The 72,089-nt window shown below is 33.7% G+C and overlaps 2 protein-coding genes across 2 annotated transcripts; both read right to left on the bottom strand.

The window, feature by feature from the left end:
• Nucleotides 1-41,162: 41,162 nt before the first annotated feature.
• On the bottom strand, nucleotides 41,163-43,368 carry LOC121391525. Its single transcript, XM_041523122.1, has 2 exons — nucleotides 43,315-43,368; nucleotides 41,163-41,858 (listed from the first exon to the last, which is right to left on the bottom strand). Exons 1-2 carry the CDS (start codon nucleotides 43,366-43,368, stop codon nucleotides 41,163-41,165), a joined length of 750 nt encoding a protein of 249 aa, XP_041379056.1.
• A 1,138-nt stretch (nucleotides 43,369-44,506) lies between these two features.
• On the bottom strand, nucleotides 44,507-65,732 carry LOC121391526 (ankyrin repeat domain-containing protein 29-like). The gene is made up of 6 exons (XM_041523123.1): nucleotides 65,577-65,732; nucleotides 51,818-51,970; nucleotides 51,495-51,722; nucleotides 51,147-51,348; nucleotides 50,480-50,590; nucleotides 44,507-44,811 (listed from the first exon to the last, which is right to left on the bottom strand). The coding sequence occupies exons 1-6, from the start codon at nucleotides 65,730-65,732 to the stop codon at nucleotides 44,507-44,509; spliced, it is 1,155 nt and encodes a 384-aa protein (XP_041379057.1).
• Between the last annotated feature and the right edge of the window lie 6,357 nt (nucleotides 65,733-72,089).

The raw sequence follows: 72,089 nt of genomic DNA, 5'->3' as shown, positions 1-72,089 counted from the left end.
ATTATTTCCATTTTTCCTTCGTTTTTATTTTATTTTCATGTGTTCCATCTAATTCTTGGCATAGTGAATTGAGTTTCAGTCTTTTTAAAGCAATGTTGAGATGTTCATGTAGAAACTCATGTAGAAATTTAAGTCATCTTTGTCATTTTCCCCTGATACCTATAGCATAGCTATAGTATAGAAGTAATTCCTGATGCAAGAAAGAGGTTGATGAATTTCAGCTCGCATCAATGGCATTCGATCCTCCTTCTGAAGTAGGTTGTTTAGAGGTCAGAGGCATCTTTATGAATCTAAAAAGGTACCTTTCTTAGCAGAGAGTTGATGGATACTTGACTCTAATATTGCAGGAGAACTGGACATCTGTCCTAGACCAGCTGATTCTCTTACATCAGACACATCACTATTATAGTCGCTATGCACCTTATGATCAAGATCTATGTCTGAAACCTTGATTGTGTGCTTGCGTCTTGAGACCTTGATGCAATATTTTATAAATTTCCTAATCGTTGCCATCTTCATTGTGCTATTAAGTTATCATTCCCATATTGGTGAAAATGGCAAAGGTTACATTGTAACTGGTAAAAGCCACAACCACACTTCAAGCTTTCATAGCCACACCTATTACTAATTGGTCTAACTTATTTAAACAGATAATATATTTTAATTAATGCCCCAGGTAAGTGCAGAATGTAAGCCTAACTACAAGCACACACCCACCTATCAAGCTTCAGTAACAACACCGTACTTAGATTTTGGTGAGGTTTATTTTGACCGACATCATATTTTAATCAATGCCCTTGGTCAGCTGGAAGTATGCAAATACCACACACACTCATCCAGCTTTTTAGCCACACCTACTAACCCATTTGAGTCTGGCTTATATTGACAACACCTCATATTTTAATTAATGCTCTAGGCCAGTCCAGAATAGCCTTTCAGATATATGGTGCTGAAAATGAGAGAAATTTACTATTTCCTTGTGACTTCCTTAGCCTTCTCTCTCTCTGATGATATACTGACCCTTGTCCCTTGTTCTAGAAGATATAATTACATATTACTTTTTAATTACAAGTACACACTCCTAATTTATGACTGTTTTGAATGTACCACTCTCAAATGATATACTGCTAATGATTACATTTTGAGACCTTATGTAAAGTACAAGTGAACTTACACTCTCAATGTAGAGATAATTGAGGTCTTCACTCTCTCGACCCCTAACATAACGATCTATAAACTTGAGAAAAGAAGAAAAACAATATGAAATAGTATATAATCAAAATGTAAATAAAAAACATATATTCTTGTTACCTCAAAGTTACAAACAAAACCTACATCCTGGATTACAAATGATATTATCTAAAAGTAATTTTTTATGTGCCATAAATAACACAATGTATATAAGAAAAAAGTAGAAGTGATAATGTGCCATAAATTCACAACACAATAATATACATTACTAACTCACACACTCAGATGTCGAGATGAACAAACAAGTGTCTTGAGAGAGCAACCTAAAAGTCTGCAGAAAAATAATTGAGAGAAAAAGCAGAAAGGATATAGCATATAATGAAAATTCTAAAACCAAAACACACGTTACTGTTACCCCTCAACTTACTACCACATCTAGATCCTGGAGTCCAACAACACTATATAAATTAAACAAAATAAGAATTAATGACTTGCCATAAGTCAATCTAATGTACATTATAAACATATATCTTGAGATGTAGAGATGAATAAGTGTCCCTTGATGTCCTGTAGTCCAAGGTAGCTATGAGATGAAAGAAAAATAATGAGTACTTATGTAATATAGGCTAACATTACATTACAATAATATTGACGGTATAATCGTTTGAGAGTGGTACATTCAACAGTCGTACATTTGGCAGTTCACAAATAAACATTACTAAAGTACTATTCCACAGTAATATTAACAAATAAGAAATTTACAATTTTAAAAAGTTTAACCTGTATATGCTGTGTGTAACTCAAAAGATAAGAAATACAATTATATATCATACGTTGTTATTATGATTTACTAAGAGCATAAACTCTATGTACTTCAAAGTATCAGTACACGAGTATAACAAAATGTCAAAATTGTTTCACCAATATGTAATATGCCGCAAGTGTATAAATTTTGAGGGTTTAAAATTTACATGTTTTTTGAATTTTGCTTTATAATTTAAATTTCGTGGGTGTATTGCCTTTCATGTTTAGTTGGTGTGAAGTATAATAATGGGTGTGGCATCAGAAAGACGAGGTGAACACAGCTCCAACACTGTACTCCTGTCCGTAGTGTAGCTGTTCATCCCCACCACTCAATTTGGTATCCGTCACCTAAAAGCTTCACACTCTAAATATTCCTCTTTCAATGTTATCTGTTGACATGGAGGGTGCAGAGAAGTTTTCGAACATTCTCAAGCTTTAATAACCATATACACAGACACCATCGATCTGACATGGGTATTAGCAGTCTTCCAGAGAGCAGTACATGGTTTCTCTCATCACCCCATAATTTGGATCCTTTCTCGTCACACTGTTGGTAGTGAGCCAATGGACAGCATGGAGTGGCAAGACAAGATACCAAGCAGATATTGATTCCCTAACTCAAGATTGTGGTCCTACTCAGTTACCAATGAGTATTTCCAGACAGACTAGAAGCTCCACTCACTTCATCAGACAGCTAAGATGCTTTTGCACTAAGGGAAGAATCAAACAAGGTCACAAGTAGCAATATCCAGATAGTTTCGAGTTGTAGATTACTTTGTAACCAAGCTGTAAAAGTGCACTCAAGGGCGATGTCATACATCACTAAATCAAAGTGGTGAGATGTGTGAAGATCTCGGTCTGGTGTTGAATAAAGACTATGATCCCTTTACAAATTTTGATACCAACTATCTCTTTAAAAATTCTGTGTGGACTACCTGACTGCTTCGTAAGTTTTTGGCATAAAGTCCATAATTGCAATGTACATGTATGAAGCTGTTCACCATCCACAATTCCAAATAATGCCCATGTTAGGCCACATATGCATAACACAAATAAAAAGTATACCTTGATTACAGTTCATTAATGTGCACATTACTAGGTGACCAGTCACCTGTCAGGAGAATGGATGGAACATGGCTATAGTTAATTATATTTCAGTATAATAATTAGCCCCTCATCTTGATGGTATGGAGATTAACTTTTTTTTTTCTAGGACGCTCAAGAAGTCTCATTTGGGGAGCCATATTATGTTGATCGATTTATTGCTAATGTACATAAAAAGGTCAGGCAAATTAATAAATTTTACTATATACCACTGCATTCCATACTTGAAAAGCTTATGGAGTTGGACGACTACCAAGCTGAGGTCTAAATCCACACCCAACAAAAGATTATTTGGCAGACTTCTGTGATGGAGCATTGTATAAATCTCACCCTTTGTTTAGCTCTGAACCACGTGCAATACAGATAGTGGGGTTTTTATGATGATGTAGAGGTAGCGAATCCATTGGATCTTATGTTAAAAAACACAAGCTTGGATGTTGTTTTCTTCTTCCTTTGCAATGTTAGGCCCAATTTCGGTCAACTATTAAAAATATTCGTCTTGTGGCAGTGGGACAAACCATAGACATTCAGAATTATGGTATTAATGCCTTTCTGTCACCTTTTGTGGAATACCTTAAAAAGGTATACTGTGATGGAATTAGATATCTATTGGTGGTGAAAGTCGCACATTCCGTGGATCTCTCCTCGCATTTTTAGCAGATACCCTAGCTGCACATGTGGTTGGAGGATTCAAAGGTAGCATGTCATTTTTACTGCATGTATGTCGCACATGCATGGTTACCTCGGAACAACTAAAGCAATGCTTTTCAGAATCATCTTCTTCATTACAGACAGCGAATAGTTACTTTGAGCAGTGCAGTCTTCTTTGTGGTCCCTTGCAAGCACACTATTCCACTACATATGGAATTAATTATATGTCTGTATTGGAGGAAGTTCCTGGGTACTCTGTTATAAATGGACTTCCACATGATATAATGCACTACTTTATGAAGGAATTTTGTCTTATGAAATGAAGCTTCAATTGTGTTATTGTGTTGATAAGACGTATTTTACCATTGATTGAACTGAATGGGAGAATGGAGAGAATATGGTTTTGAAAATAACAAGCCTGTCCCTTTTGATCCTTCTCTTATTCATAAGGCTGGACTCTAAAATTAGGCATCTGCCTCTCAGTTGATGGCACTTAGTCAACAGCTTCCACTTATAATTGCTGATAAAATTCCATTTTGATGACCCTCCCTGGAATCATTTCCTCCTCCTTTTGAAAAATATGTAAAATAGCAAATTCCCCTGTGTGCACACCAGATACTGTTGCGTACTTGAGCATATTAATTGAAGAGAAAACTACAAAGTTTTAATACAGTGTATCCCACATGCAAGAATGCTTCCTAAGCACCATTACATGTGCATTATTCTTCACAAATACGAAGATTGGGACCTTAATTCAATCCTGGACAAGAGGCAGGAGTCTAAACAGAGCTTTGTGAAAAGAGTATCACGTCAAAGCAATTTTAAAAAATATTTGTAAAACTGTAGCTAAAAAACAGCTGTTCTGGATGTGTTACCAATTACAGAAAGATCCACATGTAATTGAACCTTCAATTACATCAAGTCAAAGTTTTAAGTTTCAAAGCACTGCTCCGTAAAGATGAGTGTGTCCAAACAGAATTTTGGACGACTTATACCTAGCATTGATATGAGTCAGAAATTAAACATGTTAGTGGTTCAAAGTTCAAAGTTCAATGTTACGTAAAGCAACATTTGTAATGCTTTAGTATGACATTGAAACCCCCAGGTTTGGTCGTATAGTGGATATTTATGTTTTGATGCAGTTGTTCTTTTTGTATGTTCAAAGATGTTGGTGAGATTTTAATTCTCATTTTAATGCCTTTAGAGTCAAATCAATTGGAGAGTTTGTTGTTGTAAATTTGTGGAGCATTCAGGATCACCGCCCTGTTTCTGTTAATCCAATTTTGCTTATCTGACAAAGAATTATATGCACTTTTATCATACTACTACTAATGTGTTATACTTACTAATTTTTAACCTCTATTAATTTACTATAATAAATATTAATATAAATTGTTACTGTAAACCAAAGTTTAGGTTTATATCAATGATAGTTCAGGGTCCAATTAAGATAAAATGTTACTTGTCATACATAGTTATAACTGTAGATATAACCTTACGGTATTTCATGTTGTTTTCATTGTGTCTCTTGGTTGAAACAAACTGAAATTCTTGCTTGTATTAATCGTTACTGGTTGTTTCAACCATAACGTTTTTTTTAACCTCAGTAGTTAAAATAAATTTTACTTAGTCACACTTAATTCATTTTAGTTTGTTCACGTGTTTTTGTAGTGTACGCTGTTAACTTACACTCCAGATTCTTAGGGTCGAGATAAATGAATGTCTTGAGGCTTGATTGTGATGTGCAGTGATGCTATTAGAAATAAAAAAAATTGAAATAATAATAATATATAATATGTTTAGTGTAAACTAGTAGTGTATGCTTTTAACTTACACCCCAGACTCATTGAGATAGATAAACATCTTGAGGCTTGATTGTGATGTGCAGTGATGCTATAGAAATATAATAAAATTAAAAGTAATAGTAATGTGACAGACAAAGTGTCTACAACTAATATCTCAGTAAACCAGGGAGCAATCACAGAAAGCTGGAGCTAGGAGATCAAATCAGAATAAATTCTGCAAAGATTTGATTGGTCAACTGAGTGTGATCCATGAATTTGATTGGTCAACCCAGAAGAGATCCTCCAGAAGTGATCCAGAGAAGAAGAACTATTTAATGACTCAAATATATTCATATTATTCATTAGAAGGCTTGGTTATTCCTCCCTATTATTACTATTGTTATTATATTAAAAGAGTATTTTAATCCAAGACTGGGTAAAAATCTACGCGTAGCGATTACGCGTAACAAGTTTGGTAGTAGTGGTGGGATTCTTCGGAAAGCAGTTGTACGAAGAACCCACCTAACGACTGAAACACCATCTAGGAACTGGCTGCGCCTTGTTGGATTCAACCAAACACAGATTTTCACATCGAAATCAGAGCGAAGACAAAGTAAAAGGATACGACAGTTACCTCCTTTGAACTATAATTCTGAAAGTAAGAAAAGACAAAGTGTGATTTGAAAATGGAACGAACAATGGAAATGATGGTCCAATTACAACAACAGATGGCCACAATTCTTCAACAACAACAAGGTCCTAGGTATAACAGTAGCCAATTATCAAGAGTGTGAGGATATCCAAGACTTTCTGACCACTTTTGAACGAACTATGGTACGACATGACATAGATAAACAAGAGTGGGTTAATCGGCTTATATTACCCTTGTTGACTGGTAAAGCTAGAGCTGCTTGCAATGAAGTGAATGCTCAAGCTGATTATTATCCACTAAAAGAAGCCCTATTGGAGAAAATTTGAAGTTCTCCTCAAGCTAGCAAAGTGAGATTTAGACAGATGAAGTTTCACCCAAAAAAAACGATGTTGGGGAACACATGGCTCAACTAGAGACTTTAGCCAAATGATGACTGATCCCTCTACAAAAACCCGACATGAGTGATCAGAACGATTGGAAGAAGTGGAACGACATGTGATTCAGGAGCTTGTAATGGAACAGATGAGAGCAGGATTACCCCAGGATTTGCTACGACACTTGGATGCACGTGGCCTACTACTGTGGACCAAATGCGACAGTGTATTTCGTGATTATCAGCTACAACACTCAGTCAAGGAAGAAGGCCAACGAAGATTGTATCAACCGGTTAGCTACCATGGACGACGAGAAACATCTAAGGCAGGACGTGAACGGACCTCCAACATTTCTCAAGACCGAACACAAGCAAGACGGCCTAACCAGAACTCACCAGGGACAGCAGTAAAGAAGGAGCTGGTCACACCTGTTTCAAGTGTGGGAAACAAGGCCATTATGCTAAAGAGTGTCCAGAGAAGAACTTTGCCAAAGGTCAGGAAGTGGACGAGGCATCTATCAGTTCATGTGCCAGGGTAAAGATAAAGGGAATAATTAGTAAAAGAATACTATTGGATACTGGAAGTTCCAAAACTTTAGTTCACCCTAGATTTGTAGCTGAGGGCATGAAAACAGGCAAAAGTGCAATATTGTGGAGTGCCAACGGACAGAGATCATCTTATATCCATTTGCTAAAGTCACCATCGAATTGGATGGAGAATTTTACGAACGAGAAGTGGCAGTGGCGTTGACCTACCTGAAGAGGTATTACTTGGAGTAGACGTGCCTCTGATGAAACACATAGCAAGACGCTTGGGGAAAAATGAACAAAAGGAGTTACTAGAAGTATTGCAATCACAACAACAACAACAAGAAATAAAGTCATTAGCAGTAGTGCCCTGACCTCAAGCCAGAAAGAAAGATGAGACAAGAGACAACCAATCAACAAAGATGAATGAAGTTACCCCAACAGAGGACAATTCATCCAAGCCAGATGAACAAGAATCTCCACCCAACGATCAACCAATCTCAGAACTTGATTTCCATACAGATGAACACAGCATTCCAACCGAGAATGCAGAGTTAGCTCAGCTATTTCCTTTTGAGGAGGGAGTAATCAAAGAGCCAGGACGATCACGACAACGATTAACCGTGAAGCCAGAAGAAGACAACAAAAAACGAAAAACGACTCAACCAAAAGAAGTTAATGACGAGAAGTCAACTTATTGAAGCTCAGAACAACGATCCAGAGATACAACAGTGGAAAACTAAAGAGAAGCCAAGTTTCCAAGGAAAAATTGCTGGAGTATTGTGTCGGAGGTGGATTCCTCGCAATCAACCAGCTGAGATGTGTGATCAGGTGGTGCTACCCCAGTCACTACGGACCAAAAATACTAAAACTTGCCCACGATGAACCGATGGCAGGACATATGGGTCGTGAGAGAACCTTACAGTGAATCAGAAAGCGATTCTGGTGGCCAGGAGATGCTGAAGACGTTTGGAAATACGTGCAATCCTGTCCGAATGCCAGAAGGTGGCTAAGAGAAATGCCAAGCACCCTTAATACCAATGCCAGTAATTTGGCCGACCATTTCAACGTATAGCTATGGATGTAGTAGGTCCATTACCAACCACAGCTAGTGGAAATCAGTATATACTAGTCATTTGCGACTATGCTACTCGTTACCCTGCAGCCTATCCTTTACGAACCTTTACAGCACCAAAGGTGGCAGAAAAGTTGATGGATTTCTTTTCACTACATGGGGGGACACCACAAGAAATTTTGACAGACCAGGGTACCAACTTCACTTCAGCACTGTTACAAGAATTGTACCAATCATTAGGTATAATTGGAATTCGGACCAGCCCATACCACCCACAAACTGATGGATTGGTTGAACGATTCAATCAAACCTGAAGCTCATGCTTCGAAGACCCTCAAAGAAGCTAAACGAAACTGGGATAAGCTAATACCACTAGTATTATTTGCATACCGAGAGATTCCACAGGAGTCAACTGGATTTAGTCCCTTTGAACTGACCTGTTCTTATGATGTAAGAGGACCACTTGACATATTGAAAGAAGCATGGTTGCCCGAAGGTGGAGAGCAGAATGATATTGCTGCCTATGTGATGGATATTCGAACCAAAATGAAAGAGATGAGTGACCTAGTTAAAGAGAACTTAGAAAAAAGCACAACAAAAACAAAAAGAATGGTACGATCAGAAGGCACGAGACATAGAATATCAAGAAGGAGAGCAAGTATTGCTACTACTGCCAGACAATACCCATAAATTTCAACGACAATGGCGGGGACCGTATCGAATACTTAAACGACTGGGAAAAGTCAGTTACGAAATTGACATACCAGAAAGAGGAACTACTAAAGTAATTCATACCAATCTATTAAAACGATGGCATACACGTGAACAGGAAGAAGTTTGCTACATAAATATTGTAGAAGAAAGTGAAGATTTAGAGGAATACCAATGGGAGCAAGACCCACCAAGTTTGGAGAACAACTGTCTGAAGAAGAACGCCAAGCTATTTATCAATTACTACAGCAGTTTCCAACTGTCATTGCAAAACATCCAGGACGAACTAACCAGACCCAACACGAATTATAACTGGAGATAGCAGACCTGTACGTCAACGACCATACAGGATACCTCCTGCAGTCAAGAGAAAGTGTGTGACGAATTAGAACAAATGCTTTATGATGGACTAATTGAAGAATCTAGCAGTGAGTGGTCATCACCTATTGTTGTGGTCCGAAAGAAGGATGAAAGCAACCGAATCTGTGTTGACTACAGGAAGCTCAATGCTGTAACAAAATTCGACGCATATCCTATGCCGAGAATAGATGAGATGTTGGATCAGATCGGAAATGCCAAGTACATAACAACTCTAGACCTTGCTAAAGGATATTGGCAGGTACCAATGCAGATGAAGATCGTGAGAAAACCGCATTCAGTAGCCCGATGGGTTTATATCAATTTACAGTGATGCCATTCGGTCTTAGCGGGGCACCTGCAACATTTCAGCGAATGATGGATCAAAATCTCCGTGGACTTAGTGAATTTGTAGGAGTCTATTTAGATGATGTAGTCATCTACAGCTCTAACTGGACGGAGCACCTACAACATTTACGAAAAGTATTTGAACGACTACAAGAGGCAGGACTTACATTGAAAAACTTAAGAAATGTGAGTTTGGAGCCACAGAGTGTACATATTTGGGACATCGAGGTGGAAAGAAATGGAATCAAACCTGAAGAAAGCAAAATACTGGCTATTCAACGAATGGAAAGACCAAAAACTAAGAAGGACATACGGACATTCCTTGGAATGACCGGATACTACCGGCGTTTTATTCGAGAGTATGCTACCATAGCAGAGCCTCTTATAAATGTAACAAGAAAAGGAGAGCCCGACACAGTGAATTGGACAGAGAGCACTGAACAGGCTTTTCAGACCTTGAAGAATAAACTTACTACCGCAACTGTAATGAAAAGTCCAGACTATTCAAAGACCTTTGTCCTACAAACTGACGCCTTTCAAGTTGGTGTAGGAGCAGTGTTGAGTCAGGAGATGATGATTACCCAATAGCATACTACAGTCGAAAATTATTAGACAGAGAGAAACGATACTCTACAATTGAACAAGAATGTTTAGCTATAGTGCTTGGCATCAAAGCATTTGAAGTCTACCTTATAGGAAAACCTTTTGTTTTGCAAGACAGATCACAGAGCTTTACAATGGATACAGCGGTGTCGAGATAAGAATGCAAGACTCATGCGATGGAGCTTGATGCTACAACCATACAATTTCACAGTACAACACCGCAAAGGCAGTCAGAATGCCAATGCTGATGCTTTGTCACGACTACCCATGAGTAACCCGTGCTTTGCACTGAAGAAGGAGGAAGGAAATGTGACAGACAAAGTGTCTACAACTAATATCTCAGTAACCCAGGAGCAATCACAGAAAGCTGGAGCTAGGAGATCAAATCAGAATAAATTCTGCAAAGATTTGATTGGTCAACTTGAGTGTGATCCAACGAATTTGATTGGTCAACCAGAAGAGATCCTCCAGAAGTGATCCAGAGAAGAAACTATTTAATGACTCAAATATATTCATATTATTCATTAGAAGGTTTGGTTATTCCTCCCTAATTATTACTATTGTTATTTATTAAAGAGTATTTTAACCCAAGACTGGGTAAAACTTACGCATAGCGATTACGCGTAACAAGTAATATATTATGAGTTAAAGTAACTAGTAGTGTATGCTGCTAACTTACACCCCAGACTCTTGAGATAGATAAACATCTTGAGGCTTGATGTTGATGTGCAGTGATGCTATAGAAATACAATAAAATTAAAAAGTAATAATAATATATTATGAGTTAATGTAAACTAGTAGCGTATCCTGTTAACTTACACATCAACTCTTTGAGATGGGATAAATGTCTTGACTCTTGATCATGATGTCCAATGATGGTATAGAAATAAAGCAGAAACAACAAGTAATAATATATTATAGGGTGAATGTTACAAGATTATATTGACAACATTACATTTAGCAGTATTACATTTGGCAGTGTTACATTTGGTATTGCATTTAATTATAATGTCAAGTACCAGTTAATGTATATAAATTTTTAATTATTAACACACTTACCAAATATTAAGTCTTGATCTGCATGTGTGTGAGTGGTGTGTATATGTAACATACTACATAAGGTAATACTGCTAAGTTATACAATACAGTATTAAATATGTATACCATTACAATGATATCCAAGTTGTATATCTTGAAGGACAAGAAATCATATTATCAGTGATTATAATTGAGACTATTGCTATGTAATAGAATATGTTACCATGAGATGTTGATATCCTGCAAGACTAAAGGTTTGTAAAATCTGGAAATTATCTAGTATGGTGTATAAACATGAATATAAAACAAGAATATTTATAACCTTTCATTATTATTAAGAAGATAGTATTAGCGAGAGATATAGTCAAGGGTAGGAAGATAGTAGGAATTAGGGGGCTAAAATGTTATCAGTAGTAATAACTGTTCCATGAGCAGGGGATTGCATTCCCAGAAGTTTTTAGTTTGAAAACCTTGTAAAAATTATGTTAAATGATAACAGATGATTATGACTGAATTAAAGAAATGACATATATACACATGACCTAATAAAATATGTTAATAATGTCCAAAATAGTTTACATGTCCGCTCGTTGCTGGTTACAAAATCCTTTGTGATACTTAATAAATTAATGATTAATTTTTTAAAATAGAGTAACTTTACTTTGTTAGGGGGGCTAAGCCCACCTTTAATCAACATTAGGGGGGTTAAAGCCCCCCTAGCCCCCTGGTTCCTACCCCTATGGATATAGTAATGTGAGATATCATTGAATAGAATGAAGTGTACATGTGTAATGTGATAAGAAGACACAAATAATCAAGTAGTAAGTTTAAATTGACTGACCTGTAGTCTACTGTAGTCTACAGAAGATTACACCTGTATATTGATAAAATATTGTGCAAAATGTTACAGACTAGACTCTTACAAATATTCTAGAGACAAATGCCAGTATATATAATCCCAGTCTGTTCATACTGACAAAGAGAGAGAAGACACAACATTAATTATAACAACTGTCTTACATTATCCAGCTGAGAGTTAGCACATAAACTTGACTCTATATTCTACTCCAATAACACCAGTGAACTAGAAAGATATCAATTTTTAAGATAGAATGAGAGACCTTCATCTCTTTCAATTCTTGCAGCAGTAATGTCAGTATTTTAATTTATGGGCGGGAAACTGTATGCGTTCACGTTTTTTTTTTACGTGAGTTGTAGTGTACTGACTCAGTATACTCCATGTCAGAGTCATAGTATACTGAGTCAGTACATTACAGGTCATTTTTGAGTTGTAATATGCTGAGTCCGGTATTCTATGTCTGTATACTACAATTCACTTGAACCTTACAGTTTGCTGCTAAAATATCGAATTACTTACACTGCAGCTTCAAGAGGTGAAGAAGGATTAAAGCATCATTTGATTGTCCATGGTTTACTTTTATTTTTATGGCAAGAATAGACTCATGGTTTATAACAAGTCCTATCTCCTGGATAACAATGAAAAGTTATTACATATTTGATTATTCATACAAACGTTTATACAATAAAATAGATACCAATAACTTCCAAGTGTTTAATTTGGTGTTATTGTGAGCCACTAATGGATTTAATATGGTAACATAATGTAGCAAGACACTTAATTATATTCAATAACGATATCATTTTTGGTTCTGTAGGCAGTTCCTTTGTGCTACCATAAGGGTATAAATTTTCGTGAGGTAAGTTCGCTGTATTTGTGGGTTGTTGTTTTTTATTACGAAATTTAACCTTTATTCCCACCCACGAATAATCACGTGATCTCAATAACAGCGTGTAAATAATAGCTACTGCAAAAGGATTGTGTTTGGTTACTTCTTTCTCTTTTACACTGACATATTCTCTGTCAACTACCTCCCAGATTTCTTGTATATATGATACCCTCTAACCATGGATTGATTGGAATAGCTAGCCCTACTTTGCGAAAATCACGCTTGTGTGTAACAACACGTGTCTGATACCACACCCATTATTCATACATGGTACCAACTAAACACGAAAGTTAATACCTACGAAATTTAAATAGTAAAGCAAAATTCAAAAACATGAAAATTTAAAACCCTCAAAATTTGTACACTTGCGGCATGTTTACATATTGGTGAAACAATTTTGACAGTTTGTTATACTGGTGTAATGATACTTTGAGGTACATATAGTTTATGCTGTTAGTGAAATCATAATAACAACGTATGATATAAATTTGTATTTCTTTATCTTTTGAGTTACACACCCGCATATACAGGTTAAAAATTTTAAACTTGTAAGTTTCTTATTGTTGTTAATATTACTGTAGAATAGTACTTTAGTATGTTATGTTGTAGGATACTGCCTAAATGTACGACTGTTGAATGTACCACTCTCAAATGATATACCTCAATATGTTGTAATGTAATGTTAGCCTATATTACATAATTACTCATTATTTTTCTTTCATCTACATAGCTACCTTGCACTACAGGACATCAAACACTTATTCATCTCTACATCTCAGGATGTATGTTATAATATACATTAGATTGACTCTATGCAAGTCATTAATTCTTATTTTGTTTATTTATATATAGTGTTTAGAGTCAGGATACTAGATGTGGTAGTAAGTTGAGGTAACATTAACGTGTGCTTTGTTTTAGAATTTTGATTATATACTATTTCATTTTTGCTTTTCTCTCAATTTTTTTTTTGCTGTAAACCTTTTAGGTTGCCTCTACTCAAGACACTGTTGTTATCTTGACATCCGAATGTGTAAGTTAGTAATGTATATTATTGTGTTGTGAATTTATGGCACATTATCACTTCTTACTTTTTTTCATTATATACATTGTGTTACTTAATGGCACATTATTACTTTTATATATTATCATTGTAATCCAGGATGTAGGTTTTGGTTTGTAAGTTTGAGTTAACTTTGTGGGCTGTACTGGGGGTAACAATTTACATTTTTGATTATATACTATTTCATATTGTTTCCGTTTTTTTATCAAGTTTACAGATCTTTATGTTAGGGGTGACAGAGTGAAGACACCAATTATCTCTACATTGAGAGTGTAAGTTCCACTCGTGGACTTTACATAAGGTCTCAAATGTAATCATTAGCGTATATCATTTGAGAGTGGTACATTCAAACAGTCATAAATTAGGTAGTGTGTACTTGTAATTGAAGTAATATGTGTAATTGGTATCTTCTAGAACAGGGACAAGGGTCAGTTAATCATCAAGAAAGAAGGCTTAGGAAGTCACAAAGAAATAGTCATTACTCTCATTTTCAGCACCATATATCTGAAGGCGATTCTGACTGCCTAGAGCATTAATTAAAATATGAGGTGTTTTCAATATAAGCCAGACTCAAAGTGGTTAGTAAGTGTGGCTAAAAAGCTGGATGAGTGTGTGTCGTACTTGCATACATACTGGGCTGACCAAGGGCATTAATTAAAGTATGAGGTGTGGTCAAAATAAACCTCACCCAAAATCTAAGTAGGTGTTTGTTACTGAAGCTTGATAGGTGGGTGTGGTGCTTGTAGTTAGGCTTACATTCTGCACTACCTGGGGCATTAATTAAAATATATGATCTGCTTAAAATAAGTTAGAACCCCCAATTAGTTAATAGGTGTGGCTATGAAAGGTTGAGGTGTGGTGTGGCTTTACAGTTACAGTTAACCTATTGCCATTTCAAATTGGCATTTCACTCCTTTGTACTTCGCAGTAAGAGGAGGAAAATCCTCTTCATTAGTAGAGATTTTTTTTAAGCATCATGTCAACCCAAACTCTGTTGCCACAATTAATCATACTCCTTTGGATTTAGCATTTTTAGTGAACAATTTGCTATCAGCAAGTTAATAATAAGATGCGAAGGTCAAACTCATATTCAATTACAGGGATCAAATGGGATTTTAACAGACCATAGGGCTTTATCACATTCCCATTCCAGACTTTCCAAACTTGAGGTTTTTGTTATGAGGTGATTTCTAATCACATAGACATAGATTAAGTATATCGCATTTAGAACAAAAAAGTATTATGACCAATATTATACATAGTATTACACAGAAACATGTGACAGAGTTTTATGGTAAAAGTCAGGTAGATGATGTACTTTCACGGGACGAGCACAGTTCTTTATTGTAATATGACGTAGCTTTCTTAGCTTTTGAGTTCTTTAGACGGTTTAAATGAGTAGCAGGGCTGTGTTTTCTTCTTCCTGGTAAGTTCAACTTGACCGAAACTAAGGAGAGAGTGTCCTTCCAAACTGCCAATTTACCTTTATCATCACGTCTTATTTTATGAATACTATGAATAACTACCACTGCTTCTCGGCATTTGATTAGGTATTGTTAGCACTAGTTGAGCACTTTTGCAAGTCCGGGCAAATCGGGCTGTGTTCCTGGCAACTTCATATTGCATGTGACCCCAAATCCTGTCCATTCTGTGGTATGTCACTTTACTACCAGGTCCAAACATGTTCATGACAACAACAGCCTTATCCCAGACATGCTGAGGTATTTTCGGCTCTTTGACATTGATTGATAGTCAAGAAATTCTTCATGAACCATGTCAAGTTCCTTTGCTTGTGAAAGTACGACACCTTTGGATATCTCTCAATGACATGTACCATTGACCATAGCAAGTCACAGTCCTTCCTTTTTATATCGAAATCAAAGGAACTGGCTTTCCCTTTATTTATTGGTTCAGAAGAGGAAACCCCTTGAAAACATACCTAACAGCGGACAATAAAAGGCTATCACAGCAAGTACAAACTTGGTCACTTCACTTTCGGTAAACATCCTCCATCTTCTAGCTTCTTACTAATCAACGCTTTTGTTACTAGTCCCAATAACAGTTTTGAAATGTCCCAGTGGTTTTCCCTTGTCTGAGAGAGCTATGTCAAATGGTTGATTCTTTTTATGACTTTGAAATTATGGCCGTTTTGATGAATTTGGAGACAACTTTGTCCTCAGAGTTTGCATTTGGCAATACCGATATATATTTGAGAGCATCACAGTTGCAAAAACAGATTGAATGTAGTGAAAACAGGCAATACCACTTGAATAAACCAAGTAAATCTCAAACATGGGGATTTTCTATAACTTCATTAACCTCACAAATCTAGCCTCTTTCATCCCCCTCAGACAGGAAATACGATCTACTTGCAGCATACCATTGAAGTATTCTCTCCATAGCATTTGGGAGGGAGAGCCATCGTACATTTATCTTGGATAACCCTTGATATGCTGTATCACAAAGTTTGTAGTATTGCTCGAGTTGCCCCTTTCATTTAGGTGCTTTTATCAAACAGTAACAATGATCTACAGCACACTCCTCTTTCAACTCCAGATATTTCCCCCAAACTTTCAGTAGCCTTTTGTTTACGCTGCATTGTGAATAATGTGGCATGGACACCCCACAAAGTAAACAGAAGGATTAATTGCTATAACACGTGATTTTTATGAATGTTTTTGCTCCAATTTGCTGTTAGTTATCCACATTACAATGCTGTACAATTATCCCATGGTATATCATACCTCTCCTGGTGTTATTATTGCAATCAATATATCTCCTTAGGCTTCGAAGCATCGAGTCCTTTAGTAGGACATGGTCAAAAATTTCTGAGAAATAACTTTTTGGTTTATGTCAAAAATTCGAACTGTCAGAGGTTCATCTTCCTTAGCCCAGCATCATTAGATGCATCCGACACTAAGGGAGTATGGCTCTGTTGTTTCATTGCTGTGAGAAGTTCTAACTTCTCTAAGGTAAGGAGCTAAGGCTGGTTTAAGATACATGCTAGTTTTAGGTTCGTGCACAGTGATAGTTTCTTGGCAATCCTGAGTGAGGGAAATGTTACATTGCATAGGACCAATATGATCAGCTAGGACAAAGCGCAGCATTTATGGTGAGGAAGCTAACTGTGTTTCTAACCTCAGCAGCAGTAACTTGCTCTGCACAGGGTGTTGAAGTTGACCTTGAAACATGCATCCGAGTCCTGGTCCGTGCGGAACACCTAAATTGTCTATGTGTTTTTACTTTATGAGTGCCATTCCTATATCCAGGTCTCTCCGATGCTTTTATTGATACATCTTTACAACAAACCTTACATATATACATGACCTCTTGAACTCGACCCGAGCGATGAAGTCATACTTGGTTTCCCAATGGGATTGATAGGATGTAGTAAACATGTAGCAAGAGACACAAAATACTTCCTCTTTTCGTGGAGGGTTTTTTGGATACATCGTCTGTATCAATGTCAGCTTCACTGCCCGACGATTCACTGCGAGCCACAAACACACTGCCAGTACCTGATGCTTTCTCCAGAGCTTCATTCTCCCACGCTTGCATAAACTAAGGCCCTGCCTATCCCATAATAAACGTGCGCATGCACAGCGCGATGTGAAGTTAGGGAAAGTGGCGGGTGAGCGGATGAAGTGGGCAACGCGGCAAAGCGGGTGTCACCCGATAAATGCGGGTGAGTTGGAAGTGTTGCCATTCTAATATATGGGGAGGGTTCAAAAAACACTGCCTCTTAACAAGTTATAGCAAACATAAGTGATAGAACATTTTTTCAGTAGCAAAAAAGCACTTTCCAATAATGAGAAACAGACAATAATCATTTTAAAAATTAACTTTGTTGGGGAAATATGGGTGCCATTTGTTTAAAAATTGTTTAGATATTGACAGATACTACAATATCTCGACATCAATCACTTGAATTGATTGAGATATATTGGATCGACTAATTTGAATCTATATTGAATTAATCAGGTTGATATTGTATCAAGATGTTGTAGCATGTATCAATACCTAACAATTTTGAAACAAACATCACGGCACATGATAACACCATAAGAAGAGTGTGACTAACCATCATACATGTATGTAACAATTGTTTGGTACAGGAAATCACACTAAAACTTTATTGTGTCTAAACATTGTTACATTACTGTCCAATATTATTATCTGTGGAAAATAGTAACTATTACTTAATAATGTCTACACAGCTGAGGAGATGGGTTTTACTTAAAAAACTGAACTTCAATGACAAGCCTATTGTGAACATTGGTTCAAGGGATTTATAGTTGAAACAATACCAAGTGAAGAAATTGATAAGAAAATGAAGATATTTTAGTTAGAGGCCTCTCCTGACGATCTGCTGAATTTGAAAAGTGTTAAAAATAATAGACGAAGAAAGAGAATAGATGATCTCAAGCAAATTCGCAAATAATTAAAAAAATGTATATACTGCTCTCTGTATAACTTAATACTAGGATTTAAAAAGAATAAATGAAGGATATCTCGCCTTACAATATGTTAGAGTAGGTATTGGATCTGTCCTCATTAACATTAATTTATTTCATTAGTTGAGGTAAGAAAATTATTCATAAGAAAAATATTTCATTCACATATAAAGACAGCAAGTGAATACATTTACAAATGTAATAAATTGAAAATAATTAACTTAAGTCAATCACAATAAAAGTAATTAATTAAGACCTAATTGTAGAAATTAATGTAGTTCTAATTAATTTTATGCATAATTTAATATATTATTTAAATTAAATAATTAACTATTTTAATTATGTGTATAAAATACTTTTAAAAATATGTGTTAAATGTTAAATATGAATAAATTAATCACTTTATACTGCACTCTAATTTATTAGTTTATTTACATATGGTTAATTACAGTATAAAAAATATAATTAATACTTCAAATGATAAAGTAGAATGTACATGTGGCAAATGATAAAGAGCGTTAAAATCATTTTGATTTAATATTTGAAATGACAACGCTTATTATTAGAGTTATGATTGATTGACCCTTCTGCCCTTAAAAAAGGCAAAAATCAACTGAGGCTTCACTAATTAGCCCAAAATGGACATGCAGAGGCAAATCATGACCCACAGAGGCACATGATAGCTAAATGAGGCTAGAAAAACTCAAGGACAACCTTAGCCAACTATATCTAGTCTAAAATTTGACTGCATGGCTTGTCAATGGTTGAGAGCAATCATAGCAGCAATCACAATCTCTTGTACAAACCTTTGCTGATTGTTCCATCTGAATGAGGGAAAGTAGTTAATTACCTTTATTTATGGGTAATTATGCATAATAATTACCTTAATTGCACGTAATTAATTACATTGTTTGACACAATCAAAAAATCTCTTTAATGACACAAAAAGTGACTAATTAATTTCAAGTAGAGGTTAATTAGTTGATTTACTTATACTTATTTTTAATTAATCTTTTGAAATTGTTTCAATGTATTGTTGCATTAATTAATTACTTAGGCATTATTTAATAATTAATTACTTAATTGTAAATATATACTATAATTGCACATACATCGTTGCTTATTTTACATGTAGTTTAATTGCTTCATTAATAATCATTAATTAATTCCTTTAATAACAAGTTCATTAATAATTTAATTTAATTATGATGTGCTATTAATAAATGATAAGGTATTAATTAATTACTTACACTAAACCTAAAAATCTAGAGCCTATAAATCATAAGAATGATGAGTGCAAAAACCAAAACCATAAAATACAAAAAAGGACATGATTAAATAAAGTAAATTATAGGCATAATCAAATCATAACAATTACTTTTGTACCAATACTTAAGTACATTATTTTCAAAATAATTTATTAGTTAATTAAGTTTTAATTAAGTACTTAATTTTGTGCAGATACATACTTAAATTACATAAAATGAATTACTTTAATAACATGTATTAATTTATTTAATTACTTTTTAATAATTATCATAGTTGCTATGTAATCAATTATTTCATTTACTTTAAAAACGTAAATTATATGTAATTAATTATATAATTATGCAACATCTCATACATGTAATTGAATCTTTATTTAAGGGTTAGTAAATTCTTTAATTATGTGTAAATTAAAGTATCTAATTACTTTCATGATGCATTAATTATTCTACCCAGAATTAATGACAAATTAAAATTTCTTTAAACTATATTGATTAGCATTAATTTACCATAATCAAGATTAGTATTAATTACATTGAGTGCACATAGTTATTTTAAGTACATGTTAATTAATTTGAATAATTATTGTAATTAATTGCTTTAATTGCTGTAATTAATTGCTTTAATCAAGTACACTGAATTACCACAACTAATGTAAATTACTTTCATTTGTAATAATCGCATATATTACACGTAATGATTAATTTCATGCATGTCATTAAAGCAAATAATTACAGACAATTGTTAATAATTTAATTAATTTTATTTATGGAGAACCTTTAATTAATTTATTTATTTTTTCTTTCCTTCTTACTTTAAGTAATTTAATAAGATCTAATTAATTGTTTCTTTTATTACCTTAAATCAGTAAATGTTGTTAATTTTAAATAATTAGTTTAGTTACCTTTAATTAAATGATTATATTTCCCTCATTATTTATTTAATTAACTATAATCAAGTAGTTTAATGAAACTTGGTTAATTTGCTAGCTACCTTTGATTAATTGTTTAATTAACTTTTATAGTTAGTTTTACTTTATTTATATAATTTTATTATTATAAAACACATATTGACTGTTAAGTAAGTACAGTAACACCCACATGTTCTGGTTGCTATATTGCATGTGAGTCACTCTCAATAAAAGTTTTTTAATAATCTAATCTTCATTTCTTGGAAAGGCCTGGGAATGTGACTGTTAATCAGGTTTTCACCATTGTTCTAGAGTGTAAAGAGATTTATAATTTACATGCAAACATACTATAAAAACAAGGGGTATCATTATGCAAGAAGGTACCAGATTAACCAGAAGAACTACACAAAAGCTAGGTGTTAACTGTATTATCATAAGATAATACAGTTAAACACCTAGCTTTTCAGTATGACTCACAAAAAAACTAATTGGCATGAGTTTGTCTACTCCAGTTTTAACCTACTTGTGCCAAGTAGTTCTATTTAATACCCAGTTTGTTGCTAGTGGATACAGTGTCATAGTGCATTTGGTTTTCCCTAAATTTGCACCCCAGGATAACTATATAGTGCAAAATGTCCCGGGGACATTCTACACTAGTGTAATATGTCCATGGAGGACTGCTGACACTAGCCCTGATTGTCCCCTCTTAGTACACTAATATAAGAATATTTTTTCCTTAATACAAGAAACTAGATGATTATGAAACGCATGTTATTATATGTCATTTGAGATGGATTTTCACCAGAACAAAGTGATGTGGCAAAAGCCAATGCAAAGAGACCGTAATCACTCCACCATGTTGAACTTGAAAAGAGAAAAAAGGATGGCAGCTATCTGTTTCTTTGTTGCGACTGTATATAGAATGGTTAACCACTTAACAAAATGTCATACACATTAACTTTCCTGTCTGACTGCCAATGTTGGATACTGTGATCCATTAGGAAACCCGAGGCATTTAGAATTTGAATAAATTATCTCTGTATTTCAAATGCCAATGTGTCACATAAGATAGGGGGGTGCAGCCCTCCCCATATTAGGACGAGACATCTTAGCAATTTCTGTCCTGACATAATAATATTATCAGTGAGCTATTTGCCACCTGTAATGCAGTCCTTATCATTAGGGTAGACTAGTGGGCATCAGCTGAGATGAGAATTGGTAATGGTATAGAAGCTCCATTGGGGAAAAGTCTGGAAAAAATTCCACCATTAATCATCAGAGTACTAGAAGCAAATCATGTATTGAGGTTTATGATATGCATGGCTTAGATGAACAAGCGAATGACGAGTTGAAAGGAGTCTGAGTGAAAGAGCTTTTCTTTGTTGATTATGATGGGTGGAAGAAGAGAAGAAATTGAGTCTCTTGGTCTTTCTCAATTTAGGAGAATAGGCTTTCTGTAATAGCAGATATAATGTGTACTCAATATGATTATATTAGTCTAATACCTGTAATACATTATTCAAAAGGTGTGCATTGAGTAGACTTTTGTTTTGATGTCCTGCAGACACCATTAATGTACTCGTCCAGTTGTCTTGCTCTCTACTGACTAGTTAATGAGACATCATTGCAAAAGTTGGTTATAGCGCTTCACCAAAACATTTGTCTGTGGATGGTAGGCTGTTGATATTCAGTGTTCTGTTTTGAAACATTGAAAGATACTTTGGTTGATCTTATTCACAAATTCTCTCCCTGGTTAGAAATCATGATCTTTGTGCAGCCATATCTAATGATGAAAAGCAGAAATCTATATATAGATATATAACTATAGAGTAAAGTGGACTAGTTGAAACATCAGACACAATAAGTATATTTCTTTGACAATCAGTTATACCTGCATATTATTCAGTACAAAAATAGAGCGACTCCTTCAGCTTTCTTATCAGGGAGTTGAGCTGCCTCTGGCCACTTAGAAAAATCTACTAAAGTGATGATATAATGATTCCCTGATTTGGACTTCTCAAGGTGTCCAATCAAATCTACTCCAAACTGCAATTAGAATTTAACTAAATTTTGTGTTCGTTATGACAGAAGTACACATTATCTTTAACATCAATTATAGTTAGCAATTATACGTCTCCATACCTTTGGTTTAACAAGGATTAGATGTAGTGGTACAGCTTGCTTTACAAATTTTGCATCATTGATTTTTTGACATGTAGCACAAGTTATATCATTCATAATCATTTATATGTTTCCATAGCAATTTACAATAAGATGTTTCAGCAATCTTTTCATATGTCTTATTATGGCCCAGATGCCCTCCTATATATATATTTAAAAATTGTTATTATATAAATGTAGTGTACAACTGTACGTATTTATATTTCACAGGGACAAAGTAACTTGCCTTCAGGTAAGGAGTGGCATGCTTCTAATATTCTTGTTCTTTCAGTAGATGGACAAGGTACCAGCTTTCATGTCTGGCCAGATTTTATGATAATAAAATAAGTGGTCACTTTCCACCTTGTAGTGGTGGCATCATGACATAAAGCTCTTTTTGTCGCATTTAGTGAACCTGTTGGGTGTTTGTAGCGAAACAGAAGGTACCATTGTATCCAGGCTACACACACCCATTACAAACTGCATAAAACTTTCACAGCCATCTGTTCCACCTAATAAAGATCGTAAACCATCAAGATTAGAGGGAGAACATGTCAATTTAAGTTGACATGTCAGCTGTTGACCATAACTGCAGGTTTGTTGTGGATTAGTTGGAAGAGTGAATGGAAGCATGCCTGTGCAAGTACTGGTTATTGGTTCCACGCCACAAACTTGACCAAAGGTAGTAAGTACGTCCTTCACAAAGGAATTCATATTCACTACCAGTGAAGTTATAGATGGTCTTAATACAACAACCAAGGTTATTACGAAAACTTTTCAGAGTAATACGACATGTGGTAGAACATTAAGCAGAAGAATCAATAGAATCTTTACAATTAATAAATTTAATTTTGTAAAGGTCTGTCTGATAAGCTTCTGCCACTTTACAGTAAATACCATTTTCATTCCTTGAGCAGTAATTTGCATGAAGCCTTGCCTGATTAGTATTATTGCACTGCACTGCAACGTTCAGCTGAGCTGTAAATATGTTATAATCTAGAGCGCACTCACGTTGATATATTAGTGCAGCACATCTTTTAAAGGCATCAAAATCGATATTGCTTACAGCAGTACTGATGCCAATACTTACTGCTACTAAAACCAAAAAAGAATTTTGTTATGATTTATCGTAAGTCAACAGGAATAATACGTTACCAAACGAACGATTATGATTTCAAGATTTGATGTGTCACTACATATAGTGTCCTCAGACTGTTACACACCACGGCCTTTTTATCATCCATCCACGCAAGGGTGGATACATTATCGAGTAATTAATAGAAGCTGGTAAACGTTTGGACAAGTCTTTAATAATGGCCTGGTTTGTACAGTTGACTAATACTGTGTGCTATAATTTGTACATGACAAGTACATAATATATCATGGAGGAGCTAGGTGTATCAATGTAGTAGTAAGTATGACATTGCATTGATATAAAATCACTGAAATATATTACTGAAATAATTGTTGCACATCTTACAAGTCTTTGAGTGAAGCTAACATTTATTGCCATATAATGCATTAATACATCAGCTAGCACTATTCTGTTGTGAGTGACTATTATGAAATTATTGCTTCAACAATATATATATAGAGAGAGTGAGTAATCAATATTCGGACGAACCAATTTTTGGACAGTTGCTGCTCTTAAACCGTATAAGCCACGAACTTTTAGTTTACAGGAAAATATACCTACTATCTATGTCTTGTCGTGGTAAAACAATTGTCGCTTTTCCGTGTCAGCTGTAGCTGCTACCATGCAAGTGTCTGAAAACCGCAGGACAAACTTTCAAAATTTCGGACCCTTAGTGGCAATTCAAAAAAGGAAAGCCGAATCATTCCAGAAGCATCTAACAAGATTCATGTAATATCCCTCCGTTTTATAGCCAGAATTTGACTTGCACACGAATTATGGCCCAACGTGTAATCAACACACAGCCACTCCCCACTTATTTAGTTGGGAGTGGCTGCTAGTCGATTATGTAGCAGGTAACCATTTTGATCCACAAAAAATAATGATCAAACTATTGAAGTAAAGATTAAGAAAGAAAACATGGGAATCAATTTATTAACATAGACAAAAAAACATATAAAGTCATGTGAGTACCATTAAACAAATTACAAGTTATTAAATCATAAGATACTGAAAAGCCATTGACATAAGAAAAAATATCAGTCAATACACACTAGACATAACAAACAACTCTCTAGACACTGAGGGGATTACCAAAAACTCATGTCAAGCACAGAGACACATGTTGCAATAATACCAATGTTTACAACAATCACATTGTACCATTTCATTATCAAAAAGTCAGGTTTTTCTACATATATAATAGACATTAATCTTACGTCTTTGATCAATAGAATGGGATAAAATATTTATGTCTATTTTGGAAATGAAGTTATTTTGCCACTCTCTAAACATCTATACAAATAAATAAGGAAATAAATTCTATATTATCTTTTAAAACATGTTTCCACAGCAAATCCAATTGCAAACAACCACTGTTACTTGTTCCTATGTGTAGCTGCACAGATAACTTCTGAACAGTGTAAGATTATTTATTGGTATAAACTAATTTTGGTGTTGAACCAAACAAAGAATATAAAAAGGATATCCAATGATTATTGCCTAAAGGAGGGAAATTATACGTATCTCTCAAAACCTAAAATATTGATTACATCTGTATACATTAAAATGTAAAGTAAAGGTAAATGTAATATGAAAGTAGGAACTTAGTATTGGTGTTGTGTTGCACAATCATTGATTTATTTGGGGGAATATTTCTGTTGTAAATACAAAGATAAACCATACCTAACCCACATTCTGACCTGTATGAAGAATTTGAACACAATAAAACATGGAAGGCACAGGATGAATACTTGGGTTTCTCCAATAAGGTAGTCTGAAATCCAAATAAATTTGGAAACTGCTGTTTCATTATATTAGTCTTTGTACAATGTTAATGATAGTGTATGATAAATCTTTTCCTTACATAAACATTGACAATCACGTAACTTGAAATTAAGGTGTTTCACCCACCATAGATCATCCACTTTTGATTAAATTAACAAACTATAACTCAAAGTGAAAAAGAACAATTAAAACACTCACTTTCCCAAATAATTATTCATTAATAAGTTAAATCAGTCCATACAAAATGGTAAAAAGAACTATGGCACAAGAGAATTGCAGAATATATTGGCAATTAACCTTATATAATTTATTGGAGTAACCTACCTTTTATCTTTGCACCATCGTTTACAATTGTCATTCCCCTAAGTTGATCAGGTTTTCCTTTAAAGGCATCATCACTAGTCAATGCTCTATTGAGAGTTAAAATTACTTACTTCTACATTATATAAAAGCAGATACCATTCATTTTTCCATCTTTAGATTTTCCTCTAGTCCTTACACCTGTACTATCCACTATGTTTATGGATGCAACTTGTATTTGATAAAAAGTAAATCCACTTAATTAATAGAACCAAACTTACATACCAATTTTTGAGTTGAGAAGTCACCAATGTCATCATTAGTCACTGTTCCTATTGAAAGTTAAAATTACTCAGTGCTACATTATACAAACAAAGATAGTTACCATTAATTTTTTCTGCTTTAGATTGTCCTCTAGTGCTTAAATCTGTACTATCCACTGGTCTATTGATTAAACTTGCATCTGTTTAATTGTAAGTTGTATATAAAGCATATACATTACTAAAGTAGCCATGTAATATAATGTCGCTGTTAATGTTTAGGAATCATAAAACAATTAACTTATCACATTAAGTGTACTTTGCACTGTAATGTAGAAGCAAAAGTTACTGCATCTCCTATAAGATGAAGAGAAACCACCACATCTGAAATTTTCAGCAGTAATTGAGTTTTATTTTGATAATTAATGTTTATTTATCACTAGGAACATTTAACAGTGACGAATACATTTCATTTTAACATACTCTGTGTACTCGCTTCATTTTTTATTAGGTGCACCATTGTTAGTTCCAGCTCCTATATAAGATGAAATTCATGGATAAAAATTGCTTTAGAAACATTAATTCTTGATAATATTATGTATTATAATGACCTGCATAGCAGTCAATAAGCTTTAAACTATCTTGTATACAGATACATACCTCTCATTTGTAATTTAGTCTTTATTATTGCCCTTTTGTCCTTCATTTTTTGTCTTTTCTCCTTCTTCTTGTGTTTATCTAGCTTTGTTTGTTCCTTTTCTTGCAACCATTTGATATTTTCAATACTAGTTTAACTCATCCAGAATTTTTCTTGTCTAGGTCAAATATTGTGTTTGGGGCCATGGGAGTATGAGGAATTTTGAAATAGCAGAAACAGGTTTACACAGTGCTTGGTCATAACTCTGACCAAGTGAAAGTAATACATGATGATCCTTATTGCATAATTTGTGAGGACTATACAGAGGAATGTACATAATAGTTTTATAAATAATTTTACATGTTGACAGGTATTTTCAATTGTTAGGTTAACATATAGAGCAACTCTATGTTATATGACTTGTGGTCACACGATCCATCAAGTGAGTTTCTATATAAGCTAAATTATTGTTAAACTTCCTTTAGTGTATTGATTGTTGTTATCAAGAAATCTCTTAGTTGATTGTGATGAAAACACTCTACAAATCTACCTGACATTAGGTTTGTAACTATTTAATACAATGTGGTATTATATATTAAGCATTGTATAGTGCTTAAAACGTAGGAAAAAGCTGTGAAAGCAATTGTTGCTGCATTCCTACATTGTTGCTATTTCTGAAAATTCTTTTATTTTTTGTAAAAATGATTTTAATCTTACTTATAAAGTTTGGCTTTGGCAAATTTACTACTTGAACATTAAAGGAATAAAAAGACTAAATGACCATTAATAGTTTTTTGTTCAGTTTTGAACAATAAAAAATAAATTGACAATTTACATATACTAGTTCATTCCTTTTTGTTATTTCTTAATTAACACAACTCAATATAAACTATATATATATATGACCAGAGAGTAACAGGTGTTCACAGATTTATTCAAACAAGCTGTTTTTCATTCATAAGAAGTGATCATAAAGATGGACAAAATGTTTAGAGTAGTGTCAAGATTCTTTGATGTGTGTAGTTGATGTTTAGGGTTTATAAAATATCGATAAATTATTTAAAAAATTATAAAATATATGGACGTTGTTTTAAAAGCGTTAGTTTTGACCTGATAGCTTCTTTAAAAAGTTTTGTAATAAGATATGCTTATTTATTTGTGTGTCGTACATATTAGTTGTGTTATACATATTATATGGCACATAACCTTATTTTGCAATAGATACTATGTGGTCAGGTCAAACCATTGCTCTCACTACACCAAGTAGGGAAGAATGTGAGGATGTGATGCATTTGCTGAAAGAAATGAAAGCGAAAGGCATTGTCATATAATTTTCCAGGAGTGTTATCCTGACACATCACTAATGGTGTTGAGTGGACTTAATAGATGTCTATTAAACATTTTTGTGATGCAGAATACCTTATTTGATTGACCCTGTGTTTGTCAGTTATCTGAACAATTACCTTGCAACACAATTATTACAGAAATGCATTTCATAAACTCATCTCTTCCTCCAAATTATCTTGAAACGATAATGAGATCTATATCTTTTAACATAACACTCATTGGACTTCCAATCATTGTGATCATTGGTAATATAAACATTACAGATAATGACGTATGTCATATCTGTGACATGGTAACTGTTAACACAAGACTAGAAATACCTTTAATCTCCCACTGTCCACATATACAAAATTTGCAGAACAAGAAATGACTAAAGTATTAGACAAAAAGAAATCACTGAAAAAATTAATAATAAATGATGTTTGGCTTATCAATTGTTGATTCTGATATCTTCTGACCTGTCAATACCTAAAATGTGAATGTATTCTTGTATGCTGCTTCATTATAATGAATGAAACTTAAATAAATTGTTGTGTACATTGCTTTTTGTCACAAAGTAGTCGCAGTTATGTATGTTCTTAGATGTATTTTTTTTGTTAATTTAATTCTTAACCTGAAATTAATCACTCTATTACTTTTTTTCACTTAGATTATGTAATTTTTCAATTATTTGATCATATATCTTAGTTTCTATATAAAGAGTGAGTTCTTGTCATGTAAAGTTAATCACTTGTGATAAAAATCATCTCTCTTTAAAAGTTAAACTTGGTTACATCACACTTTTAATAATAAATTTATGTATTTGTGAATTCACTATAATTGACATGTGTTATAGAAACTGGTTATATATCACCAAAATTTGTCACAAAGTTTACAATGTTATAATATACTCATTTTACATTGCTTTAAAAGGACTGAAACTCAATTCACTATGCCAAGAATTAGATGGAACACATGAAGATAAAAATAAAAATGAAGGAAAAATGGAAATAAGTAACCTAATATAAATAATGGAGTTGATAATTAACATCACACTGAAAACCTATATTCATATATGACCAAACCTGTTTCAACAGCTGTAAATGCAGCTGTCTTCGTCAGTAACATATAAATGAGACTACAAAAACAGCTATATAAACTCCTTTAATCATATATGAATTAAGACGAAGTCTGAATGAGCTTAAAAGTCTGCTGGTTATTTAGCAGGTTCCAAGCCACATATTCTGGCTGAGCTATTAATTATATTGGACTTATTTGAAAGACGTCTCATAAATGTTTTTTATAATTTTTTTTCCTAGAAAAGACCTGGGAATGTGACTGTTAACTTCACTCTAGAGATTCATCAATTTACATGCATATGTACTAGAAAAGCAAGGGGTATATTATTATGCAAAAGCAACCAATAGCACTAGATACAAGCTAGGTGGTAACTGTATTAAGTCTTCAGGTAAACATTGAAGGTGAGAATGACAATAGGTGAGGTATAATGTAATCACACCCTATTAGTAAAGACACACCCACAAATCTGTATTTAAGTGCAAGCCTCACACCCACTCATCAAGCTTTGATAGCCACACCTACTAACTATTACGGGTGTGGCTTATTTTGACCACACCTCATTTTTAAATAAGCTCTGGGTAGTCACATTTCCCACCCAAAATACCTTAGTATGCTAGCAATGAGACTATAATTAGTTGCTTGTGAATTCCTCAGCTCTGGACAATATACTCACCTTTTTCCTTTGCCCTAGAGGACATAATTGTTTAATACTTTAACTTATTCTCAAATTCGCCTTACAGTTAGAGATTAAATAATTGTGTACAACATATAAGGAAGTATACATAAAGATACACAGACATTACCAATACTATCAAATGTAACACTACCAAATATAACACTGCCAAATGTAATACTGTCAAATATAAGACTGCCAGTCATTATATATTACATGTCAAAATGTATGCTGTTAACTTACACCCCAGACTCTTTGAGATAGAAGAATGTCCTGAACCTTGATTGTGATGTGCAGCCACACTATAGAAAAAAAATTAAGAGTAATAATAATATATTATACCTTAATGTAAACTAGTAGCGTATGCTGTAAACTTACACCCCAGACTCTTTGAGATAGATAAATATCTTGAGCCTTGATTGTGATGTGCAGCGATGTTATAGAAATAAATGAAAATTAAGAGTAATAATAATATATTATGTGTTAATGTAAACTAGCAGCGTATGCTGTTAACTTACACCCAAAACTCTTGGAGATACATAAATATCTTGAGCCTTGATCGTGATGTGCAGCGATGCTATAGAAATAAATGAAAATTAAGAGTAATAATAATATATTATGTGTTAATGTAAACTAGCAGCGTATGCTGTTAACTTACACCCTAGACTCTTTGAGATAGATGAATGTCTTGAGCCTTAATTGTGATGTCCAGTGATGCTATCGAAATAAAGAAAATTAAAAGTAATAATAATATATTATGTGTTAATGTAAACTAGTAACGTATACTGTTAACTTACACCCCAGACTCTTTGAGGTAGATAAATCTCTTTAGCCTTGATTGTGATGTGCAGCGATGCTATAGAAATAAAAGAAAATTAAAAGTAATAATAGTATATTATGAGTTAATCTAAACAAGTAGCGTATGCTGTTAACTTACACCCTAGACTCTTTGAGATAGATGAATGTCTTGAGCCTTGATTGTGATGTCCAGTGATGTTATAGAAATAAAAGAAAATTAAAAGTAATAATAATAAATTATGTGTTAATGTAAAGTAGTAGAACATGCTGTTAGCTTACACCCCAGACTCTTTGAGCTAGATGAATGTCTTGAGCCTTGATTGTGATGTCCAGTGATGCTATAGAAATAAAAGAAAAGTAAAAGTAATAATAGTATATTATGAGTTAATCTAAACTAGTAGCGTATGCTGTTAACTTACACCCTAGACTCTTTGAGATAGATGAATGTCTTGAGCCTTGATTGTGATGTCCAGTGATGTTATAGAAATAAAAGAAAATTAAAAGTAATAATAATAAATTATGTGTTAATGTAAAGTAGTAGAATATGCTGTTAGCTTACACCCCAGACTCTTTGAGCTAGATGAATGTCTTGAGCCTTGATTGTGATGTCCAGTGATGCTATAGAAATAAAAGAAAAGTAAAAGAAATAATAATATATTATGACTTAATGTAAACTAGTAGCGTATCCTGTTAACCTACACCCCAGACTCTTTGAGGTAGATAAATCTCTTGAGCTTTGATTGTGATGTGCAGCGATGCTATAGAAATAAAAGAAAATTTAAAGTAATACTATATATTATGAGTTAATGTAAACTAGTAGTGTATGCTGTGAACTTACAGCCTCGACTCTTTGAGATAGATGAATGTCTTGAGCCTTGATTGCAATGTCCAGTGATGCTATAGAAATAAAAAAAATTAAAAGTAATAATAATATATTATGTGTTAATGTAAAGTAGTCGCATATGCTTTAACTTACACCCCAGACTCATTGAGCTAGATGAATGTCTTGAGCCGTGATTGTGATGTCCAGTGATGCTATAGAAATAAAAGAAAATAAAAAAAATAATAATATATTATGAATTAATATAAACTAGTAGCGTATCCTGTTAACGTACACCCCAGACTCTTTGAGCTGGATGAATGTCTTGAGCCTTGATTGTGGTGTCCAGTGATGCTATAGAAATAAAAGAAAATTAAAAGTAATAATAATATATTATATGTTAATGTAAACTAGTAGCATATGATATTAACTTACACCCCAGACTCTGTGAGATAGATGAATGCTTGAGCCTTGATTCTGATGTGCAGCAATGCTATAGAAATAAAAGAAAATTAAAAGTAATAATAATATATTATATGTTAATGTAAACTAGTAGCGTATGCTATTAACTTACATCCCAGACTCTGTGAGATAGATGACTCTCTTGAGCCTTGATTGTGATGTGCAGCGATGCTATGGAAATAAAAGGAAATTAAAAGTAATACTAATATATTATGAGTTAATGTAAACTAGTAGCGTATGCTGTTAACTTACACCCTAGACTCTTTGAGATAGATGAATGTCTTGAGCCTTGATTGTGATGTCCAGTGATGCTATAGAAATAAAAGAAAATTAAAAGTAATAATAATATATTATGTGTTAATGTAAAGTAGTAGCGTATGCTGTTAGCTTACACCCCAGACTCTTTGAGGTAGATAAATCTCTTGAGCCTTGATTGTGATGTCCAGTGATGCTATAGAAATAAAAGAAAATTAAAAGTAATAATAATATATTATGTGTTAATGTAAAGTAGTAGCGTATGCTGTTAGCTTACACCCCAGACTCTTTGAGGTAGATAAATCTCTTGAGCCTTGATTGTGATGTCCAGTGATGCTATAGAAATAAAAGAAAATTAAAAGTAATAATAATATATTATGTGTTAATGTAAGCTAGTAGCATATGCTGTTAACTTACACCTTAGACTCTTTGAGCTAAATAAATGTCTTGAGCCTTGATCGTGATGTGCAGCGATGCTATAGAAATAAAAGAAAATTAAGAGTAATAATAATATATTATGTGTTAATGTAAAGTAGTAGCGTATGCTGTTAACTTACACCCAGACTCATTGAGCTAGATGAATGTCTTGAGCCTTGATTGTGATGTCCAGTGATGCTACATAAATAAAAGAAAATTAAAAGTAATAATAATATATTATGAGTTAATATAAACTAGTAGTGTATGCTGTTAACTTACACCCTAGACTCTGTGAGCTAGATGAATGTCTTGAGCCTTGATTGTGATGTGCAGCAATGCTATAGAAATAAAAGAAAATTAAAATAATAATAATATATTATATGTTAATGTAAACTAGTAGCGTATGCTATTAACTTACATCCCAGACTCTGTGAGATAGATGACTCTCTTGAGCCTTGATTGTGATGTGCAGCGATGCTATGGAAATAAAAGGAAATTAAAAGTAATAATAATATATTATGAGTTAATGTAAACTAGTAGCGTATGCTGTTAACTTACACCCTAGACTCTTTGAGATAGATGAATGTCTTGAGCCTTGATTGTGATGTCCAGTGATGCTATAGAAATAAAAGAAAATTAAAAGTAATAATAATATATTATGTGTTAATGTAAAGTAGTAGCGTATGCTGTTAGCTTACACCCCAGACTCTTTGAGGTAGATAAATCTCTTGAGCCTTGATTGTGATGTCCAGTGATGCTATAGAAATAAAAGAAAATTAAAAGTAATAATAATATATTATGTGTTAATGTAAGCTAGTAGCATATGCTGTTAACTTACACCTTAGACTCTTTGAGCTAAATAAATGTCTTGAGCCTTGATCGTGATGTGCAGCGATGCTATAGAAATAAAAGAAAATTAAGAGTAATAATAATATATTATGTGTTAATGTAAAGTAGTAGCGTATGCTGTTAACTTACACCCCAGACTCATTGAGCTAGATGAATGTCTTGAGCCTTGATTGTGATGTCCAGTGATGCTATCGAAATAAAAGAAAATTAAAAGTAATAATATATATTATGTGTTAATGTAAACTAGTAACGTATACTGTTAACTTACACCCCAGACTCTTTGAGATAGATGAATGTTTTGAGCCTTGATTGTGATGTCCAGTGATGCTATAGAAATAAAAGAAAATAAAAAGTAATAATAATATATTATGTGTTAATGTAAACTAGTAGCATATGCTGTTAACTTACACCTTAGACTCTTTGAGCTAAATAAATGTCTTGAGCCTTGATCGTGATGTGCAGCGATGCTATAGAAATAAAAGAAAATTAAGAGTAATAATAATATATTATGAGTTAATGTAAACTAGTAGCGTATGCTGTTAACTTACACCCCAGATTCTTTGAGCTAGATGAATGTCTTGAGCCTTGATTGTGGTGTCCAGTGATGCTATAGAAATAAAAGAAAATTAAAAGTAATAATAATATATTATATGTTAATGTAAACTAGTAGCATATGCTGTTAACTTACACCCCAGACTCTTTGAGATAGATGAATGTCTTGAGCCTTGATTGTGATGTCCAGTGATGCTATAGAAATAAAAGAAATTAAAGTAATAATAATATATTATGTGTTAATATAAACTAGTAGCGTATGCTGTTAACTTACACCCCAGATTCTTTGAGATAGATGAATGTCTTGAGCCTTGATTATGATGTCCAACGATACTATAGCAATAAAGCAGAAATAACAAGTAATAATTTATTATAGGGTGAATGTTACAAGATTATATTGACAACATTACATTAGTTAGTATTACATTTGGCAGTGTTACATTTGGTAGTATTACATTTAATTATAATGTCAAAGTACCAGTTAATGTATATAAATTTTAATTATTAACACACTTAACAAATACTGAGTGCTTCATCTGCATGTGTGTGAGTGTGTGTATATGTAACATACAAGATAAGGTAATACTGTTAAGTTATGCAATATAATATTAAATATATATACCATTACACCGATATCCAAGTTGTATATCTTGAAGGACAAGAAATCATATTATCAGTGATTATAATTGAGACTATTGCTATGTAATGGAATATGTTACCATGTCATGTTGATATCCCACAAGACTAAAGGTTGGTAAAATCTGGAAATTATCTAGTATGGTGTATAAACATGAATATAAAACAAGAATATTTATTAACCTTTCATTATTATTAAGGAGATAGTATTAGTGAGAGATATAGTAATGTGAGATATTATTGAACAGAATGAAGTGTACATGACAAATGTGAAAAGAAGACACAAATAAATCAAGTAGTAAGTTTAAAGTTGACTGACCTGTACTCTACTGTAGTCTACAGAAGAACACAACCTGTAATATTGATAAAACATGGTGCAACATTTTACAGACTAGACTTTTACAAACATTCCAGAGACCAGTGGGAGTATATAAATCCCAGTCTGTTCATACTGACAAAGAAGGAGAGAAGACACAACATTAATTATAACACAGTCTTACATATTCTACATTATCCAGGAGTTAGCACATAAACTTGACTCTATATTCTACTCCAATAACACCTGTGAACTAGAAAGATATCAATCTTTTAAAATAGAATGAGAGACCTTCAATCTCTTTTCAATTCTTGCAGCAGTAATGTCAGTATTTTAATTTTATGGCGGCAACTGTATGTGTTCACGTGAGTTGTATTATACTGAGTCAGTATTCTACGCCTGTATACTATTCACTTGAACCTGTACAGTTCGCTGCTAAAATATCGAATTACTTACATTGCAGCTGCAAGAGGTGAAGAAGGATTAAAGGTCACTTGATTGTCGTGTTTACTTTTTATTTTATGGCAAGAATAGACTCATGGTTTATAACAATACTTTATGACACAATGATGTCTTCTATTGTGTTAATATAAGGTACACATATAAATTCTGTATTAATTAGTATATTAATCAAACAGTATTTAAGTGCTACTGTTAATACGAACAGCTTTGTGTAAAACAAGAAGGATTTACAAGTAAGCTTCTCACCAGGTCACTATTTTTATGTTCTCTGTTACTTGATAGGATTATATGCTAGTCCTATCTCCTGGATAGCAATGAAAGGTTATTACATATTGATTATTCATACAAACATTTATACAATATAGTAGATACCAAATCACTTCCAGAGTATTTAATTTGGTGTTATGTGAGCCACTAGCAGATTTAATATGGTAACATAATGTAGCAAGACACTTAATTACATTCAGTAATGATATATTTCTTGTTCTGTAGACAGTTTTCTTTGTGCCTATACTACATATTGGTGAAACAATTTGGACATTTAGCTATACTGGTGTAATGATTACTTGAGGTACATATAGTTTATGCTGTTAGTAAAATCATAAGAGCAACGTATGACATAAAATTGTATTTCTTTATCTTTTGAGTTACACATACACATACAGGTTAAAGTCTTTATAATTTGTAAGTTTTTTTATTTGTTAATATTACTGTGGAATAGTACTTTAGTAATAGTATGTTGTGGTACTGCCAAATGTACGACTGTCGAATGTACCACTCTCCAATGATATACTGTCAATATATTGTAATGTAATATTAGCCTATATTACATAATCACTCTTTAATTTTCTTTCATCTATACCTTGGACTATAGGACATCAAGACACTTGTTCATCTCTATATCTCAGAATGTAAGTTTATAATGTACATTACATTGACTTATGATTTAATGGCACATTGTTAATTCTTATTCTGTTTTTTTTATATAGCGTTGTTGGTGTCTAGGATCTAGGTGTGGTAGTAAGTTGAGGTAACATTAATGTATGTTTGTTTAGAATTTTGATTATATACTATTTCATTTTTTCTTTTTAGATCTTTATGTTGCTCTCTCAAGCCACTTGTTGTTCATCTTGACATCTGAGTGTGTGAGTTAGTAATGTACATTATAGCATTGTGAATTTATAGCATATTATCTTTTTTCATTATATACCTTTGTTGGACTATGTGATCTCAAGGAACTTGCTCATCTTTTCATCTGAGGGTGTAAGTTGGTAATGTACATTATGTTAACTTATGATTTAATGGCACATTATTACTTATTTTTTTTATTTATATAGTGTCATTGTAATCCAGGATGTAAGTTTGAGGTAACAATAATGTATGTTTTATTTTATATTTTTATTATATACTATTTCATATTGCTTTTCTCTTTTCACAAGTTTACAGATCTTTACATTAGGGGTCACAGAGTCAAGACACTCAATTATCTCTACATTGAGAGTGTAAGTTCACTCATACTTTACATAAGGTCAAAAAGTGTAATCATTAGTAGTATATCAATTTAGAGTGGTACATTCAACAGTCATAAATTAGGTAGTGTGTACTTGTAATTAAAGTAATATGCAATTATATCTTCTAGAACAAGGGACAAAGGTGAGTATATTGTCAAGAGAGAAGTCTAAGAAAGTCACAAGGAAAAGTCATTTGTCTCATTTTCAGCGCCATGTATCCCAAGACTATTCTGGACTGACCTAGAACATAAATTAAAATATGAGGTGTTGTCAAAATAAGCCACACCGAAAAGAAATAAGTAGGTGTGGCTAACAAAGTTGGATGAGTGGGTATGATACTTGCAGTTACACTTATATTCTGGGTTGACCAAGGGCATTAATTAAAATATGAGGTGTGGTCCAAATAAGCTTCACCCAAAACATAAGTAGGTGTACTGATGCTTGATAGATGGGTGTAATGCTTGTAGTTAAGCTTACATTCTGCACTAACCTGGGCCATTATTTAAATATTTGATCTGCTCAAAATAAGTTAGACACAAATAGATAGTAGGTGTGGCTATGAAAGCTTGAGGTGCGGGTGACTTTACCAATGGGTGCAGTTACAGTGTAACCCATTGCCATTTATACCTTAGGTTTGCTAGGATTACCTGCTATGAGTAGAATTCTATTATATGTTCGTTAAAAAATAGATTCTCTATTGCTATAACCTCTACCATGACAATCCATTTCTTAGCTTTTCTCAGTGTTAAACCAAACCCTCTTATATCAGTCAGTTAATATATAATATTAACCTTTGGATGAAGGTTACTATGCTGTGTGGCAGTCCCAGTGATCAATAGGAAGGAATCTTCAGTACTATGTTGGAGGCTCTGCTGGTGATTCAATAAGGTTGATTGGTGCACCACAACAAACCTCTTTTAAATGTAATAGAAATATGTTTATAATACTTCAGAACATTTTCAACTCTTTGATTTCACAGTATTAATTGATTAACTTTTAGAATTACTTTGCATTTGTCTAAACTGTTATAAAATCTTTCGATAACTCTTTATATCCTCTTTATCAACTTGAATTTTGGCCAAAAAATATTACAACTGTTTTTTTCTCTAATTAGGATATAGATTGTGTATAACCCTTTTTATTTAGCAATTGAAAAATGGTAATATTATATATAAATGTTGTCAACCTTCCTATAACCATGAATATGAGCTAGGGCAGATGAGAGATTATTAGAGTAAGAGCCACTCCAGGTAACTTAAGGCAACACGTTTTTCTTTTTTTTATCATTAAATCCAATTATACATATACCAGAAAATTTATAATAAAATTGAAGCCTGATAAATGTCAACATACTGCCGGCCTAAGACCAACGGTCTTAAAGAGAGAGAGAGAGACAATAACAAAGGAATAAACAATGAATAATAATAATGATGTTAATAGTAATAATTACTAATAATAGAGACTAAATGACAAATGAGAAAACAAACAACCGCACAAGTAATACTAGAGATTAGCATCAGATGAGAGCAACAGAGCAATTTTACTCATGGGACGTTTGTATATACCCTTGACAGTCTTGACCGTGGCAACACGAACTAATCCATCCTTACCAGGGTGTACTTCAGTGATTCTGGCAATTGGGCATTGAGTGGGAACAATACCATCTTGCTTTAACAACATTATGTCACCAGTTTCCAGATTCTTTGATTGGTGACGCCACTGATTGTATCTGTTCAATGATGTTAGATACTCCTCTGACCATTGTTTCCAGAAGTGCTGGACTAAATTCTGACACAAATCCCAGTGCTTGAGCAATGAGACTGAACGATATGAAAAGGCTGGATCTGGGAGAGAGCACATTGATTGTCCGATCAAAAAATGACAAGGTGTGAGTATCTCAATACTATCCTCATCAGGTGAGTCAGTATAGACCAAAGGTTGGGTGTTGAGACATGCCTTCACTTGTGTTTAAAACCGTAGTAAACTCCTCAAATGACAGTTTGACATCTCCTATGATACGTCTGAGATGAGTTTTGGTGCTTTTGACGAAAGCTTCCCACAATCCACCAAAGTAAGGACCATGTTCAGGAATGAAACGCCATTCAGTGTTGTGAGAAGAGCAGAATCAGATATGATACCTTTGCTTTGCTGCTGCTTGAGAAACTCATGGAACTCCTTGATCTCACGATTAGCTCCAACAAAATTCGTGCCATTATCACTCCAAAGAAGAGTGGGATAACCTCGACGAGCAATAAAACATCTTAAAGTAGCAATGAATGCTTGACTCGTGAGATCTGACACAGCTTCTAAGTGGACCGCTTTGACTGAGAGAGACAAACACACAAATGTATGCCTTAATAATTGTGGGCTTACGAATCATACCATACTTAATCTTGACGAGTCCAGCATAATCTACTCTACTTTTTCTGGAAGACAGAACCAGGTGTCACACGTTCCAAAGGTAATTGACCCAATAATTGATACTGGGTTTACATGTGTAATGACGACAAGTAATGCAATGATGAACAATAGAGTGTACAGTTTTCCTCATGTAGATAATATGAAAACAACTTGAAAGACTAGAGGACAAGAGTGTTGATCCAGCATGTAACATGCGGAGATGTTCTGAGTGTATAATGAGCTTGTTAATGAGGTGTTTACCATGAATGATAAATGGATGCATCTTTGATAGGATAGACCAGAGTTACTCTCTCAACCTCCTACACGTAGTAAACTATCAAAGTCAATGAAAGGGTGAAGAGAGAGTAGGGAGCTATTATTGCTGAGACTGCAGTTCACTTTAAATTCAGCAATGTCAGAGGAGAAATGATCCTCCTCTATCACACGTATCCAATACTTCTCAGCAGTATCAATTCTTCAACAGTGAGAGTGGGTGAGATAATATTGGATCGACGACAATTATTCACAAAATGTAGAATCCAAGCAGTGACACGCTGGAGATGAGTGAATGAAGTGTAGTGATTTAGAGGAATGACTGGAGCCTGTACTTGTACTGGGATCACAAGACATATCTCTTTCTCCTCTTCCTCTATTGTTTCAACTGTAATGTCCTGGTGAGGCCAATTATCAGAGTCCATGATGAGCCAAGGAGGCCCCTCCCACCAGAGCTTATGCTCCAATAGTTCCAAAGGGAAAAATCCCTCGAGAGGCACAATCAGCTGGATTCTCAATTCCGATAACATGATTCCATTGATCAGGAGAATTTGATCTATGATGGAGGAGACACAGTTTCCTACATAGGTTTTGAATCTTCTAGGATTTCCAGAGAGCCAATTTAGCACGATTGTACTATCAGTCCTTGCAAAGACGTGTGACATGGGTAATGTAATACATCCTTTACATGAATGAGGAGACGAGCGAGGATTTAAGCACTACAGAGCTCAAGACGAGGGATTGAGAGTCTCTTATTGGTGATACCTTTGTCTTAAACATTACCAGAGACACGTGTACCTGATTGAATGAATCAAATGCTCTCAAATAGACTACGCCAGAGTAGGCATTCTCAGAAAGCATCACTAAAGCCATGTAATTGGACAGATATGATTTGTACATTCTTAGGAAAGTAACAGCAAGAGATAGATTTGCAATAGAGAGAGATCTCTAATCTCCACCGGGTCCAGGCACTTTCAATTTCTTCAGGTACAAAATCATCCCAGTCAAAATGCAATTCCCATACTCGTTGCAGTAGAATCTTCATGCTAATTATAGTAGGAGAGAACCAGCCAAGTACATCAAATATTGTAGCTACGTTCGAGACAAGAACTCTCTCTGTGATTTGCACACACAAGGAGAGCTCAGGAACAATGAGTCGGAAAGTGTTGGTAACAGTATTCCAATTCAAACATAGTGTCCTTAGTGTAGGCATTAATATCAGATATAGTGGTGCACATTAGTACTCTCTAGCAAATTAGGTGGTATGTGTTGTAGTACCTGGTCATCACTTGAATTCCATTTTCTCAGGAGAAATCCTCCACAAATAAAACAAGTCACATAACTCCCTTTGGAGAATGATAGCTGTCTCCACGTCATCGATCAGCACCTGTCAAACAATCATTCCCGTAAAAATGAGGTCTCAACTGTCTTGGCTGCCATTGGGTACTCATGGGAGAAATCCAGTGCATTTTGCTTGACTGCCATGTTGGCAGCAAAGGATGAGGCAGCAACTCCAAACGTGACTCTTGTCATATGATAATCTTGGATCTTGTCATTGGGTGATGATCTCCACACAAAATGATGAAGATTTCGATCTTCCTCAATGGAATTTGATAGCTCGTACATCTTACTGACATCAGCAGTGAGAGCAATATGAGACCTAAACCTGAGTAGAACATCAATCAATGGAGGATGTATAGTGGGTCCAACAAGAAGAGTATCATTTAGGGACACTCCTGTAGAGGACTTGGCTGAGGCATCGAATACACCTCTCACTTTAGTGGTGGTACTGGATTCTTTGTAGACAGCATGCATTGGGAGATAGAATACTTCTTCAGGGGGTTTGTACATGTCTATACTGGGCACAGATTCTGGATGTCCCAGTTCCATGTAATCCTGCATGACAGTTTGGAATTTGTGAAATTTATTCCTTGAGTTAGAGAATGCTTTTACAGCCAGACCTTTTAGGAAGGGGAACCACAAAAGATCCGTCTCAGCACGACAATGATGAGTATCAAAATGTTTCACCACAGTACGCTCCTCAAGTGTGAGAGTGGGTTTAGCTGAGGGTGATTCCTCAATCTCCCAAAACCTCTTCAGAATGTCATCACATGATAATGTGAATGAGTGAAACGTAGTCACATAGAGTTGACTTGTTCTGCTCCCATGATTGTTTCAGTGTTGCCACTGAGAACCCAACCAAATTCAGTTTCCAGAGCAACAGGTGCTCCAGGAGGTCCCATCCGCTGGCCCTGACGTAATACACTGACAAAAATGTCGGCCCCAAGGAGGAGATCAATATGACCAGGTAATCCAAATGCTGAATAAATATGAGGTGTGGTCCAAATAAGCATCACCCAAAACGTAGGTAGGTGTAGTGATGCTTGATAGATGGGTGTAATGCTTGTAGTTAAGCTTACATTCTGCACTAACCTGGGCCATTATTTAAATATTTGATCTGCTCAAAATAAGTTAGACACAATAGATAGTAGGTGTGGCTATGAAAGCTTGAGGTGCGGGTGTGACTTTACCAATGGGTGCAGTTACAGTGTAACCCATTGCCATTTATACCTTAGGTTTGCTAGGATTACCTGCTATGAGTAGAATTCTATTATATGTTCGTTAAAAAATAGATTCTCTATTGCTATAACCTCTACCATGACAATCCATTTCTTAGCTTTTCTCAGTGTTAAACCAAACCCTCTTATATCAGTCAGTTAATATATAATATAACCTTTGGATGAAGGTTCTATGCTGTGTGGCAGTCCCAGTGATCAATAGGAAGGAATCTTCAGTACTATGTTGGAGGCTCTGCTGGTGATTCAATAAGGTTGATTGTGCACCACAACAAACCTCTTTTAAATGTAATAGAAATATGTTTATAATACTCAGAACATTTTCAACTCTTTGATTTCACAGTATTAATGATTAACTTTTAGAATTACTTTGCATTTGTCTAAACTGTTATAAAATCTTTCGATAACTCTTATATCCTCTTTATCAACTTGAATTTTGGCCAAAAAATATTACAACTGTTTTTTTTCTCTAATTAGGATATAGATTGTGTATAACCCTTTTTATTTAGCAATTGAAAATGGTAATATTATATATAAATGTTGTCAACCTTCCTATAACCATTGAATATGAGCTAGGGCAGATGAGAGATTATTAGAGTAAGAGCCACTCCAGGTAACTTAAGGCAACCCACGTTTTTCTTTTTTTTTATCATTAAATCCAATTATACATATACCAGAAAATTTATAATAAAATTGAAGCCTGATAAATGTCAATATAGTGCCGGCCTAAGACCAACGGTCTTAAAGAGAGAGAGACAATAACAAAAGAATAAACAATGAATAATAATATAATGATGTTAATAGTAATAATTACTAATAATAGAGACTAAATGACAAGTGAGAAAACAAACGACTGCACAAGTAATACTAGAGATTAGCATCAGATGAGAGCAATAGAGCAATTTTACTCACGGGACGTTTGTATATACCCTTGACAGTCTTGACCGTGGCAACACGAACTAATCCATCCTTACCAGGGTGTACTTCAGTGATTCTGGCAATTGGGCATTGAGTGGGAACAATACCATCTTGCTTTAACAACACTATGTCACCAGTTTCCAGATTCTTTGATTGGTGACGCCACTGATTGTATCTGTTCAATGATGTTAGATACTCCTCTGTCATGTATTACGTCAGGTCCCATCCGCTGGCCCTGACGTAATACACTGACAAAAATGTCGGCCCCAAGGAGGAGATCAATATGACCAGGTAATCCAAATGCTGGATCTGCAAGAGACAAATCTGAGATATGACTCCAGGAAGAATCAAAGGGGACAGAAGAAACAGGGAGATCACATGTGACCTTAAGCAGAACTATAGCAGTGAGATCAATCTGCTTACTGCTATCACCATAAAGAGGTGTGATTCGAAAACTGGCAACAGACTGAATTGGTGATCTGGGGGTTGATGACCCTGCAATACCAAAAATGTGGATAGTCTGAGGAGAGCAAGGGAGCTGAAGATTTTGAGCTGGGCACTCAGAAATAAAGGACGCTGAAGACGCGTTGTCGAGTAAAGCTCTTCCCTCCACGAATGGTCCATCCCTGGCTTTGATTAAAACACGACATGTCATTAGAAGTGAACTTGATTGTATTCTAATGCCTGAGTTAGCCGACACCTGAAGAGAGGTGGGAGGAGGAGGAGCAGAAGTACTCAAGTGATTTGAGCCAATGTGTAGGAGATTATGACGTGGGTGTTGACATCTCTTACATCTATGTGAGGACTTACAATCCTTCACAGTGTGTCGACCATTGAGGCAGTTAATACAGAAATTGGATTTCCGTAGAGTTGACATCTTATCACTATGAGACATAACTTTGAATTTAGGATAGATATATAGAGGATGCCATTCAACGTTGCAGAGAATGCAATTGCCCATAGACTTGGAGTTAGCAGTGAAAGTGGTGACAGGAGTGAATGGTTTCTTGGCTGGTGGCTTCTTGCTAGAAGAAGACAATGATGTCTTGAGAATCTCTGAGTATGATGGTACCTCTGTTTTATCCTGACTGTGCCGCTGCCACTCAAACATGGTGTCAACATCAAGCTTGAGCTCGATGACTGACGTGATGAATGACTCATCAGGCTCAGAACCCATGGCCTTTAATGCTCTTAGGTGTTGCTGTACTGTATCATGTAGTCGCCTCAACTCCTTGCCACTGCCATCCTTCAAGGAGGTAGCTTCAACAATCTACGCACTTGAGCATGATGTAAAAGACGAGGACGATTGAAATGTGACTTGAGACAGTCAATGGCTTCATTGTAATTCTCACCTGAGTGTGAGAGTCCCTTGAAAACTGGTTTAGCAGAGCCATTCTTAATTGCTTGTTGCAAATAGACGAGTTTTTTTGGAGTCTGACAGATGAGGCTGGTCATGTACTGATATCTTGAACTGTTCCCAAAACTGGGACCAGTGAGTACATCACCATCAAAGGGGGGCACATCAAGCTTAGGCAGCCTGACTCCCATATCATCTGCAACAGGTGCATTGATTTTGGATATGGTGCTCATTAATTTCCTTATTTTTATGGGAGTATTCAAACTGCAATCTCTCAAGAGCAACATGTTGAGTTACCAGCTCATGATCATTCTCAAGATCTAGTGATATGAGGTCTTCGTGTATGGTGGACAACTCACGCTTATGATCAGCAAGTTGTTCCATGAATTGCTTTAATAGGGAGGAGTCATCATGATCTTCAGATAGGCCACTGAGGCCACTCTCTGCATTCCTAAGACTAAACTCCAGTCTTTGATAGTCAACGGGCTGTCATCTTGTGAGGATCAAGTGTAGATAATTCAATAGGTGGTGTGGTTGTGTGCGTCATTATTTTTTGAATACGTAAATATAAGTGCAGCAACAGTATCTTCATGTTGATCTAATATATCTTGTTCCTTCCTAAGAGCTTCATCATCACTCTCATCAATGAGATCCAGTACCTGATAGTGTAACGACTTGAAATCTGAATCAGCTTCATCAAGGTTCACTAATAGCTGCTTTGCACGATCAGAGACACCAGCCTCATCAGGATCGGATTCGAGTTCTCTCAATCGGTTGCCTAGACGAGTGATGGAGCTCCTAGGAAACTCGTTGCTTCTTGTGTAGATTGAAGAGGGCTCTAGCTTCGTCCATGGACCAATAGGTGACAGTCGTGGCGTTAATTAGAAAATGTGGTGAGGACTATATGAAAAGAGCGACAAGAACCGTACACTCTTAAATCTGCCAAGTAACCTGTTTTCTACTGATACTAAAGAGTTATCCAGTTTGGTGTTCCAAAATGAATATGAGCTAGGGCAGATGAGAGATTATTAGAGTAACAGCCGCTCCAGGTAACTTAAGGCAACCACGTTTTTTCTTTATCATTAAATCCAATTATACGTATACCAGAAAATTTAAAATAAAATTGAAGCCTGATAAATGTCAACAACCATATCAACTAATTTGCAAAAGAAGCAGCCACACCCTACACTCTAAAAACATTGAGCAAAGTGTTGTCTTTTGCATCAATATCACTATGTCACATTATGTGGTGATAATCTCAGCATTGTAAGACTATTGAATGGGTACAGAACATCTTCTAATGTTAACAGGCAACATATTTGGACAAGAAATGAGAACTCTGAAAGAAAACAGATAACTTAATAGTACAAATGAAGATGGCAACTGTTAGAAATTTTATAAAATGAACAGCATGAGAGGTCTCCAGATGCAAGCACATAATACAGTTTCACACCAAGATGTTGATCATAAGATGCATAATGACAATGTGTCTCATGTAAGAGAATCAGGTCGTCTAGGACAGATGTCTAGTTTTCCTGCAATATTATAGTCAAGTATATATCTGTCAACTCTCTGCTAAAAAAAGTTGCCTTTTTTTAGATTCATAAAGATGCCTCTTGACCTCTAAACAACCTGCTTCAGAAGGATGATCGAATTCCATTGAGGGTGAGCTGAAATTCATCAATCTCTTTCTTGCGTCAGGAATTACTTCTATACCATATTGTATGTGGAAGAAAGCTAATGATCTCTTGTCAAACTCAAAGGCAATTGTCATGGGAAAATGACAAAGATGGTTTTATCTTCTACATGAACTTCTCTGAGACACCACATCTTTCTCAACACATAGGATGTAGTTGTTTTACAGCCACGTGTTATCATGTGCTGACTGTCTGAAACTAATCTACAAGAGTTTGTTATTTGGTTCATATCTTAATTCCTGGTGTACTTCTGATATTATGGAAACCCAGTGGGACAGTCTGGTCTCTGCATTCCTCAGTGAGACAGTTCAACCTTTGGTCACATACTTTAATGTTTGATGTTTAGTTTTTAGGGAGTATGGATCAACAGTAACGATCTCAGACTGTCCCAACTGGGCTTGCAACCTTCCATACAATATTATAACAGCAGAGGTAAAGGGTGGCAACTATAATGTAGAAGGAGAAAAAGGAGGTCAACCAAAACATCAAAGAAGCAAAAACCAACCCAGAAGCAAGACAACAATTATTCGGAAGACAAATATACTATATAATCAATCCATCTACAACTAGCTTATGAGTGATTTTTGTTACTATATATAAATGTCTAATTTAAAGTTAGTACTAGTAATAGTGTGTTGTGTATTGGTAGTTCTAGTGCTGTAAAGATTAATCCTTAACAGTTCATTTACCTAAAGTTCCATTCTTTACTAACCCTTTCTATTTAAAAAACACATTCAGGGAAATATTCAAGTATGTCAAAGAAATAAGACATATCCTTCAACCTCCATCTAATTTGACTAGCTGAAATGTGATCCTTTTTTTAGCTGAAAGTTTGATCCTACAGACATGCTTGTGATCCCAAGGAGTAAAACCATCTGTCACTATGACTTCACCCTTCCTGTATTCAAAATGTACAGCCAATCTTCTGTCTACATATTCCCAGTGATATAAAGCAAACTCTAATTCCAGTAGTGAATTAATCTTTTGGCATCATTGTTAAACATTTAAATGGTGACAGTGTATTTTTTATTTATGTATAACAAATGTATTAATTTCATATAACTAACACAATGATTATATTTTTTACATAATAAAATTTATGGTCCATTCTATTCCATGCAGTCCATGGTCCCGGATTACAAACTCCTTTTGAGAAGTTGTACAAACAACAATTTATGACCACTTGGACGAGCTATGATTAGAGCAGTCCATCCATCAATGGTCCAATATTAATATTTGCATGCCCTTTGAGCAGTAGCTCAACAATATGGGTATCACTGTTTCATGAGCTTTCATTAAGGCAGTCCATCCATTTTTGTTCTGATAGTTAACATCTGTATGCTCCTTTGAGTAGTATAGTTTCAATGATCTGGGTATAACTATTTCTACTGTCTATCGTTAGAACAGTCACAGTCACTCCTCCCTTGTTCTGAACATTAATGTCAGCATGCTCTTTCAATAATTGTTCAATAACCTGGATATGACCATGCATTCAGACTAGTATCCATTAGGGCAGTTCATCCATCATTGGTCTGAATACTGACATTTGCATGCTTTTTGAGTAGTTTTTCAGTAACCTGAGTATGACCATCTTTATTAGCTAGCATTAGGGGTGTCCATCTTTTTTTTGTTCTAATATTAGTATGTATGTACTCTTTGAGTAATTCATCAGCAACCAGGGTATGACCATTTGGACTTGCCATCATTAGAGCAGTCCATCCATTTTTGGTCTGAATATTGACTTCTGTGTTTCTCTTTGAGTAGTACATTAACAATCTGGGTATGACCCTTTTTCCTAGCTTTCATTATGGCAGTCCATATATTTCTACTCTAAATGTTAACATCTGCATGCTGTTTCAGTAGTTGTTCAATGGCCTCTGTTTGACCATTTTTACTAGCTATCAATAACACAATCCAGTTTTCATTAATATACCTTGGATATTAACATCATATCCTAATGTGAGAAGAAATTGCAAAGCTTCATTGAGCTGTCTCAAAAGTTAAGTTCACATTCTCATCTTCTTTCAATTAGATAGGTTTACCATTAATTGTTAGACCAAAGGTACCAATGACACACATAAACTGTAGTTTGCCTTGAGCATAAGCTCTAAGACAATCAACATATGATTCATGGACAATTTATTTAATACGAACTGAGCCTGTATCAATATCAATGTACTTCAAAATAGACTGTTTTGACTTGTAATGTAGTAAATGTCTTATTAGTAGATAAAATTGTTTAATATTAGCTTCATCCTATGCACTTGCTTATTGAAATATAGATTTGAGGCATGTTTGATGGATTTGTATGATGTGGAAAGTAAATTTTTTTTAAAGGTCATCTCTAAGCTGTTTTTACTGTAGGTGAAGAACAAAGTCTTTTAGCTTTAACCTTATCAAGTTCCCAAACAAGGTCATTGTCTCCAAATGATTTATCTTTGAGAAACTGTTCACTCATATCAACAATTATGGCAAAGTCTAAGAAATGGAAATGGCCCAACCCACTTCATTCGATGTTCAATCCATCTAATAAAGTCCACTAGTACTAGTTGTTGATGTTGTAGTTTATGATCTAGGGCTGATCAACAGCAAACCATTAATACACTAAAGTTTCTATCTAGGTGTTCTAATGTGGTTTGAAGTTCTTCTTCTTTCTCTTTATTTTCTAACATGACTGTCTTTATAAGTTCTCAAGGATCTACATGGAGAGATGACATAATCATTATTTGTAATTATTGCAATAGTATACCTTGAGAAAATAATTGAAGCTGTCGATAAAGTTATGTTAAATTTTTGATATACTGCTGATGCTAGGAAATATTTCTTGTGACTTTCTAGTACAAACAGTACATCCTGTCATGATGCTTCAGAATGAACATTAAGCCATTTTGAGAATAGAGCCATTTTTTGTAGGTCAGTTCCTCTGGTGTCACATTCAATTACTTGGATATGCTCACTTTTAATTCCAGATAAGAAAAAATCAAACTTTTGCCAATTGACTAGAGCATCTAATAATTCTATTAACTGGTCAGACTTTGTGTCTAACAGACAAGGCAGAATCTACTGACATTATGAACACTGAAGGCAACTTTCTAGAGTAGCAATATTTTGCGATAGTCATAGTTATGGTATGTAGGAATTTATTTAACCTTTACCATTTACGTCCAGATATTTACAATCAGTTTAATTTATAAGTATAGACAATCTACTAATGACGTTTTCCTCTTGTCACGCTTGATTTAGACCACGAATATTAATAATAACAATAATTATTATCAATGAAAACTTTACAATGTCTTGGGAACAGTATTGTGGTCTGAAAATGAATGTCACCTAATAAATGATACCAAATAGAAATGAGACATTGAGGGTCAGGGCCAAGCGATAACCATGTAATAGAAGGAAATTGGGAGGAGACCAATTAGTATACCCACAAACTACATACAATGTACTGGGTCATCCATGGAGAATTAACATTTTGATAAAATATTGCCAGTAAATAGATGTCAAGAGTGCAACTTTTGATAGTCAAAAGGTTTCAAGTAAATCAATTGGATGGAGTGAGTTCAATACATTGTGAAACTAGAAAGTTTCACAGTTAATTCTTTTTTTTTACTTTCTATTGATCAACCATTCCTTATCAATGACCAAGATTGAAATTGAAAACACACATCAATGTATTTTATATATAATGCGTCAGTATAAACCTAATAACTATAAAATTAGTTTTAGCAGTAGATATAATTCTTTGCCTTCTTTTTTTGTTGTTTTGTTTTACACTGGTATTTCTAAGTTTGTGCATACTGGAATTTTAAGTGAATGAACTCATTAGAGATGTAAAACTTTGTATTTCTAAAGACCTTTCCCTTGCCTTTTCCTCTTGAGAGTGTATCTTGACTCTTCAAACAGTGTTATATAATTTGGTAATAATGATTTGGCTGTGGCTTCTTCATCTAATGTTGGTAACAATGACTGAAGCTTGAAAAAATTTGTATTCTTCTTTCTTTAACTGTGATATGGTTTGACCTCCATAGTTGATTAGTAGCTCACTAATGGATTTTTCTTTCATCTTATTAGCTACGTCCAATGGTGTATTGTTGTCAACATGACATTTGGATGAGCACCATACATTAACAGTTGTCTCTGTTGTTGAAGACAATTTGCTACCTCTTATTGTAAAGAACAAAGGAGTTAACTGAAAAAGGCTCTCTTGTTTATTAACATTAGCTCCAGCTTGTATGAGAGCATCCACTATATCAACATGTCCACATGATGAAGCTACCATGAGTGGAGTAAGACCAAGTACCAGTGGAGTATCTGGACTATCTAATGTTTTTCATTATGACTGCTCCTAAATCTCCTTTAACACACATGAGTCTAGTAGTTCTCTCTGATCATTAGTGATATGCGGAAGTTTGTTTGAGAGGAAGGTAATAAGAGTAGGGTGACCACCATAACATGATGTTACTACTGCTTTTTCAATCTCCTCAGTAGTGGGTTCAGCTTTATCTAAGAGCATATTAACAAGATCTCTGTTACCACTATAAGCTGCTAATGAAAATGCTGTTGATCCATTGTGTGCTGTTATATGAGGATCTGCATGTGATTGTAGTAAACACTCAGCTGCTTCAATATGTCCATAATGACAAGCGAACATTAAAGCTGTACGTCCATCTTCCATCTGAACATCAATGTCTACGAGTTCTTTAGCTAATAGTTCAACAACCTGTGTGTGACCATATGCACTAGCTATCATTAGGGCAGTTATTCCATTCTTGTTTTGAATATAATATCTGCATCTTCTTTGAGTAATTGTTCAATAACTGGGTATGACCTTTTTCGCTAGCTTTCATTAAGGCAGTAACACCTTCTTCGGTCTGAATGTTAACATCTGCGTGCTCTTTGAGTAGTTGTTCAATGATCTGTGTATGACCTTTTTCACTAGCTTTCATTAAGGCAGTAACACCTTTGCTATGAAGATTAATATCTGGATGCTCTTTGAGTAATTGTTCAACAACCTGGGTATGACCTTTTCGCTAGCTTTCATTAAGGCAGTAACACCTTCTTTGCTCTGAATATTCATATCTGCATGCTCTTTGAGTAGTTGTTCAATGACCTGGGTATGACAATTTTGACTAGCTATCATTAGGGCCGTCCATCCATCATTGGTCTGAATATTAACGTCTGCAAGCTCTTTGAGTTGCTCAACAGCCTGGGAATGGCCATTTTGACTAGCTATCATTAGGGCTGTCCATCCATCATTGGTCTGAATGTTAACGTCAGCATGCTCTTTGAGTAGTTGTTCAATGACCTGGGTATGACAACTTTGACTAGCTATCATTAGGGCTGTCCATCCATCATTGGTCTGAATGTTAACGTCTGCAAGCTCTTTGAGTAGTTGTTCAATGACCTGGGTATGACATTTTGACTAGCTATCATTAGGGCCGGTCATCCATCATGTGTCTGAATATTAAGGTCTGCATACTTTTTGAGTTGCTCAACAACCTGGGAATGACCATTTTGACTAGCTATCATTAGGGCTGTCCATCCATCATTGGTCTGAATGTTAACGTCTGCATGCTCTTTGAGTAGTTGTTCAACAACCTGGGAATGGCCATTTTGACTAGCTATCATTAGGGCCGTCCCTCCATCATTGGTCTGAATATTAATATATGCATGCACTTTGAGTAGTTCTTCAACGATCTGGGTATGACCATTTTCACTAGCTATCATTAGGGCAGTCCAGCCTTCATTATCTTGAATGTTAACATTAGTGCCAGCTAATACTAGTGTTTTGTAAAACTTTTTCATGTCTATTTTCACTAGCTATCATAAGTGCTGATGTTCCTTCTTCATTGCAATGGTCTACATGACCTCCTAACTTGAGAAGAAATTGTATAACTTCATTATGGCCAATGTTTGCAGCTTTAAGAAGAGCCAACTCAAAAGTAAAGTTCATATTCTCATCTTCTTCCAGGATACGTTCACCATTAATAGTTAGAACAAGACACCAATGAGACGCATAAACTGTAGCTTGCCTCGAGCATAAGCTATGAGACAATCAGTATTTGATTCGTGGACAATGTATTTAATACGAACTGAGCCTGTTGTGATCTCAATATACTTTAAAATAGATTGCTTTGATCTGTGAGGAAGTAGATGCCGTATTAAAAGATAAAGTCCTTCAATAGTAGCTTCGGTCCATGGATTATGTAGCTCTATTGAATTTGTGGCATGTTTGATAAATCTCTCAGATATGGAGAGTATATACTTTTCAAATGACTTTGAAGTTCTTTGATTGTAGATGAACAACGAAGAATATTGGCCTTAATTTTATGTTCTTTAAGTTCAGTGACAAGGTGATTGTCTCCAAATGGTTTATCATTGAGAAACTGTTCACTCATATCTACAATCAAGCCACAGTCTAAGAAGTCAAAAATGGGTGTAGTCTTAGAAAAATTTCATCAAACTCAATAATGCTACTTAGTTGCCCAACCCACTTCATTCGATGTTCAATCCATCTAATAAAGTCCACTAGTACTAGTTGTTTGATTTTGTAGTTTATGATCTAGAGATGATCGAACAGCAACCATTAGTACACTAAAGTTTTCTGTCAAGGTGTTCTAATGTGGTTTGAAGTTCTTTTTCCTTCTCTTCATTTTCTAACACAACTGTTTTAACAAGATCTTGAGGATCTACAGGATGAGATGACACATCATTATTTGTAATTGTTACAATAATATACCTTGAGAAGTAGTTGAAGCTGTTGATAAAGTGTGTGTTAAGTTTTTGATATATTCTTGAAGCTAGAGAATATTCTTGTGACTTTCTAGTGCAAACAACACATCTTGCCACGATGCCTCAGGATGAAGACTAAGCCATTTCATAAAAAGAGCAGCTTTTTTGTTGGTCATTTTCCTTTTTTGTCACGTTCTATTACTTGGATATGTTCACTCTTAATACCAGGTAAGAAAGTACCAAACTTTTGCCAATTGACTAGAGTATCCAGTAATTCTATTAACTGGTCATACTTTGGCCTAACAGACAAAGCAGGATCAGACATTATTACCAACTGTAGCAAAACCTAGTAGTAAGGGCCACCAATGAGTCAGCACTGTAAACTTCCTTTTGTGCAGTATAGCCCCACCCCTTAATTATTAGTAACCACGTTCTGCGTATGCGCGTAATTTAATATAGTTATGACATCGTAATTGCAAATTTTAATGGCAATGACAAACAATGGGATGGGTTTATACTGAAGATGTTCTATTTACTACATGCATTTAAGCATGGCTTCAAGCAGTCGAGTTTGTAGTTTATGTAGAGATTTAGTGCATGCGAAAAGAAGGATACACTTGTCAGTACAATTGAAAATGATAGAGCTTCAAGAATAACTGCTCTATTAGATGTCTCCGTTTCTAGAGATGTCTACTGCAGATCTAAAGACATTCAAGCAATGGGTTAGTTGTTCTACATGCATATATATATATATATATATATATATATATATATTATTAAATGTATATAATTATATAGATATGTATATATATAGCCTCAATGAATAAGAGCTGGGTTTTTTGAAGACATATATCTGGTCTTCCTAGTTGCTCTAGAGAGTAGAGTAGAGCATTTGAGAAGTTATATCAGCAGTATAGGTAGCTATTGTAGATAGTTGAATGTTGCAATATAACATCGAGTGTAACTTACAAGATTAGTAAGGTTCAAAATATACATATAAATTACTTATGTTTTTTTCATCTGGCATGTTTATTTAGATCTTATGATGTGTTTGTTTATTGAATGCCTGTAAAAACTATTATTCAACAATTAGTGTTGTTTTTTGATTATATAAAGCAGCCAATTAATTAAGACTAGCTGTCTTTTGAAGTTTGTTGACACCATTTGAAACTCTTTTTCTGAACTGATTCTCAACACTCTGTTTTCTCCATGTCAATGCTGTATATCTTGATTACATATGATGTTGGATACCATTCAGTTGGTATGACACATTATTTGTACATATACTATTAATAATTGGAGTATATGGTAGAGTGGTGTGTAGTATAACTTGTACTCTGATGACATCAGTATGTGTCATGTCATGATGATGTCATCATAGTCAAGTTACACCAAGAACCACCTGTTAGTTAATATATAATATATAATATTATTAATATAATACTCCTCTATTAAGAGTATTGGAGAAAATAAATCACTACAAATATTAACATGGACAGAATGCCATCTGTCTAATAGTTTTAGCAGTATAAACACTGGAGATGAAGCCAAAGATTTATCTTCTGTACACAACAGTTCATTGGGGGCATTTTTTTGATGTTCTGGAAGCTGTCTACATTTAACAGTGGTTGGGAACAATTAATGTTTTGTATAAAAAAGGTGTCTAAAATGTGTGCTTTTCCGTCATCTTCAACTGTAACAAAACAATTTATCATGTTGGGATAACAACTTTTATTTACATTTAAGCATCACATTGTTGAACAAAAGGCCTTAAATTACCGTATGTACAATTAATTTTAGTTACAAGAAAAAAATTAAATTTAGCTTGATACAACTTTGTTCCTCTGTCATTTGTAGTTTTCAAAGTCTTTGGTTATACCATGTTGTCTGACTTTATAGTAGTAAGACTTCTTTTCATCATAGTAATGACTTTTTATTTCACTCATGGTTGATTTATTCATTGAGGTAGAATAGCTCTCCACCATAACTGTCATTAAGATTTTTTCAATGCAATGTGTTTGAACCATCAGAGTTATCAACTGTATATTCAAACTCCAAGTCCTCTTGGTTTTGACATGCTCAATCAAAGTCAGCATTGGTATATCTCCATATGACCTTCAGTGTGATATAAAGACTAAGATGATTTGAGTTTCCAACACTTGGAAAATATGAAGAACAGGAGAAGACATAAACACAAGATCAATGAGTGAATTTTTTCACTAGGACAAAACACGAACAGAGTCAATTACAACACCCTGTGTTAGAGAGAAAACATCTGTATAAAGATTGGAAACAAAAAAGTATAATGAATTGACTTATTAAAATAGAGTTTAAGAATTTAGCATAATCTAAAGTAAATGAAAAATGAAATATCAGAAGAGAAGCCAAAATAATTTAAGGTTGATGAAGAAGGCTTGTTGAACAATGATTATGATTAAGATAATTTTATAATACCAAAATTCATTCTATACTATCTGTACTTTTAGCATTGATGCCACATGCAGCAACATCAGACTAGGGATATGATGTCATGAAAAGTTTAAATTGTTGTCTAAGTTCAATTATATAACAGTAAAATATATTGTTGGAGAAATACTTACTGACCCTCTTACAGTTTGACTAACACAACTCCACCTTATAAAGACAGCACAACTAATGCATTTCAATAGCAACCAAACAAGGAATTAAATTGCCAGTAGTTGTTTGCAGTTGTCTATACTATAAAGTACTATATAGTTATTAATAATGTCAGCAGATCCTGTTATGTCTGCACGTTAAACAAAGTATGACAGTTAATAGAATTACTAGATCCTCTAGTCATTTGGTAAAAGTTTGGTATGTTCTTACCTGGAAATAAAAATTGAGCACATCCAAGTAATTGAATGTGACAAGAAGGAAAATGACCAACAAAAAGCTGCTCTTTTTACAAAATGGTTTAATGTTCATCCTGAGATATCATGGCAAGATGTGCTTTGGAAAAAATCACAAGAATATACTCTAGCATCAAAAGTCTAGCAAAAACTCATCAACAACATCTATTTTGACAAGGTATTCTAATATTATTAAAGTAATGGTAATTATTATCCTTTCATGTAGTTCCTCAAATATTTATAACAACAATAACACTAGAAAATAAAGAGGAAGAAAAATAAATTGAAACGGCTTTAGTAATCCTACACTGAAAGTTTCGTGATTTAATGATAATTGTTCGATCATCACTTGATCATAAACTACAACATCAACAACTAGTACTAGTGGACTTTATTAGATGGATTGAACAAGAAATGGACTGGATTGGTAAACCAAGTGAGTGACATCAGTTATTTAAATGAAATTTTCAAGAACTACATCCATATTTTGACTTCTTAGACTGTGAGTTAATTATGGAAATGAGTGAGAGGTTTCTTAATGATAAATGTTTTGGGGATGATAATAAAAGTCATGTCAGCAACTTAAAGAACATACGATTAAGGCTGACTCCGTTTTTTTTTTTTTTTTTTTTTTTTTTTTTTTTTTTCTTGTTTTTTTTACTTTTTTTTTTTTTTTTTTTTTTTTTTTTTTTTTTTTTTTTTTTTTTTTTTTTTTTTTTTTTTTTTTTTTTTTTTTTTTTTTTTGCTTAACTACATTGAAAAATCTCAAAAATTAACTGAAAGCAATTACAATGTCAAAATTAATAGATCATTTTAACAACAAATTTGTACCTGACATGGATGGTTACTATGGAATATCAAACTTTTTTGTCAAATACTCACTGTATAATTTGTTGGTATGTTGTACTTTTACAAAGCAACAAATTATACAGTGAGTAATTCACATGATTTCTATATTCCATAGAAATCCATCCATGTAAAGTACAAATTACTTGTAAAAATAACATATTAATAATTATTATTACAGTGTGTTTATCGCACTTAGCAGCAAATTTATAAACATGCCCCAAATTTATATGGAGTTGAATAATAAATGGTGAAGCTACTATTGAATGAATTTATCTACTAATACGACATTTACGTCCTCACAAGTCCAAACAGTCAATTTTAAAGTATATCGAGATCACCACAGGCTTATAGTTTGTATTAAAAAATATACATTGTTCATGAATCAAATAGTGATTTTCTCATGGTATATGGTCATAGCAAAAACTATAGTTTATGCATCTTATCTTTGGTCTAAAAATTAATGGCAAATCTATCTAGGAAGAAGATGAGAACATGAACTTTACTTTGAGTCAGCTCAGCAAAAGCTGTTCATAATGACGCTGTACCATTTCTATTTAATTTGGGAGGTAGATGTAGACCACTGAAATAAAAAAGCTAACACAGCACTTATGATAGCTAGTGAAGGTGGACATAAACAAGTTGTACAAACACTAGTATCAGCTGATTCAGGATAATGAAGGCTCGACATGAGGCATTGATTATAGCATGTCAAAACAATTATTATGTAATTGTCAGTACCCTCCTCTTGGCAGGTACTAGCCAAAATTTACAGATCTTAGATGGCTCAAATGCACTCATAATTGCAAGTTATTATGGGTATTTTAATATTGTTACAGTACTGATAGAACAACAAACTGAAATTAACAATCAAAGAAGAGATAGGTCACTGCCCTAATGTTATCTAGTCAAAATGGTCATACTCAGGTTGCTGAAATACTACTCAAAGCAAATACATACATTAACATTCAGCAAGGAAATGGTAGCTTCATTATATGGACATGTTGATATAGTGGATGCTCTCATACAAGCTGGAGCTGATGTCAATAAACAAGAAAGTCTTTTAGGGTGCACTCCTTTGTTCTTTGCAATAAAAGGTGGTAAAGATGCTTCAATAATAAAGACATTCTTAATGCATGTGCTAGTCCTATGCTACTAATAAAAACTGCGTTCGTGCTATGTAGTTCTATTTAATACCCAGTTCGATCGTTGCTACGCAACGAAATCATTTCAAACACTGACTGAACTTGAGAGTAGGAAAGAGTAACTGACGATGTTTTTCTTGCCTAATGAGAGTACTTTATAGTGTTTGTTACCGAGCTCAGCTGTTCCCTTGATCACTTAATGACATGTTTGCTGGTCTGAAGATTAGTTTTAAAATCTTAATAGAGGTCTAGTCTCATGTATTGAGGTTGGTTGTTTCAGTAGTATTAGTTCAAGACTAGCAACAAGTCTCTCTCTCACTCTCTAGATATCTCTTTCCTCTCTTCTTTCTGCTCTGTTTGGCTCTTGGTGTTTTTCAATCATCTTGATCACATTATCAGGAATGTTGCATGAGTTAACTACTTTTAAAATTTGAAGTAGACAGTGCAGTATTCAGGCTGGTTATGACCTCATGTTATAAGTAAGTAGTTTTACCATTCAGTATCAAGTATTATTGCAACAAATATTCTGTTATACTTTGTCAGTTGACTGTTCATGACTGGACGTAGTGAATATGGATGTCATAAAGACTGCCTATAGAATCTAGAGAGGTGAGCATTATTATCATAATGTCATTATGACAGTTAATTATAATATAAAATTTGCACTAGTGAAAGTTTGTGCTAATGCATTTTGTGTAAAGGGAAATAATCTGAATATATACACAGTAATTTCTGTGATTCTTAGAAATTTACTACAGGTCACTCAAATTAGCCTGTCACACGAATATAGGTGTTGTTTTGTTAATGAATAAGTAATATTTTTTTATAGCAAAGTCAGTCAAGTTTATAGTCTTATTATAAGAAAGTAAGTTTTTATAACAAGATCTGAAAGTGACTTGGCATAAAGAAATTTTGTTTGAAGTTTTTGATGTTTTTGTTTCATTGTCAACAGTATACATTGTCAAGTTATTGATAAACCTTAATTAGACTTTTCTATAGCAGATGCAACTTCTTACTTTAGAAAATTTTACTAGTGAATGCCTGATTCTTAGTGTGGAGTAAAAATTCATTGATGGTACGATAATTATTAGAATAGTGGCCAAACATTTGTACGACAGTTCAGTTTGTGGGTTAGAGTATGTGTGTCCCTGCAAAAGCACCTTAAACTGCTATAACTCTAACAGTGCATATTCTTAAACAACCAACATTTTGTGTATTGACCAAAGTTCCCTATTCTATCATATTATCTGATCTATTCACAAGCATATTATTGTCATAAGATAAATTTGAAAATAGCGTAAAAACGCTGACCAGTTAAATAATGCTATATATATAGTTATATTGTATAGATTGTTTACCATGTTTTATAGTTTCAAATTGCTATATATATATATATAATATATATATATATATATATATATATATATATATATATATATGTATATATATATATATATATATACTGAAGTATCTAAGTCTGTTGAAGAGTGCTCGATGTCGTTAGACAGAGCGGGTTAGAACAGAATTAAAGGACAAAAGAACAGAGCTCTCGCTGTGTTGCTGTTCTAATACATAATACATTGATAGTGCCTTTAGAAAAAAATAAGGGCACAGAACTGTTCAACTACATGAACCCTTCCTTAGAAGGTGGAGCTATAATTCTTAGTAAATAAACATTTCTTGTTTCCTGGCTTTATTTCATTTTTAATTGATGTTGAGCTATTCAATCTTATATATATATATATAAATATATATATATATATATATATGTATATATATATATATATATATACTGAAGTATCTAAGTCTGTTGAAGAGTGCTCGATGTCGTTAGACAGAGCGGGTTAGAACAGAATTAAGGACAAAAGAACAGAGCTCTCGCTGTGTTTGCTGTTACTCCGAGTTTCACGCGTTATGCGATCGTCAGACAAGCTGTCTGACGATCGCATAACGCGTGAAACTCGGAGTAACAGCAACACAGCGAGAGCTCTGTTCTTTTGTCCTTTAATTCTGTTCTATATATATTATATATATATAATATATAATATATATATATATATATATAATTGAGTGTTAAGAACATGATATGATATCTGAGTTAAGGATGTTTCAAAACCCGAAGGTCTTCGTCAGCTATCAAGAACAGAGAAATTACATTCACTTATATACTAAAAATTAGATCATGCATATAGTGTGTTTATGTATGACATCACAATAGACAGATGGAGTCAAGCAAGATGGCGCTTGTAGTTAGTATAAGATGCTAATAGTTCAGCTAACATTTTGTTGGGTGTGGTCAATCCTTGAGTAGGATGAGGTAGAATAAAATTTTCCTCATTGGATTTATCTGTATTCCTTGGTCTGTATTGATGGTATTGGGAATACTTTTTATAGCTGACGAAGACATTCGAGTTGAAATGTCCTTAACTCAGATATCGTACCATGTTCTTAGTGCTCAATTATAATATATATATATAATATATATATATATACAACAATTTGAAATCCTATATAGTGTTTAAATTAAATACAAAATAGGAAAATAACCAAACTAACATGAGTCAATCGTTTGGTTGAAAAGTTACTGTAATAGCTTTCAAACAGAAGTTGCATGCTCCTTCTTCCTTGCTATGCTATGGGTTCCCAACTGAAATTATCATGTGATTGTTATAATAGATGCAAATATTAAGCTAGAACCTACATAACAAGTCACTTGTGTCTTATGTATCTAGTTTTATATCTTTGTACTTGCTAAATGTTATCATTCACATGATTAATACAATGCTAGGTTTTCTCTCTATAAATAAAACTTGTAAACATCACAAAAAGATAAGCTAAATAAATCTTGATACATGAATTCCACTGTTTGAGAAATTGAGTGTATGACTAAGATGATATATATTTTCAGGTTATTGCTAGATTGTTTAATTTTTCCCTTAAAATCCCATTAAAAGTTGAAGGTATGATATAATAGCTAATTGATCAGAAATCATGGTTGAGTTCAATATATCACCTGATAAAATGAGAAGTTACAAGAATAAAGACTAAAGAGAATACTAAGGTACTTCCACCTTCATCTCCTGATTTCAATAGTGACTTTATCTATCCTGCAGTATCAGCAGTAAAGAGAGTCCTTTTAGCAGAATGTGGTATTAGATAACAATACCATAATCCAATCATATAGCTCTCCATTGAATGATATCAATCATAATACCCTGCAAAATCAATCCGAATATCAAAAGACAACTTTCTATACATATTTAGTAAACGTGTTCCTATCTGTATACCACAGTGATATCAACACTTTACTACAGACTGTATAGATATATAGAAGATTGAATAGCTCAACATCAATTAAAAATGAAATAAAGCCAGGAAAACAAGAAATGTTTATTTTACTAAGAATTATAGCTCCACCTTCTAAGGAAGGGTTCATGTATTTGAACAGTTCTGTGCCCTTATTTTTTCTAAAGGCACTATCAATGTATTATGTATTAGAATATTTAATTTATGCATTGAAATAATATTACTAACTAGTTATCTTGTCAATTTAATAAGCAAAATTCTGTTTGTGCAGTACTGCATGTAGTTTAAAATATACTGTTATCTCTCCCCCTGAAGTCCTTCTTTAAAGACTAATCTGTATCTATACTTGATGTGTTAAATGTAACTTATAAAATCAATGTTATAACTCTTGTCATTGTTCTATAGAAAGATGATGAATATGTTTACATTTTGTACACTTATAATTGGTGGTTTCTATTTCTCTAACTTACAGGAAGTACAAGTATAGGTTATATATATACCCAACTATGATGACCTTATTATGTATACTGTGTCCTGTAATAATAAAGTAGGTTCATGAGTTGTATATATCACAGAATAATATATGTGTAATACAGCATTTGTGGTTAGATATGATAAAAATAAACTTAGGTTCAAAGTGATGTCACATCTCCTATATCTTCACTGTATTGGGAATAGTACTATGATGCCACTTTATTAAGTTTAAATGCTTTATCAGCACTTTAAACTTTTAAAGTTATCCTGTCATAAACTACTAATATACTTAGTGTCTAGTAAACTCATCCCTTATCCCTCAATTATTCCTAAATATTGACATTACTTTGGCAAAGTGTGGGCTTCTAATTCCACTGTGTTTATGTAAAAAGCAGTTACATTTTAGGCTGATTATAATTATGCAGTTAATTATTATGGTCCTGTTCCTTATATAGTGTACTATGTGGCTTGTTTAGACATTTATTTAACAGACTTTTTATATTTAATAATTTGATCTTTAATTAAGTTAACATTAAGTTAACAAATCAATTTGCATACTTATTGTGTTAGTTAAGAATTAATTCTTAACTAACACAATAAGTATGCAAATTGATTTTTCACATTTAGTAAACAAACTCCTCTGACTAAAAAATGAGTGTTAAGTCAATGACATATACTGGAAGTCAGATGAAACTATTTGGGATAGCTAATGAATATTGTTTGCAGTACTTTACAGGCACAATATCATTTATGAAAATATGGCTGTCTTTGTGCAAGGAATAGAATATCAAAAATGAATAGACCAAACTTGAGTGACTTTGCTGTAACACTTTTTTACTAGTCATCTAAAACTTTTTTTCGCAATTTTAAAGAGATAATGGTATTGTTTAAAAATGCACTTTTGATACATCTTGTTTCATCAGACATGACAAAGTTGCTAATTAAACAATACATTTAAAGATAATCAACTATAACACTAGCTATAATGTTGTTACAAACTAGACTTCTTTGTTTTACTACTTTAGGAGTTATAGCTGTCAATAAATTGATTTGTGTGACTATTGTTATTAAAGTAAGATTATGATCACTAACTCTTTATGACCTTGCTATGTGTGGAATGAGGTTTTATGAAGCGAAGTTGTCTGTGCGTGTGTGTGTGTGTTTGTTACTCTGCCAAAACACATTTAATTATATTATGTAAATAGTATTCTTAACAATGACCAAATGTTTGTTGCCATTGGGCCATGATGTTTTTTTGGGTAAAGACATTATTAATTGAAAAATTAATGTCCCAGTAATAGTGCAGTTAATAAAGATCAAGTACTTGAATATTATTTTTAAATTAATAGTTCATAGAGCAGTTATAGCACAGTTCTCTATTTTTTATTATATTAGTGTTCATTGATACAATTAATAATTGTGCAAATAATACTTTCAAAATATTTAGCAAAAATGAAAACATGTACTTCCCTCAAATAAACATCACCCAAACTGCACAAAAATCATGACATTATTATCAATATGACAAAAAAAAGATTCAAATAAACTAGAAAGATACAAGCTAAAACATGATTTTTTTTTCCAAATAGATGTGAAATAGATATAAATGTCAAATGATGTTTGTGGAGATATACAAACTTTCTCTCTAACATCACAAATACATAATCTTAAATCAGAACATAAAATACATGTATTTAAGATTTATGTATTTTGTGTGTTTATAATGTTGTGTTATTTCTACAAAAACAGATGCAATGTCAATTGATGGTGTATAGCCATTTATCGATTCTTCTAAAAAATGAACTGATTTTGGACACATTGTGTTGGTTACGTGATGTTATTGACACATCCTGATAATGAAGATTGAGTAAACCCATATGTTATTAAAATCTGTAGTTAAAACTGCCAAACGTAATCTTTTCACATGGTTATCATTGCCTACATAAGTTGTGATACTGCAATATCTTAGGCACTGTTAAATTACTAAGTGTTTGTATCACGTAATAGTTCTTGGTGCTATTTTTTTATTCATATATTTAAATGTCATCCATCAATAATAGCCTCTCTGCTCTGTCTTCCTTCTGGTTGACTAAGGTTGAAATAGATGGTTTAGCTCTAAGTTAAAAAATATGGTAAATCATTACCTTTAATTTAGAAAAAAGATACAAGACATTGACAATAGATAATAATTAATATATAATTAGTTAATATTGACAGAAGATATAACAATTATACTTCTTTGACTTCTTTCTTGCTATCTTGTTTTACATTGATATCTCTAAATGTATGAGTAATGTGGTTTAAGTGAATAAAATCAATAAATGATGAGAAATTTGATATTTCTTGCTTTGTCTTCCTCTTGATAATGTCACCTTTATTTTTGAAGGTTTTTTATAACTGTTGCTTCATGTGTTGCTTGTAACGATGTAGCTGTGGTTTTTAGTTCATCCAATATTGTCTTTGGTTCTGATTTCTTTCTTTCCTGTGATTGTAATGTTGTTTGACCTCCATATTTGACTAATAGCTCATTAATGGCATTTATTTCAAATGTCTTACTAACACTAATAGCTACATCTAATGGAGTTTCTTTTGTAACAGCAATAATATTAGGAACTGGCACCATACATTAAGAGTGCCTCCACTATTAAAGAGGATTGTCCTCCTTTTACTGCAAAGAACAAAGGGGTGAACCCTAAATGACTTTCTTTTTTATTGACATCAGCTCCAGCTTGTATAAGAGCATCGACTATATCAACATGTCCACATGATGAAGCTACCATGAGTGGAGTAAGACCAAGTACCATGGAGTATCTGGACTATCTAATGTCTTCCATATAACTACACCCTAAATCTCCTTTAACACACGAGTCTAGTAGTTTCTCTCTGATCATTAGTGAGATGTGGAAGTTTGTTTGAGAGGAAGGTAAGGAGAGTAGGATGACCACCATAACATGATGTTACTACTGCTTTTTCAATCTCCTCAGTAGTGGGTTCAGCTTTATCTAAGAGCATATTAACAAGATCTCTGTTACCACTATAAGCTGCTAATGAAAATGCTGTTGCTCCATTGTAATGCTAATACATGAGGATCTGCATGTGATTGCAGTAAACACTCAGCTTACTTGAAGATGTCCATTAATACTAGCTAGCATTAAGGCTGTTCTTCCACTTTTTTCCTGAACATCAATGTCTACAAGCTCTTCCACTAGAAGGTCAACTACTTGGGCATGACCATTTTGACTGGCTAGTATTAGGGCAGTCAGTCATTTTATATTCTGAACGTTAACATCTGCATCCGCTTTCAGTAATAGTTCAGCAATGTTAGCATGACCATTTTTACTGGCTATTATTAGGGCAGTTGATCCAATTTTTGTTTGAATGTTAACCTCTGCATTCTCTTTGAGCAGTATTTCAGCAATCTGGGTATGACTATTTTGACTAGCTAGTATTAGCGCAGTGTATCCATCTTCTTCCTGAATATAATATATGCATTCTCTTTGAGTAGTATTTCAGCAACCTGTGTATGACCAACATTGACTAGCTAGCATTAGTGCTGTCACTCATTCTTTGCCTGAATGTTAACGCCTGCATCTGCTTTCAGTAGTACTTCAACAACCTGGTTATGACCATTTTGACTTGCTAGCATTAGGGCAGTTGATCCACTTTTGTCTGAATGTTAACCTCTGCATTCTTTTTAGTAGTCCTTCAACAATCCATGTATGTCCAGTTTTGACTAGCTAGCATTATGGCAGTTGATCCAATTTTGTCTGAATGTTAACCTCTGCGTTCTCTTTGAGTAGTATTTCAACCAGCTGGGTATGACCATTTTGACTAGCTAGCATTAAGGCTGTCACTCCATTTTTTATTCTGAATGTTAATATCTACATTTGCTTTTAGTAGTAGCTCAGCAATGTCAGTATGACCATTTTGACTAGCTAGCATTAGGGCAGTTGATCCAATTTTTGTCTGAATGTTAACTTCTGCATTCTCTTTGAGTAGTATTTTAGCAATCCTGGTATACCATTTTGGACTGGCTAGCATTAGCGCAGTATATCCATCTTCTTCCTGAATATTAACGTTTGCATTCTCTTTGAGTAGTATTTCAGCAATCTGGGTATGACCATTTTGACTGCTAGCATTAGCGCAGTATATCCATCTTCTTCCTGAATATTAACGTCTGCATTCTCTTGAATAGTATTTCAGCAATCTGGGTATGAACCATTTTGACTAGCTAGCATTAGGGCAGTCCATCCATTCTTTGCCTGGGAATGTTAATACCTGCATCAGATTTAAGTAGTACTTCAACAACCTGGTTATGACCATTTCCACTAGCTAGCATAAGGCACACTGGACGTACTCCATTTTTATCTTGACACATTAACATCTGCATTCTCTTTGAGTAGGATTTCGGCAATCCTGGTATGGACCATTTTGACTAGCTACATTAGGGCAGGGTCAACCATTCTTTGCCTTAATGTTAATGCCTGCATCAGATTTAAAAAAATAGTACTTCAACAACCTGGTTATGACCATTTTCCACTAGCTAGCATTAAGGCAGTCACTCCGTTTTTTGCTTGAATATAAAGTCTGCATTCTCTTTGAGTAGTACTTCAGCAACCTTGGTATGACCATTATGGCTAGCTAGCATTAGCGCATATATCCCTCTTCTTTCTGAACATTAATGTGTGCATTCTCTTTGAGTAGTATTTCAACAATCCGAGTATGACCATTATCGCTAGCTAGCTTAGGCTGTCCTCCCTATATTATCTTGAATGTTAACATTAGTTCCAGTTGAGATAGTATGTTTGTACAACTTTTTCATGTCCACACTTTACTACTACATAAGAGCTGTACTGCCTTTGTCATTGAAATAGTCTACATAAGCTCCTAATTTAGGAGAAAATTTGTACGGCTTCATTATGACCAGCTTTGCAACTTTAAGAAGAGCTGATTCAAAAGTGTATAGTTCATATTCTCCTCTTCTTGAAGGATAGATTTTCACCATTAATTGTTAGACCAAAGATACCAATGAGAATGCATAAATAAATTGTAGCTTGTCTTAGCATAAGCTTATTAGACAATCACGCTTTTGATTCATGGACAATGTATTTAATACGAACTGAGCCTGTCTCGATCTCAATGTACTTAAAATTAATTGCTTGGACTTTTAAGGTAGTAAATGTCCTATTAAGAGATAAGTTGTTTCAATAGTAGCTTCATTCCATGGATTGTGTAACTCAATTTGAATTTGGGGCATGTTTTTGACAAATTAGTTAAATATGGAGAATAAATGCTTTTCAATTGAATTTTAAGTTCTTTTACTGTAGATGAACAACGAGATTCTTAGCCTTAACCATGTATTCTTTAAGTTTCACTAACAAGTTTTTCTTGTCTTCCCCATAGCATTCATTTATTAAGACACTCTTCACTTGTATCTACAATTATTTTACCTTGTATAAATCAAAATATGGGTTTAGTTTCTAAAAATGTCATTTAAATCAGTGATGTCACTCAATTCTCCCCCCAATTCATCGATTTTCAATCCATCTAATGAAGTCTACTAGTACCTAGTTGTTTGTTGTTGTAGTTTATGACTAGGGATGATCGAACACTACCTTAATTTAACTAAAATTTCTGTGTAAAGTTTTCTATGATGCTTGTAGTTCCTCTTCCTTTTCTTCATTTTCTAATGTAACTATCTTGAGAAATGGTATGGGTCTACATGAAATATATATCATTATTACCAATTTAATTAAATACTCATACCTTGAGGAGTGTGTAATTGTCCATAGTTTTATGAGGAGGATATATTGAGTTTTTGATATACTGATGACTGAAGGGTTAATTCTTGTGACTTTTCTAGTGCGGACACGACATCCTGCCAAGAAGCCTCCGACAACATTTGAGCCATTTTTGAGAAAAAGCGAGTTTTTGTTGGTCAGTTCCTCTATTGTCACGTTCAATTACTTGAATATGCTCATCTTAAGACCAGGTAAGAAAGCACCAAACTTTTGCCAATTGACTAGAGTAACTAGTAATTCTAATTAACTGGTCATACTGTGGTCAAATCGACAAAGCCGGATCGGACTTATCAACAAACTACTAGTAAGGGCCACTAATGAGTCAGCCTTCCTTTTGGTACAGTTAGCCTCACCCCTTAATTTTAGTAACACTTACTCGGTAATTGCAATTTTAAAATGGAATGACACCAATGGGCGACGTTACATGCTTTTTAAGCATGGCTCAAAACAGTCGAGTTTTGTACATGCGAAAAGAACATTACACTTCTCAGTACAATTGAAAATGAAGAGCTTTGAGAATAAAATGCTCCCCATTTTCTAGAATTAAATGTCTCCATATCTAGGAAGTCTTCTCAGCAGGACCATAAGGCATTCAGCATTGGTTATTTTTGTTTTTGCATATTTTTTTTTTATATATAATATAGCTGTCTGACGATCGCATAACCGTGAAACTCGGAGTAACAGCAACACAGCGAGAGCTCTGTTTCTTTTGTCCTTTAATTCTGTTCTAAAACCCGCTCTGTCTAAACGACATCGAGCACTCTTCAACAGACTTAGATACTTCAGTATATATATATATTATATATTAGATATATATGTGTAGATAATATGTGATATATGTAATATATGTTGCATACATAGCTTCAATGAATAAACCTACTCTTTTTTTGAATATATATATCTGGTCTTTCAAATTGCTTTTAGAGCGTAAACATAGAGCATCTGAGAAGTTACTATCAGCAGTATAGGTAGCTATTGTAAAACCTTGAACATTGTGATAAAATGGAATCTATGTCACAGTTGATGGAGAATTCTTAGAGTATATATGACAAAGCAGGATTGAATTATTAACACTGAAGAAACTCAACTGTTATCAGGATTATGGAATGCACAAAAGGAATTATAAATAATTGCACAAAATTAACCCTTTTTCTTTATGTCCCTTTGAATGTCAAGCATAACTTACACTTTGGTAAGGTTTAAAATGTATATATAATTAGTTATATGGTTTTTTTATCTGTATGTCTATTTAGACCTCATGATGTTTTGGTTTATTGAATCTTCATAAAATTATTTACAGTAATTACTTTTGTTTTTTGATTATATAAAAGCAGCCAATTAATTAAGACGAACTCCTCTTTCAAAGTTTGTTGACACCATTTGAACTCTTTTTCTCAACTGATTCTCAACATTCTATTTTTTCTATTCAATGCTACATGTCTTCATTACACATGATTTTGGACACAAGCAGTTTGATATGATACATGTGTGCATATACTAATAACAATTGGAGTATATGGTAGAGAATTGTACTGCAGTTGTCATTAGTACATGTACTAATAAACAGCTATACTTTTAAAGTGTAACTATATCTGTCTTGATTACACTTTAAAGTATAGCTGTTTATTAGTCTATAATAAAGAAACAGACCCCCATTGTGCCCGTAATAATATTTATAACTTATTTTAATTTCAATAAAAACAGCTAATTGTTTAAGAATTTCTACAAAATTCATTTAATTTAGGATGAAACTTAAACAAACCCTAAGTAGGTATGACAGTATGGAACATTTGTAACTGAAAACTATATTTATATTTCAAAATCAAATTTTGCTATTATAATGACGCTTTAAAGTTGAAGGTGTGAAGCCTCTCTGCTTAAATGTTGCAAGAAAATGTTAACAAAATGTAATATTTGTTTTAGCATGTCTATAGACTAAATAATGGAAATACTTTTCAAACTATACATTGTCATGACTTATAAGCAGTAAATGAAAATAGTTGAAAATGATTCTAAACAATAACGGTATAAGTTAATGCATGAAATTGTTAAGTGAATCGAGTTAATGAAGTTTTGTGTTCTTTGTCACAAAATAAAAACTTTTAGATTTGCTAATATCATAATTAATAAACAAAATAACTAAAAATATATCTACAATGTCAAAGGTTTAAAATTTCTTAGACAACTGATATATGTTGGTAACTTTGCCTTAATAAACTCCTGTCAAAGTTATAATGCTAATTAGTTTTGAACTCATATAATTATTAATCATTAATCAGCAAGATTGAAAATGTTTTTCTCCCTGACATGTGAAGCATACATAGTCCTATAATCATTTTACAAGTGAGCCCCATATAGGCCTATATGTATATTATAAAATATAACATTATACATTATAATTATGTCCATTTGTATCATTTTATCTATTGTTGTATATAAAAAAATCAGATAAGAAATGAAATTACCAATCTGTTATTCACTGATACACACATAGCAACCAAATTCTTCAGTGCTAGTACTATGAATATAGAGTGGTTGTTCAAACTTCAACGCTTTTCATAGCTAAAACACTCATCTCTGTCTTCTAGCTATATTCTTCCTGCTAGATAAGCAGTGTTCAAAACACTTAGTCCTAATGTTTAGTGTACTTAACATTTTATTACTGTTCTAGAGAAGACTTCAATTGATAGTCTTTTATAATTTGTGTTGGTCTATTTAAATGTCATCCTTAACTTGAATATAATCACTTCCTTCATTCCCAATCTCCCTTCTCATTCCAAGATTAATATAGATGATAGGGCTTTATTTAAAGTAATATGGCATCTTTTATAAAATTATTACATTTAAATCAAGAAAAACAGAGACATTTCAGTATATAGTAAGAAATAATTAAATCATAATAATAGTATAGAATCTTTTGATCATGCATGCATGGAGTGAGTGAACTAAACATAGATTTGAATCATTCGATCCTTGGTGATTTCAATATCTTTTTGCTTCGTATTCCTCTTGAAGTAGTATTTGAATCTTCATAGTTTGTTACATTAGTTAATTCATCTGTTGTCAGTAATGATGACTTGAGTTCTGAAAAGTCAGACTATTCTTTCCTAGTAATTGTGATTTTGTCATGGCCTCCTAATTAACTAGTAGTTCACTAATGCATTTTGTTTGTTAATGTAGTTGCTATATCTAATGTAGTTTCATTATAGTAGCAATTATAACATTTGGACTGGTATCATTTTTTAAAAGTGAAACAGGTGAATCCAAAATGATTACCTGTTTTGTTATATTAGCTCCAGCTTGTATAAGTGCATCCACTATATCAACATGTCCACATGATGAAGCTACCATGAGTGGAAGTAAGACCAAGTACCAGTGGAGTATCTGGACTATCTAATGTTTGTCATTATGACTTGCACCTAAATCTTTAAATTCACTCGGATTTAATATATTGTGTTGTATTGGCTAAGTTATCACGTACCATTTACACATGTATATTTCTGTTGTGAATATAGTTATATTGATCAAATAATTATTACTAATAAGAGAAATACCTAAAACAAAGGGAAAAACTATAGAGCAAGACTCCTTGTCATAGTTTTCTTTAATTATTCTAGTTGCAATGCACACTATCAGACATGCATTTATTTAGGACACTACCCAGGTATAGTTATCATATATATGACTAATTAATGATATATAATTAAAGGTGTGGTGTAAAGTCTTACTTTAGCAAGCTCCATTTCATCAAAGTTAATATTATTACTTTTAAAGCTACAATTTACTATAAACATTCAGAATCAATTCTTATTTTGGCCTGTATTGCTAATTAATAGTTTTTGCACATCAACCTTAAATATAAATGTTTAGACTTCCCTCTCAATGACAAAGATTAAAATTGACATCTGCTATTATAAATTTGTCATTTAGTAATAAGTCAATAAAACACAAATAAACTGTAAATTGAGGATTGGGTGTGGTTTACTATACAATGGGGGCGTGGTTGTAGTGTAACCATTACCACTCTGTTAGGTTTATTAGCATTACCTGTTATTAATAGAAATTCTATTTGTATGTTTGTTAAAAATGACTCTCTATTTGTTATATTAAAGAAAACCTCTACCATGATGATACATTTCTTTGACTCTCAATGTTAAACAAACAGCTCCTATATCAGTCAGTTAGGGCGCTTCTTCATGTAACTTGTACTATGTATTGTGTCATGATGATGTCATCATAGTCAAGTTACAATAAGAACCACCCGTCAGTTACAGATATATTATTATTAATATAATACTCCTCTATTACTATTCAAAACACTGAAATTGCAGTATTCCTTTATATATTAATAATAGTGGGAAGATCTCAATTAGCCCCATCTCTGAGTCAAATGGAAAGTACAACACATACTAGTTAAAAAACAGACATGTTGCATGAGCTATATTACATGTCCATGTACAACTGTCATTTGGCAGCTTATTATTATAGACATTAGCTTAAAATATTTATTGTTTCCTAAGCTCTCCTTTGTACAAATTCTGTGGATGATGCACTCTTTTCAGGTAACACTGACCCAACCATATTGAAGGTGTAGTAA

The sequence above is a fragment of the Gigantopelta aegis genome, unplaced genomic scaffold, assembly GCF_016097555.1.
Source record: "Gigantopelta aegis isolate Gae_Host unplaced genomic scaffold, Gae_host_genome ctg2592_pilon_pilon, whole genome shotgun sequence".
In the NCBI taxonomy this organism is placed as follows: domain Eukaryota; kingdom Metazoa; phylum Mollusca; class Gastropoda; order Neomphalida; family Peltospiridae; genus Gigantopelta; species Gigantopelta aegis.
This window is presented reverse-complemented; position numbering and strand designations above follow the sequence as displayed.

Excerpts from the sequence above, each read along its gene's own strand:
- LOC121391525 (XM_041523122.1), bottom strand. The coding sequence starts at position 43,368 with ATGGTATTGTTCCCACTCAATGCCCAATTGCCAGAATCACTGAAGTAC. Across the intron at positions 41,859-43,314 it reads AATCACTGAAGTACACCCTG|AGGTTTTGGGAGATTGAGGA; the intron begins GTAAGGATGGAT and ends GACATTCTGAAG.
- LOC121391526 (XM_041523123.1), bottom strand. The coding sequence starts at position 65,732 with ATGCTAGCCAGTCCAAAATGGTATACCAGGATTGCTAAAATACTACTC. Across the intron at positions 51,723-51,817 it reads GTCAAAATGGTCATTCCCAG|GTCATTGAACAACTACTCAA; the intron begins GTTGTTGAGCAA and ends TGTCATACCCAG. Across the intron at positions 44,812-50,479 it reads TTTGTTCTTTACAATAAGAG|ATGATATGGGAGTCAGGCTG; the intron begins GTAGCAAATTGT and ends CACCTGTTGCAG.